General features: G+C 37.7%; 1 long non-coding RNA gene across 1 annotated transcript; it reads left to right on the top strand.

Moving 5' to 3' along the window:
* The first annotated feature begins 12,507 nt into the window (after window positions 1-12,507).
* On the top strand, window positions 12,508-70,526 carry LOC143685951 (uncharacterized). Its single transcript, XR_013176819.1, has 3 exons — window positions 12,508-12,791; window positions 13,630-13,752; window positions 70,406-70,526. It is a non-coding gene; the product is annotated as an uncharacterized LOC143685951 (long non-coding RNA).
* Window positions 70,527-72,089: the final 1,563 nt, after the last annotated feature.

Genomic DNA, 72,089 nt, shown 5'->3' with positions numbered 1-72,089 from the left:
ATTCAATAGAGAAGGAGGAAAGGTGGTCAGGAATAGAGGAGAAGTAGGAAAGCATTTAAAATGTTATCAAGTTATGAGTGCCAATACTTCATTTTTATACCAAAAAGTACCGCTAATGCATGTGTGAATGTGACTGCATCTATTGTCTTTTATTCACTTACTAGTTGAATTAGGCAAACACAAGATTATTTTTTAATTTGTATGTTACAGCCAAAGACATGGTTGATTATTCAAATGTATGAGCTCCTACATCTGCTTCTTTCTTCCAGCTTCCGTGTCTTTCAATGCCCATTTTTACTGGCATTTTGACAATTTCTCTCAACTCATTTTTGTGGCATATTTTCTCCAGTTCGTTGATATTCCAGTTTTGGTTATAAAATTTTTATAATATGTTTTAAATATTCATGTGCTTTTATTAATTGATTTTTACTGCTTTATTATCTCTAGATTTATAAAAATCCTCTCTCAGATAATGATTTTATACACATAAGTATGTATGCATACTTCAGCTTAATCTTAAAAACTCACAAAAGAACTACAGAAATTTTGATGAGGATTGAATTTAGGCAAATACATTCATGGGTATGTTATGCCTTCATCATATTCAAACTTTCCATTGATTAATTTAGGTTAACTTTCCATAGTTTAGTCATTTTATATGTCTCTCAGAAGTTTATAGATTATCTTGCTATACATGTCAAATATTTTGGGTTAAGATTATTTCTGGATTCATATCTTCTTTGTTGCAATTCTGAATTAAGGATATATATTTTTTCATTTACAACATTCTGTGAATGGTTGAATTGTTGATAACACTATTGACCTTTGTATATCTCCCTTGTATTCAGGTGAATTTTCATGTTTATTCTGGTATTCTGTAGAAGTGCATTTATGGAATTGTAATGGTTGAGGGTTGTCATTGGGAGGGTTGGATCCTGGACACTTTTGCTTTCCCGTGAAGGGTGGGAGAGCTTGCAGGCGTAAAGGCAGAACAACGCAGACGAGTGAGGTGGGAAGCTGTCAATATGAAAAGGAACTGTCTCTTGTGACTGCACATGGACTCAGAGAGGGTAGAAAAAATATGGGGAAAGGAAGAGAGTATCTGTGAAAAAAAAATGGATAGGCTAAAGATTAGAAAAAAGTAGGAAAAAAACCTGAAAACTGGATTTCTTCGGTTCTAGGACTATTGCCAAATTTTATTATAGTATTAATAATAATAATATGAAAGTAATAGTCATAATTATTGTTACTTTTGTTTTGTGTAGAGCACAAGTTGGCAAACTATGATCCAATATCTGATTTTGCAAATACAGTTGTATTGAGAACAAAGTACACATGTTTTTTATGGCTGACTCTAAGCTACAGTTGTAGAGTTGAATGGTTGCGACAGAGATCAAATGGCTTACAAAATCTAAAATATTTATTGTTTTTTCCTTTACCAAAGGTTTGCCAGCCCCTACCTTAGGATAGTATACTGAGCTAATAAGATAATCTGAGCACAATTTGACAGAGGACATACTAAAGGTATTTAATGGGAAAAAAAACTTCTAGGCCAGCAAGGCACTGTATTTATATAATGCACATTATGGCTTAAATTACAGAAGCACATAGGTAGAGATATAAACTACTCATCATGTCTTCTCAGGTAATTAAACAAATTTTACTTTACACCCTATATTTTTGTCTGCTAGTCTTTGCAGCACAGACAGGGAAAGTGTGAGAACATAAATCACACCTCCTGAAGCAATTCAATTAGTGTTTGAGTTTCAAATCAATACCATTTTGAGGTTATGTATAGACAATGAAGTGGCCCACTAGCAAATTGCTTTCTGAAAATTGGGTTTAAAGAGCTTGAGTTAAAATGGTTTCATAAAGAAAAGTGGACCTCTAAATATCTAATAAAAGGAACCAGGGCTCATTTGAAAAATGGGTATTTCCAGGACTGGGACAGAGAAAATATAAGGTGAGCCTGAGAATATTTTGGTGCTTGAAAGTAAAGAAGTATTGAAAACTAATGGGAACATGTCAAATGGACATGGAAGCTGAATAAAGAGTCTTTCATTGGCAAAATTTGGGAAATATAAGTGTGAAAAATAATGATGGTAATTGATTATAGTATAATGATTTGACAAAAGAATTCATGAATCCATAATGAAACAAAAAATGGGTTTGTGTTTGTGTGTGATATGCTCTTCTTTACAGGAGAATGCCAGCTAATATATGTAGAAGAAGTGATAGTGTTAGCATATAACCATTTTTCTGCCACCAATATAATAATTCATTCAGGCAAGATTATCAGTGGATGCTAAAACAGTTTGGTGAAAGATTGTGAGTATGTTAGTCTGAAGCTGTTGTACCCCAGAAAAGCCATGTCCTTTTTCCTGTTGCAGTCTCGTTGGGGCAGCCGTGTTTCTCTTAATTCTGATCCAGTCTTGTGGGGTAGAAACTTTGGGTTGTTTCCATGGAGATGTGACACACCCAGTTGTGGGTGGGACTTTCTGTTTAGATAGAGATGTGACTCCACCCATTCGAGGTGGGTCTTGATTAATTTACTGGAGTCCTTTAAAACAGGAAACATTTTGGAGTTGCTTCAGAGCTGAGAGAGATGTAGACATTTTTAAAAAATTTGATAACATATTTGTATTTAACAAGTATATCCCAAATTTATCATTTCAACATATTGTCAATAAGAAAAAAGACTATTGAGCTAGTTTGCATTCCTTATTTATACGTCTTTGAAATCCAGTGTGTGTTTTAAACTTACAGCGTAACTTAGTTCAGTCCAGGCACATATCAAAGTGCTCAGTAGCCATATGTGGCTAATGGCTACCATATTAGATGGTGTAGTTCTAGAGAGAATTCTTCAGTTTTCCAGCTCACTAATTTTTTCCTTAGCTACACTCATTATGATGCTTGGCCTATCTGTTGAGTTTTTTATTTTGGTTACCAAATCTATAATCTCTTTGTTAATGATACAATATATCCTCTTCTATCTGTCTTAGGATATTTGTTATACCTATTCTAAAATCTTATTTTGCCTGCCATATTAGCTCTGTTTCTCCACATATAAATTCATTTTATAGTTGAGTTTCATGACTCCTTCTTGGTGTTTGCTTGCCTTACATATATATATTTTTTATGTTCTAAAGTGTTTTTTTAATTTAATTTTATTATTATTATTTTTAATTGACAAACCAAACAATATACAAACATGAACATTCCTAATATACAAACATTCCATACATGGTGTACAATCAATGGCTCACAATATCAAGAGATGCAGACATTTGAAGATACTTGGAGTGCCAACAGAGAGAACAGATGCCTAGACACGGACATTTGGAGATGCAAAGCCTAAGATACGTCACTATGTGCCTTCTCATGAGTTGCTTAGTAAGCCAGAACATGGAATTGTGTCCCAGAGGAACTAAGTGAAGGCCCACAGACACTTAGAAAGGAAACCACTGGCATCAGAAGCTGGAAGCAATGGTACTGGGACCAAGGTCCAGTAGATGCCAGCCATGTGGCTTCCCATGTTACAGACATTGGCCTTCTTTGAATCAAGGTATCTTTCTCTGGATGTCTTAGTTTGGACATTTTTATGGCTGTAAAACTGTAAAATTGTAACATAATAAATTTCCTTTTAAAAAGCCATTCCATTTCTGGTATTTTGCATTCTAGCAGCACTTAGCAAACCAAAACACTGAGGAACAGGATATTTATACAGGCTCAAAATATCACCCTACAGTATGCCTATTCAATGACAAGGGAAAATCCAAACGTAATTTGTGCACTTTGATTGGATTCTGGATTACATCAAAATATATACAAAGGAAATTTGGGGGGATATTTGAATATGAATTGTGTGTATAAGGTAACATCAGTGATTCCATGTTAAATGTCTTGGCTGTGAGAATGGAATTTCGGTTATATAGGAGAATGTCCTTGTTCATAGGATATATATGCTGAGGCATATAGTGGTGGAGTGTCATGGTGTTTACATAGTGTCATGTATTACACATAGTTCAGGAAAGAGAGATGGGAGGGGAGAGAGAGCAGGAACAAGTGTGGCAAACAAGTGTGGATTATTTTTATCACTTTTCTATAGCTTTGAAAGTTTTCACAATAAAATGTTGGAGAATAAAATGACAAAAGGAGCCATTTTGAGAGACAATTTTATCTTGAAGCTGCTTCTTGAATGCCTTATTTTCCAAAAGTAACGTTAGAGGATCAGACTTAATGATATTGACAGAATCTTAATTATGTATAACAAGAACTAACCTATGCCTTGAAATAGGAGGCTATAGCAATATAAAATATGTTCTCTGTCCTTAAGGAGTTTATAATAGCATTTGTAAATCAAGAAAGCATGCCCGCCATTGAATTCCTTCTTTCTTTCTTTCCTTCCAAAATGCTTTGACTACTTACTATGTAGAAATAAATGTTTTAGGTAAAATGAGGAATGGGGATGAGTGAGCACGGACCTTGCTATCAAGACATTTATATTCTACTAGAGCATATAAATTACAGTTATCTTCCAGCCTACATTGCTGCAACCCCAACTGCCCTGTTTGTATATTACTTCCCATACTCCTGCCCCCACTAATTGATCAACTAACTGGGGAGAACCTTCACATAGTTGTCTGTAGCTCTTCTTCACTGAGAATCTGAATACAAAGGTGGGAAGTTAGATCATTTGTAGCTGACTCATAGCAACAGTGAAAAACTAGAAGGCAATTCCATGAACTCATACTGCTGAAGTTCTCAGAAATACACTTCCTGAAGTCTAGTTATTCAACTTTTCCTTTGATTCCATAAGAGCTGCATCCAGAAGTTAAATAGAGTTTTTGCTTATTGAACAAGTATGTACTTAATAAGATAATCATGATACAAGGAAGAATGTGAAAAATATCAGAATCTAGGTATTAAAGCGTTTATGGGATAAAGAAATAATGCTTGACTAGAGTCATCAAGGACAGAGATATTTGATTGAGACATAAATACTGTGAATGACTTAGCTCTCTGGTAAGTGAATTGAAGAATTTTGAGTAAAGGTAAGAACAAGAACATTATCTGCCATTGAACTTGGACAAATTACTTAACTTTTTAAATTAAGGAAAAGACTCTGAAGTCTGGCTCCCAAACCCACTTCTCTTAATCCCTATACTCATTAGTCTCCACTGGTATCACTACTATTAACAAAATCAAATGCTGAACGACATGTTACACACTGAGAATATGGTAGGAGATCAGAGGAGTAAGGAAAGCAATGAGAACTGGAGTAATCAAAGAGAGTTTCAGAGTAAGCTGGAACTTGAGCTGGGTCTTAAATGATAAGTGATATTTAGGCAAAAAGGAGACAGTTAGCAAACAACATATATACAATGTCAAAGTCAACTAATTTAAGAGTTGAATTCCTGGGAGGCAAAAAGTTTTGTTATTTATTTTTTTAAGTATAAAATTTTTTAAATAAAAATTTTAAAATCATATTTATTCAAAATTATTTTTATACAAAACATTTTTATTATTTACGTTTTATTTGTTACACTCTGTAATATCATTATCTCCGAACGTTTATCACATAACTAACACAGCTATCATATTTAAGGACTTTTGCTAGGTCTAGGTCCCGAAGAAGTATAAAACATGGAATGCAGGCCTCAGGAAGTCATCTGTTTACATAACAAATATTTCTCAAATAGCATATGATAAGTGCTTTAAGAGAAGTCTCCAGCAATAGGTATGGAAAGAGTTCAGAGGAGAAAGAAGTCTCTTGGTTAAACTAATTAAATAGGCTACATCAAGCAGGTGAGTATTGGAGGAAGGGACCAATATTTACTAGATTGGAAAACTCCAACCAAAAAGCTTATATTCACCTCTCATGGTGACATTTCTAAAACCCAAATTCTGATGAGCTCACCTCACAAAATTCCAAACGTATTGTCTTATTCTCTAATTTTCTCTTAGGCTTCCTCAGATCAGATATAGAAAAATTAGAAGTAAAGAGTGAGTCTTTTAATCATTTGGTGTCTGGACACTCCTCACAAATAGATTTTTTCCTACCAGGTCTATATGATATATAGCAAGTCATGCTGGTACTTGGCTGGATCTCAGAAACACTCCCTGTTTTCTGTGAATCTCCTTAATTTCAAGAAGCTAGAAGCCTACAAACTACTCCCAGATTTCCTTGCTAACTGGCTTCTGGTAAGGTTCTTCCAGTCAGAGACACTGAAGGGAAAATGGAAATCAGGGGAAAGGAAAAAGCTAGATCCCCACGCTTTGGGTGCTGTCTCAGACAGCAGAAGTCCAGTCTCTTGGGTTCCTGCTCAGGTAAAGGGGCTCCATGAAGAGGAATGGCAGCAGGTGGTCCAGCAATCTCAACAGCACAGGGTCTGTTTACTCTGGCTCTGGTCAGAGCAGCACAGGTAGCCATAGATACTTTTAGCAGTCCCGGAAGTGTAGCACTTTGGGGCTCTGACTCTTACAGTGTTGGTGATGACAAATACGGAGTATCTTTGGGCTCACAGCAGCATCAGCAGGAAGACAGGGTTTTAGCTTCCTATCAAATAGTAGCAATGAACTCCCAAGACCCAGCAACCTAGGAAACACAACAAGTAGGGGCTTTTCATAACACAAATTTCCCTTTTGCTCCTCCAGTCCTAAGGGAAAATGGAGGCCTCATGTCATAACTAATCTCTGAGCAACTCAGACTGTTTTTTTGCCTCCTCCCATATTTCTGACATTTTAGAAATGCTGTATTAAATTTTCCATACTGAAAATAACCAAAGTGGGCATTGATGGACACAGGTGAGCTTAAGCATTTGCATCTAACTGGGCTTCAGGACTTGGGGTACTGAGAGCAGCAGGCTGTAGGTACAGTCCTATATATTTTTCTTTATGAACTGTCTCTGAGATGAGTTAAGAACCTGAACATTTGATTCACCCACCTAGATGGTTTCCTGGTGCATTTTCTGCCCATGGCAGCAATGGCATGAGCTATCAGGAAAGCTTTAAACTGTGGGAGCAGAGGTGGTGGTGGTGGTGGTGGTGGTGGTAGATTTTGTTGTATGATATCTTGGGAGTGACTCCTGACAACATTTAGCACTTCCGATGTTCCAGGCACTGAGCTATATGATTCCACAAGTGTTATTTACCTCCCCCCACCTGATACCCAGTCACCTGGTCCAGTGGGTATTATCATTTCCTCTTTAGAGATAAGGAATTCTTGATGCCTAGAGCACTGTTTCTTTACGTGAGAGTCCTGGACCATCTGCATTAGAATATCTTGGAATGCCTATTAAAAATCAAATCTAGGTACTTATCCCATATCTACTGAACAAAAATCTCCGGGGTTGAGGCCAGGGAATCCATATTTTAACAAGCATCCCCAGTGAATCTAATGCTCCTTAAGATTTGAGAACAAACATCAGAGAGTACAAATAATTTGCTTAATGACAGAGTAGAAGAGATAGCATTTGAACTTGTCCATCTGATTTGCAATCCCATGCTATTTCCACTCACACCACTTATATGGTCCCATCACCTAAAGAAAGTAGTTGAGCAAAGATAGGTTAAATGGTGTGAACTATTCTACTACTGTTTTACACTGATGAATGCATTAAAACTTCAAAATATTTTCACCTGAATTTCCCATTTCACAAGGAATAAAATGGTTTGATAGAACAAAGGCTTTTTGTTCAAGATTGTTCCACATACTGCTTGATTCTTTTTTTTTTTTTTTTTGGCAAGTGATGAAATTCAATTATCTTTCATTGAATTTTTTCACAGAGTATACCTCATATCTATACTTGCTACGGATTGAGGACACTTTGCCTTCTATCTTCTTTATTTCCTCAATAACTTTTTCCCATTTGTTGTCTTGATTTTTCTGATATTATCTCATATAATTTAGCAATCTTGATTCAGTTCAATTCAGCAAACATTTATTGAGAGCCTATGGTTTTCACACTGTGCTAGGCCCTGTAAGAGATACAATTCTCAGACCCCACGGAGCATGTTCTCAAAGGCTCATGTTGGCATAACTTCATATCCATATTGCACAGCTTTTGGGAGGAGGTCAATGAAGATTATCCTCTCATCTTTAAGATTATTCTACTTGACAGTTGGTGGCTCAGCTTTTTCTCAATTAGGAGGTTAATGAAAATGTCACAAAATATGCTAGGCAAGGAAGTTGAAGTTTCCAATGTAAACTGTAATTGATGCTGAAGATGGTTCAATATAAATCCCATCTCAGGACAAACACATTCCCCAAGAGTGGGATCATAAGAAGATTCATTTGTCTTTCTAATGTTTTAAGGCCAGTACAGTCTTTCCAGAATGTGAAATTTTCTACAGAGGAAAGTACATTTTTAAGGTAGAGATCACTACAGTTTCTCCCTTATAAACTGTTGGAATGATTAAATGAGGTTTTGCATTTAAAATGCTCGGGACAGTTTCTAGCTCAAAACAAGAGCCCAATAAGTGTGAGCTGCTTTAAAACTGAGGGTTGTGTTGATAGGAAATGTGAGAACAAACTTATGAAACATTTAATAAACATTTTAATACACATTTATGGGAATGTGCATGTGGAAGAGAATACAAATAAAAAGATCTGGTTTTAGCTTACTATCAAGTTGTTTACTATCTAGATTCATATAAATATGCATATAAAATTACTATGTACATAAGTCATTGTTTTTAATGGTTATGAAGGATCCACCTCTGGGACATGTCCAAAATGACAATGTTGATAGCAATAACAATAGTAATAAACACAGCAAAGACAATATATCTTTATATTGCTTTATCGTTTAACTGCTTTCAAAGAAATTTTCTAATTTAATTCTCACAGTAATTCAGTGAGACAAACATTCTCATCCCAGTCTTAGAGAAGAGTTGAGAAAACTAACATTAGTTTAGAATCGGTGATTTGTCCACGGTGCTAAGCTCTTAGGTAAGAGAACTAGGATATAAACCTAGGTTTCATAATTTTGCCTCACACAATTTGTTCTATATTCCAAGGTCAAAGTTGGATAACTGATATGAGAGAGGTATGAATGGTCACTCGGCTTTTTGGGGGACAGTTCTAAGAAGAAATGGAGTAATTGCATTTGTCCAATTTTCAGAATTATGTTTTTAATCTGTTTAAAGATGTATATACATAGAAGCTTCTTAGTTCTCTGTGCTTTTTACAACATTCTATGCTACCTGTTAACAAACCACCACAAAATTCCTAACTGTTCAAGGGTGATTGATGATTATGTGATATCATTATGAAAACAATAAGTTAATATCATTAATTAGTCAATAGTATTTCAACTCAGCCCTACTAATTGGAAAATGAACTTGGAAATGTTTGTCAAAAATAAATTATACCATTACAGTCATACTGTTTGGGACCTAGTTAAAAGAATTATACATTTAAATCATTATGTTTTCTAATTAAGCATCATCCTGGGATGCCCTTAGGGTAAACACTGAGAGGATAGAAACCCCTTTGCTTATTTTTAAGGCAGTACTCCATAGTATTTGAATAATGCTGTCAGAGTGAGAGAAAGAGAGAGAGAGAAAGAGAGAGTGCCTGCAGGCACACATAATCCATGCCCGTATGATATGAATACTTAAGACTGAGTTTCTGGGAAAAACATAAAACTAAACTAAGAGTGGTAGTGGTTTTATTAAACTACGCAAGGACTTTTGTTAAAATATTGCAAAGAATGGATGGCATTATTTCTTGTCCCCTCTCTTCAGCCTAACTGAAATAATAAAAGGATTAAAATAGAACAATAACGTCCCTTCACAAATAAAATTAAGAAATGGCCACAAATCAACTGACTATGAAGGGCATTGCTGGTAAAAAAATATATATATATTTGATTCAAATGTAAGGCAAAACTCATGTGACCCAGCCTTGGAGTGATCTCTGTCTAGCAGCCAGAAAAAAAAATAAAAAATTAAATCAATCCTAAACTTTCGTCATTCAGAAAAGTACAACTCTTTCATTTGTGTTCTCAATTTCTCTAATTCCCTCTAGCCTCTTAGAAGACTTCAGTCTTTTAGTCAATCCCTCTCTTTCCTGCAACATTTCTTACACCCTCTCTAAGGGACCAATCCCACCAGCATACAAATAAGTTAATAATGTATCTTGACCCCACACACCCTCTCTAGCCATGCCACATTATCTGACCCTCTTCCCAGCAAATATTCTTAAAAGAGTTGTCTACACTTCTATGTTCTTTTTCTGTTGTTTGCTTTTGCTGCTACTCACTTTTCTGCCAACCCAATATAAACAACTAAATTGGCATTGATCTTATCAGGGTCAGCAGTGAGCCACGTCTTGGAAAACCCAATTTCCAATGTCAACTCCTCTTCTATCACCTTATTGACCTTTCAGCAATTGGATATAGTTTTCCATTCTTTTCTTAACACATTTTTGTATTTTGACTATCATGACATTTCCTGGTTTTCTTCCAACTACACTGGCGCATGTCACTCTTCTTGGCTGCTACTCTTCAGATACGGGGTCTGTTTTAGTTTGTTAGAGCTGCCAGAATGCAATGTACCAGAAATGGCATGACTTTTAAAAGGGAATTTATTAATTTGCAAGTTTACAGTTCTAAGGCCATGAAAATGTCCAAATTAAGGCACCAATAAGAGGTTGCCTTACTCAAGAAAGGCTGATGCTGTCTGGAATACCTCTGTCATCTGGGAAGGCACTTAGCTGGCTTCTGCTAGCTTTCTCTCTTGTTTCATATGACTTCCCTGGGGGCAAGTCATCTTCACCTCCAAAGGTCTCTGGAACTTTTTCCAAAATGATTCCCTCTGAAAGGACTCAAGTAAGCAACCCTACCTTGAATGGGTGGAGACATGTCTCCAAGGAAACTACCTAATCAAAAGGTCCCACCCACAATTGGGTGTGTCACATCTCCATGGGAACAACTTTAGTCAAAAGATCCCACCCAGCAGTATTGAATGAACATTAAAGAACATGGCTTTTCTGGGGTACACAACAGTTTCAAACAAGCTCAGGGTCTTTAATTGTTGAAGTTTCTCAGGGATCAGTGCTGTGTCTGCTACTCTTTTATGCCCTCTCCCTAGCTGATCCCATTCAGACCCATGAATGAAATGCTATGAATCGCTGGTGACTTTCCAAATATATATATCTATACATGATCTGCCATATCCCCCAAGCTCCAGATATCTATATCCAACTGACTATTTGACATTTTACTTCGCATACTATATATTGTAAAGTTAAAATGCCTATGCCAGAATTACTGATTTCTGCCTCTCAATACTACTCTCCTCCCAATCTTCTACTTTCAGAAATTTGTCTAATCATTTTCACTGTTGCTCAAGATTAAAAACCTAAGAATAGTTTTTTGTTTGTCCTTTTTTTCCTATTCTGCAACCAATGCAACAGCAACATGTGGGCTCTACCTCCAAAACATATCTTAAATCTATTCCATTCTCTCCAACTCCATAACCCCAAACTCAGCCCAAGTCACGACCAACTCTCGCCTGCCTTCCTGTGGTATCATTAGTGGTATCCATACACTCTTGTTTACCCTACACTCCATTCCTCATTCTCAAGCCAAGTATCTGTGATGATGAGAAGAAAATATAAACCTCTTACCATAGCCAGTCAGGCTCTACACCATATAACCTTGTCTTTCTCTCCCTCTACAACCTGTACCAATCTGTTTCTCACACATTATCTCCCCAACCAGCCACATGGGTATCCTCATAACAGTTCACTCTTCAGATGAGACAAAAAGAGCATGAGTAGACCTAGGAAGAAGGTGGAAACACAGCCTTAGTGATCCAGTTTCATACCAGAGATACATGTCACCTTTCCTTTTCCTGAGACAGCCTCAGATCCAAAAGTCATGGCCTGGCATAAAGTAGATACAAGAGAGAGGGAAATAAACCATCTATTTATTTATTTTGGGGGACAATTGACTGTTTAATTCTCTTCTGATTCAGCCTAGCAGAGATAAAGCAACGCTAATTATAAACAGGGTTTGTGAGCATATAAATAATCTTCTAAATTTCTGAGGGGGGAACTCTGAAAACTGAGGAAAGCTATTCTCCCAGCATAAAAGACACTATTCTAAGCAGCATACCCCGCCACAGCACAACCCTGACCCCAACTATGTTTTAGCATGTAGTAGAACCAGAGAGAAATACCTATATTCAAAGATAAATAATAATCTTTACATACATATAAGAGTATATATCATTAATATATCATATACATAGAATATATATAGAGAGAGTACAAAATTATTTTAAAAAGGAAGAGGGGAAGAACTGGGCAAAGCCAAAGGATGAAAGAATTGAGGCATAAAAATTGGAAAGGAGGAGGCAATTTATCATAATATTAAGATAATATAGTAGGTTGATAGTGACCTCTCAAAGTTGTCCACATCATAATACCCAGAATCTGTGAATATATTACCTTATATGGCAAAAGGACCTTTGCAGATGCAAATTAAAGACCTTGACATGTGGAGATGATCCTGGTTTACCTGGGTGGGCCCAGTGTAATCACAAGGGTCCTTAGAAGAGGGAGGTGGTGGGGTTGGAGTCAGAGGGTAGAAGCAGAGGTCAGAGAGGAGAAAAGATGCTATGATGCTGGGTATGAGGACAGAGGAAGGTGATGAGCCAAGGAATGTGGTCAGTCATTAGAAGTTGGCACAGGCAAGGAAATGAATTCTTCCTTCCAGTCTCCAGAAAGAATGCAACTGTGTGGACTCTTCCTTTAGACTTCTGACCTCAAGAATTGTAAGGTAATAACCTTGGGTTGCTTTAAGCCTCTAAGTTTGTGGGAATTTGTTACCATAGCAATAGGAAACTAATACAGATAAGTTCACATACCTGGTAAGCCTGACTATCAGTTAAAAAATCTCAAAGAGATGAAAATATTGACTGAGATGTCTGTATACAAATCAATGTGCATAAACCAATAGCTTTTCTATGTATTAACAAAAGCTCATTAGAAAACATGATAGAAAATAGATCTGATTTACTACATGCACAGAAAGATAAAATTTCTAGGAATAAATAGAGCCTAAGAATGATTCTCAATCTCTGCTGCTTATTATAATCACCTGAAAGAATTAAAAATCCTAATGTCCACACTGTACTCAGTCCAATTAAATCTAGGAGAGGGTTCTAGCATTAGTGTGTTCTTAAAACTTTCCAGCGATTTGAATGTGCACACAGGGTTGAGAATCACTGCTATAATATAAATTGCAGTAGGGTAAAGTTGGAGTTATAGAAGCCAATTAGGTTAAGATCATCAAAACCACAAGCACCCTCGCTGTGATGTTGATCAGAACAATGAAAAGAGGTGTATTCCATAGGTACTTTTTTGGGGAACACAGAAACACAATGTTTACTTTGAGGGAACACACATTGAATGTGAAAAATGAAGAAGGCTAATTCAATAATTATTCAAAGTTTCAAAACTGGCAGAATGTTGATCTACTGACTGATTCAAAGAAGTATGTCGATAACAGATATCCAGACTGACAGAAGAAAAGATGTTGGCATGTTGAAATTGAAGTGAGGCTAAGGAAAACACATGATGTTTATAAAGCAATTGATAGTAGGCATTCATTTCAGGAAAACTGGTCCAAACAGAGATGAAAATTTGGACATCACCAGTACAGAGATAAAAGAGAGGAAAAGAGAACTCATCATAGGAAGGCCTGAAGAAAAGAAGGGAATGATAATCAGAAGAGAAAAGTAAGTTGGAATGGTGGAAGGCATTTTCACAATTGTAGAACTGCCGTAGCCAAGGACAAAGATAATTTTGGAAAGAAGTGTTCTGCAGGTGCTAAACAAAGCAGTAAAAGAGGTTAGAGAAAAGGCCATTGGATCTGTTACTAGCAAAGTTACAAGGTTATTACTGGTAAAACCAAGTTATGTAATAATAAGTATAGAAAAGGATGGAAATCAATCTGTTGAAGACAAAGCATATTTGAAATCTTGATGGTTTCAGCAAATCTAACTGTAGTTAAAAAAAATACACACTTTGCCCATTTGACCAATTAAATTCAACAAATATGTGTTGTGTGCCCATTAATCGTGAAGCACAGGGCTTAGTACTATGTAGAGTCCTGAATTTTGAAAGCATCATTCGTGTTGCCATAAAGTGTTTATAGTTTGGAACATGATGTTTCAGTTACTTTGATGGATATTTTGGTGGCTTTATAGGTCACTAGTCACTTTGAATAAATGTCAGTGTGAAAAGTGCTGGCATGTGCCAAAAGCTCAAATGTAATAAAAATTCTATGCGTAATCTGTTGCATCCTAAAAGTACTTCAAAGTATGCAATATTTATTTTCTTTGACATAATAACTTTTGGGCCATATTTTAAAAATGTACTTTAAATGCTTCTGAAGAAGTTTTGTATAGGCATGCGTTCTAGTTTGCTAGCTGCCGGAATGCAACACACCAGAGACGGATTGGCTTTTAATAAAAGGGGATTTATTTTGTTGGTTCTTCAGAGGAAAGGCAGCTAACTTTCCACTGAGGTTCTTTCTTACGTGGGAGGCACAAGATGGTCTCTGCTGGTCTCCTCTCCAGGTCCCTGGGTTCCAACAACTTTCCCCTGGGTGACTTCTTTCTGCATCTCCAAAGGCCTGGGCTGAGCTGCTAGTGCTGAGATGAGGAATGCTGAGCTACTTAGCTGTGCTACCTTGCGTTCTCTCATTTAAGCACCAGCCAATTAAGTCAAATGTCACTCATTGCAGCAGACACGCCTCCTAGCTGACTACAGTGTAATTAGCAACAGATGAGGTTCACATACCGTTGGCTTATGTCCGCAGCAACAAGACTAGGTATGCTCACCTGGCCAAGTTGACAACTGAATCTAACTAACACAGCATGTCTAACATATTTATACTCTTGGCAGATAAAATTAGGGCTAGAAAGATTAGATGACTTGGCTAGAATAAAGAAAGCAGAGTTTGGGAGTAGAAAGATCAGATTCCCAGGCTTCCTAATTGGCCTCAAAATAGTTCTTCTATTTTGATAATATGTAAAGAAATAATAATGAGAGCCTCACAAATCTATAATTGCTCAAACACAATAAAGTTTATTTTTCTCTTTTGAGAGGACCAAGGAAGGTATGTTGGGTCAGTGGGAAAATCTCCTCCATGCAGTGATTCAGGGACCCACGCTCCTTCCAAATTGTGGCTCCCCCATTTTCTTGGTGCTACATCTAGTTATCTTCTACATTTAGAAGCTGTGAGAAGGGGAAAGAATTTGTGAAGAAGTAACACTCAATTCCTAGAGGTTTTGTCCTGGAAGTGATGTAAATCACTTACTACATTTCTTCATTGAGATTTACTCACATAGCTACACCTTGATGCCAGGTGGGCTTTATCTATCCGTGTGTGTTAATCCCTTTGCCTATCCATGAATTTGGTTACAATCCTATGACTATGGAAGAAAAGAGTGAACTTTATGAACAAGAACAGTCTGTCTCATACTTCATATATGAAGTTTTTAAAGTCAATAATTTAATTCAATATTTTGATAGCAATTCTGAGCCAACACATCAAGCAGCTAGTTGCTAAGGGAGATCACTGCATGATCACTAAGCTGCTTTGATTATTGGGTTTCATTTTGCGAGTATACTGCAACCAGATGTTCTTAGTAGTACTTTTATCCTACTGGATGATTTATTATTAAGCAAAATTCCTTACTGTCTATTTGAATACAGTGTATGGACTTACCTAAATACTGCAAGTGTCACAACACTACTGCAATTATTTGTAGTTTTCTCAACTTTTCCCTGGTTTATCAATGCTTTATCAAGCAAGAGAGAGATTTTTGTTGAAGAAATTTTATTTAAGCAGTTTCATTAACAACAACAGAATACAGCTTTCCCCCAGATTTTTTGGGTAGGGGAGAACCAGCATGAATTTTCTACAGCTGGTAAAATGCAAGTCTGAAGGACAAGTGGCAGAGATCAGATTACATTTTAAGCTGTTGAGCAAGTGGCTATAATTGTACTGTTATTGGCCCAGGGTGCTTGGCTCTGCAGTCCTATGTTGTGATATGTTAGATGCCAATTTCAATAAGGAAAGATGGAGACGAGGAGTGGTGATATGTAAATATCTGAAGCATTCTCGTGGAGCTGAGTTAATTAACTTGCTTATTATGCTGAAAACTCACACAGAAGCAAGAAAGGAGCAAAGATTTATTCCCCAAAGCAGATCTGATCATAGACTTATACCCTCCAGGTAGAATATAAATCCCAAGTACTTTCCCTAAGCAAGAGTAGAAACTGCTGGGGGTATTTTGCTGCATGTCAGCTGCTGCAGAGTGGGGGTGGATGGCCTCAGGGTTGCTCCCCACTGGTCAAAAATTCATTATTATTCCCTTTTTTATTGCATACATGTGATGTATTTAATTTAGCAGAATGAAATGAGATGAAAGGAAAATAGAAATTGTGATAAAATAATTTGGTATTTTTACAAGAGTCTTTATTTTTTTTAGAGAACTGCGGTCTCTCAGGATCCCTGAAGTTCATTGTCTCTCAGCTACAGCATGTGACTGAGAAGGCTGGAAAAGGAAACACTTTGTGCTTATCCTTTGAACTACTAAATTCCTTAGTCCATAAGAGGAAAATATTAGTGTTGAGAAGGTTATGGAGCATGATTATAATAGAGAATTAGGATGAGCTACCTTGAACTCCCAGTTTTAATGTAGAATCTGAGGCTATACTATGATTTCTTTTGTTCCTGCAGAAGTTATTTTCTTGCTATTTAACATGCTGAATTCCACTGTGCTTTAGAGCTTGTTCCAGTCGTCAGTTTATTACTTCTCAGCTCCAAATCCACCTTTCTTTTTTCCTGTTTAGTTAAATGGGATTGAGCCCTATAAACATATTTTCTTTGCCAAGCAGAAAAATGTTAGCCCCTGACAGTTGAAGGAACACTGCAAAAAGGGGCTTCTCCTCCTGTTTCTGGTGCTTTTCTCCAGTGGACAGTTTCCATGAATGCCACTACCACCCCAGAGAGTGGCTTGCTAGGAAGTCTTGCTAGTACCCTGTGGCAATTTCCTACATGTCAGTCCAGACCTGTGGCACCTCTTCCCCATTCAATAAGTCACAGCCACACCTTCTCAATGAGATCTGAATTCAGGTCTTGGGGGAATGGGGATATTTCCAAGCGTGTTCCTTACATAAGTGTTCTACCTATGCTCCAGAGGTAGTGGCTGCTCCCCACATTTGCTCTTCATATGTTCTATGAGTTCTCTTTACCCCTCTTAATAATGAATCCCCTTTCACTAGATAATAGTTATTTATATTAATTTTTTCTCTGTGCAAACTACTGGTATAGTTTCTGTTTCCTGACTGGATCCTGACTGATACAGAGGTCTTCTAGAGTTTTCGGTTGTGAACAGGGTCGTCTGAGCAGGGACTTTTAAGACATGTGTAATTTTGGTGCTTATGGATATTTGGAGAGCAAGTATGTATGGTTCTAAGTTATAGCCTTCAAACCAAGATACCAGGAGTACCTGGATCTAGTGACAGAACCTTTTGATGCTAATGAATGGGTACTATGCATTATAGAATATCAAGAACGTATTGCAAGGAGGTAAAAAAAAGTCATTGGATAAGATGCCAGGGACAGCTTTTATTTCTAGACTTGTACTTCTCAACTCTCTTGGCAAATGCCCCTGATGCTGTATATGGAATGGTTGTATGGTAGCAGGAAGAAAGCGAGCTAGGGATTAAGAAAGAAGTTGTTATGGACATTCTTTGTTCAGTCTTTTTAAGTTGGGCTTCTTTATCTCATCTTCTTCCACTAAATGGTGCACACTCCTAAGAATCTGAACTAAAGAGTGATCTCTGTCTTCACTGTTTTATCCTGATAACAACTAGGTAACTTGAGTGATCTAACTTGTCCACAAGACTGAGCATTATAACAAATGTATAGGATCTGAAATAATTATTGGAGTGATTTTCGTAAATGGTACAACACAGATATATTCTTTCTCTTCAGGGTGTTGCAAACAAAAGTAAATACCAATTGATTACTAAGATATGTATAAATCCTTTATAAGGAAACCATAAAATTACACTAAAGGACTATATTAGCTATCTGATTGCTGTGTAAAAAAATTATCGCAAACCTTAGTTAATATCTGTTGAAATTATTATACAGCACAGTTTTGAATTTGGTTCAGGAATTTGGGAGAAGCTCAGCTCTGTGGTTTTGGACTGGGGACTCTAATGAAGGTGTAGTCAAGGTTTTTGGCTAGAGTCACAGTCATCTAAAGACTTATGCAGGGGTAAAGAATCCTTTTCCTCGATGACTCACTTATATAGCTGGCAAGTTGGTGCTGGCTGTTGGCAGGAGGCCTCAGTTGCTCATCACAAGGACCTCTGTCCATAGGGCTGCTGGTATATCCTCACAATAGGGTGGCTGGCATCCTCATAGTGAGTAAGCAAAGAGAGAGCAAGGGAAAAGCTCTGGAAGCCACATACTGTCACTTCTGCTATATTCTAACCTAATCAGAACCTATTAGAACAACCTTGATAAAATGTGGGAGAGGAGGGCATGAGAGCATGAATACCAGGAGGTGAGGATCAATGGGCAGCATCTTGGCGGCTGGCTACCATAAGTGCTGAAAAAAGAGTTGAAATAATTAAGAAAAGTGCCATGCTTCTGGATGGGAAAACCAATACTTTTTAAAATGTCACTATTAATTTATAAAGTAAAGGCTACTCCAATCCAATTAGTAAGATATCTGTTGGTCAAGGGCATTGACAAATTGGTCATATTAGCTCAGGTGGAAAAATGATTTTAATTTTGGAAAAGAAATGTAATGAAGTGGTATTTAAACAGTAGTGGTACTGGATCAGGAGTAATTTAATAACCTAATGGAAAGCATAGAGTTATAATAAAGAGTCTGACTCCATTTTTGATGACTTTCAAGCCCCACTACTCCCCCTTATCCTTCTGCCCCACACTGGGAGTACTGATACGAAAGACTGGGTGCTCTCTTCTTTGGTGCTGATGGAAAGCTCAAATCACCATGTTCCTGGCCTGAACATGGGAACCCTTCCCCCAGGCACATTCCCTAACAACAATAAAAACCAAAGCCAGGGTCTTTTCCTTGTTTTCTCAAGACAATCTTGGACCTGATTGGTAGACTGTTCTACTCTCCCTGTAGAAAGCCTCATTACATGAGTAATAAGCCTTTCATATCCTCTTAGTGTGTGTGTGGTGTTATCAGTCTCAACATCTGAACCAAATTTTGGGTGGAGGTCCACCCTGCCTATGAAAAGTGACTAAAACCAGAGTACAAGTAAAGATGTTTGCATAGGCAGCATGATATAGTGGTTAGAGCATGGTCCAGGAGCCACATATGTGGGTTCAATATCCACCTCTACTACTTACTAACTGCATGACTTTGAGAATTCATTATAAAGACTAGGCTGCAGTTTCCGGGTCTTTGTAATGGTAATAATAGTAGTAATGCTTAAGGGGTTGTTTGAGAATTAAATTAGCTTAACTTTGTAAAGTATTAAGAAATATACCTGACATGTAGTAAACATTTTAATACTTTTGCTAAATAAATCTATGGAAATTTAATAAATGACAAATGAAACATTTCAATTTAGTGAATAAAAGAAAGAACTATTCAATAGATCATTAATTTTTCAAATAAATTTAAATAGATGACTATTTCACAGTATATATACTTCCAAAAATAATAAGTTCCAGATGGATTAAATATGTAATATTTTAAAATAAAACCATAAAACAATAGAATAAATCAAGCATTTTTATTAATACTATTACTTTCTTTCATAAATAATATATATGTATGGAATATTTATGAAATTCAAATATATCTAAAGAAGAAAAAAGTAGATTTGCATACAGTCAACAGGTGTGGTAGAGACTGGCTAGATGTTCACCAGGCTTCTTTCCCTTTATTGGGAATGCAGGAAGTCTAAATTTCTCAGTCCCCCTGTTACATCTGGGTGGGACTTTATAATTATCTGGCCATAGGGATCTGGAAAGAAATGATTCAGACTTCTTTGAACCCTGGCTTTATAACGTCTGTTCAGTCTTCCAGACTCTCTCACTCCCCTGTCCATGTGCTTAGAAGCAAAGGGCTCTGTGATGACAAAACTATACGAACATGGTTTCCACTTCAAGCAGAGCCATCCAGTAAAACTGTACTGTTATGTGACAAGAGCAAGAAATTAACTTTCACTGTGTTAACCCACTGATATTTGGGGGTTGTTTGTAATAGCAACTAGCATTGTATGACCTAAATAATACAGGAGATATCCACTTAAAATGTTGACTTTTAGAACCAATCCTTGTAAGGACAGAACCACATATATCACAATTAATTTCACAAACAGCACTGCAAAGTTAAAAACAGATATGCTGTTGAAGATGACCTTGACTATTAAGAAGTACGAACATGCCATGATTAAAAATGACTGTGATGAGCTAATACATGAATGTCTGAATTCATCATTGGCAAGATATTTTAGAGATAGCAGAGTAATTTAGGGAACCCCTGCTTGTGTGAAAATTGAGTATATAAAAATCAAGGGCTATCTGTAATTTTAATTGGGGAAGACCTTTCTTTGTATGTCAACAAAATCAGAAACCATCATCAAAGAATAAGTTTTCAGGTTTTACTATATAAGTTTTTAAAGCCTGCATGGAAAAATTGCCATAGACAATCAATTGACGTACCAGGAAACATATTTGCTGAATATAAAACTGAATTTAATATCCTTAGTATATGAAAATATTTATAAATTAATAAGAGACATTAAATACCTTAATGGAAAGGTTGATAACAGCAAAAACAAACATTTCACACAGACACACAGACAGAAGCTATTAGCTAAATTGGGATAAAATGTTTACTTTCACTTATTATCAAAGAAATATAAGTTGAAACAAAAGTTAAATGTAATTGCTTTAAAACCATTAGTTTAGAAAGATTGAAAAATGAGTAATGCTCATTTTAGACAAGCATGTTGTAAAGTAAGCATTTGTGTATATTTTTGGGATGGTTGTAATTGTACATTTTTTAAAGGACACTTAAAATCTAAATGTGACTCCTTTTTCTAAGAACTCTGTGTGAACACTAATTAGGTCTGTCCCCATCCATAATTATCAGAATGACAATAATATAAATAAGTATATGTATTTCAAAATTTCTCTTATACTAAGAGTCCTGATTTAAAAGAAGTATCTATCCAGTGTCCAAGAAGTTGATTTTTATTCAATCGGAATAATTGCACATAGAGTTTGCACATAGATTTTGAGGCTACAGTCCATACTAGCTTCCTATACAAAACAGTTCATCTAAAGCTCTCTGATTCTATGGGGCAATACCTGCCTCAGATGTTCATGTAAACAGATAGCTCACATGCTACCCTACCTGTGAGAAAAGCAGTGTGGTGGGACATAGGGGAGCCAGCAGGTGATCAGGGAACAGGTACCTGAAGGGATATTGATTTTTCCAATGCTGGCCTTGGTTGTCTCTGGTGAATTCCAAGCCACTGTACAAAATAAAAGAACAGCTTGAGTGCAGCTGAAACGGACTACAAAGTAGAGTTGGAGGGGAATCATTTATGTGTTTGTTCATAAGGCTCTCTACTTCTGAAGTGAGCCTGTTCAGATTCTTGTGTTACACCCTTTTATTTTATGGTAACTAGTTGCCTGTCCTCCAATCTTGTTCACATATGATATTTCTCTTGGAGACCCAGCACCAAAGCACTGACAGTCCTATAGGACAAACATGAAGGTATGTAAATGCAAAGTCTCATGATATGAGCAATACCATCTGATTGCTTGCAAGGAAACGGCTGTTATGCAGGCCAAGCTATTGTACAAAATGTCCAGAATTAAAATTCAGCATTAATTTTAATGAGTGAATTAATATTTTAAAAAGTGTTTGGAATGAGAATCCTTAAAAGCACTTATTACTGTAAAATGCATAATTTGGTAATAGCGTATGTACTGAAATGTCTTAGTCACATCAGTGCTCCATCAACTTTGCATTTTTACCCCAAACGATCCATTAAAATGAGTAAAGGCCTGTCTTTATTGACTCTGTTATTTAATTAAGAGAAAAACTAAACCAGAACATTGTATTATGTTGAATCTAAATATCACATAAAAAAGCAATCATGATTTGTGGGATATATTTTCCCTGTATCTCAAATAATGCTCTGTCTTAACTAATATGAAATCATTGAACAAGTAACTTTTTTTTTTTTTAATAGTTCACATTTGGGTTTGTTTTTGTTTTGGGTTTGTTTGAATTTGATGAAATTCATTGAACTTTCTGGAGCCTCATATATTTTATCCATAAAATGATGGGGAAGAGGTAAGGGAAACTCACGGTGACCATAACCTTTCCAGACAGAAATTCTCCCTTTTAAAGAAATATGTGCATAAAATACTTTAGACATAAAAAAGCAGTGTGGCTTTTGTTGGAGGGATGTGGTGGTTTGGAAGGTAGTCATAAATCACCGTGGCCTCTAGCCTCACAATCTTGCTTTGGAAACAAAGAAGAAACAATGAATTATCAGAATTTAGGGTGAAGCAAGCATTTCAGAGAGGTACAATGAAGGTGCTTTTTGCAGTATAAGGAGAGAGGCATCACACCCACTTTCACAGATCAGGCTGCACATCAAGGTGATGGTGGCATGTGAAATGGGAATTAAAGGATGTATGTGACTTGGTAAGTAGATAGGCAATGAGGAACAAAGAACCTTCAGCTGGAGATGATAGAATCATGTGGAGATGGAAAAGCAGAGGATATGTTTTGGGAATCCAGAGATTATTCTCTCAATTTGGTTGGGACACAATATCCATACAGAGAACTAAGCTAAAAATATAGTTTTGAGTCCTGTGGAAAGTCACACTAGCCAAACTGGAATTCAAACTTAATTCACTAGGCAACAAGGGCTATTAAATTTGTTTTGACTTTTTTGAGACTGTTCTGGCTAGGAATTGTAGATATGAGAATATTCTGGCTAAAGTCAAGTGGGAGGAACCAATGAGTAATGCTTTTCATTCATTAAAAATATTTACTAAGTATCCACTAACTGTCAGGCCATGAATGGACTAGGCAGAGGGAATGTAGAAGTAAATAAAATACAAATATATATGAGTGTGCCTTACACGAAACAGAAATGATCACTTATTGAACAGAATTGGGAAATAATATATTGATTATTTTTTTTAAATTCATTTAACTTTTAGGAGGTAGAAGATGCTGTGGAATGCACTATTTGAGGACAAACCTTATTTCAATGCTTGAGATAAAGAAATAAAGAGAGTTAGGTTCTGAGTGGTTAATAGTAAAATGTGAGATAAAATCAGGAAGGGATGTTTTACATAGAACTCTTACCATCTGATAGCTCCAAATATACTGATGAGATAAGAACAACATTATTTACATGGTGTGTGTACATGTCTCAAGCTATGGTAAATGTAAAACTATCTCCTAGTTGTAACTCTAAAGCAGATTTCTCAAAATGTGATCCATGATACATCAGGATCACCTTGGTTGATGAATCATTATCTCCGGGAGAAGTGGATTCTGCTTTAAGTTGCAAAGGATCTTCACTCCCATGGTAAGAACAAGAAAAAAGTGATAATATAAACATTACACATTTTTATGGGGCTATGATAAAACAAACACATTTTTATGAACTGAATCCAGAGAGAGAGGAGAACTTCATAGATGAACAGAGAGCTTCATACCTGAGGGCAAGTACCTAGTTTGGGTATGTGCAGGTAGACCAGTGGCCCTGAAAAGACAAAAACATTTTTTCACAGAGGAGGAAGCTGAACTTTTGAACAACAGTGTGGTGGAATGGACTAGAATCTGGAAAAACCTAAAACTTGAAAATAAACTTCTTATCAAATCCTTTGCTACACCCCATGCCCACTAAAAATTTTGTCAAGAATGTGGCAGCAGAAGAGAGGCTAGAAAACATATACTTTTTGTACAAACTTACACATTGTCATAGTATTTAGATTCTGTGACACTTCTGGAGTTGAATTCAAAGAGGAGCCAAACTGTTTGAAAAGGTGGCCCAGCCCTATTATCTCTCATTCTGTTCACATCAAAGGAATTGGTTGGCCCCTAACAGTTATTGCAGGAAATTGCATGTAGCACTATACAGAGGTGAATTCAAACTAATAAAATTGCAGCCCAGCCTACCTAACTCTTGCAGTAATATGAACTCAGCCTCCCACCCAAATTTTCAAACAGAGTAAAAGTCCTTCATTTTTGGAAACACACACACAAACAAACTATTATTTATCAATCTCCATTGTCCTTTTATAGACAATGTCCAAAACACTGTAAAAAATGACAGGACACATAAAGAAGTGGATTGGGCTTGAACCTCAACCTAGGCCAATTAAATCAGCATCTGCAGAACTACTGATTGAGAAGGAATGGTTACATGGAAAGGAGGGAGATGTATATGACAGAAAAGAAGGGGCAAACTAGAGGTGAGAGAATCAGTGCTATCCTTAGTCATGTTTAAAGAAGGAAGTCAGTAGCGTCAAACATTGCAAATAAAACAAAACAAAACCCAGAAACAGGATGAATAAAAAGGGAATCAGACTGATCTGTTTTATTTATTCCTAAAAAATTGTCTCATCTTTTGTCTATCAGGCATAGAGTTTATTCAAATCATGACTTAATTCCTGTGAGTTCTAATTTGCCCTTACAAAATTACAAGAATGAGTTGATAGTTCAAAGATAGCTTTTCTTCAAATGCTCTCCACTTGGCAATATTTACTTTCCTTATACTTGCAGGAAAAGCCATTTCTAATAAAAAAAAGAGAGACAGTGGGAGAGAAAGCGCAAATTATTTCTTGTGGCTAATTGTATTTTATCACACTATTAATTTTAATCAAAAAGTGAATGTAGTAGGCTGCAAGGAATGGAAAATTAAGCAGATTCTCATTGATAACTTGGGAAAGAAAATTCTATTTGAAAATGTAATGAATATTTCCTCTATTACCCTTTTTAAACAGATGTTCTGCATAATCTGCATGCACTTAACTTACTGTCTTATCTTTGACCTTTCCTTTGAAGGTATTCATGGAAGAGAATGTCAGTATTTACCTACCTGCTGTGCTTCCATCTGTCTATGCAGTGCATGGATACACACAAATTATATTTCCTTTATATGACTTTGAATGACAGAAGCATAACTGAGACTTCATTGATACAGAATGATCAGATATTATCTCTTTAGTCCTAGAATAAACTATAACATGATCTTACATCTGGACAGTTTATGCTTGGAACAGGTGCTTTCAAACACTTGAAATGAGAAACACTGATTTTCAGATTCCTAAGAAGCTTCTTAGAATGGTTTTGTGTTGGCCTACACATTTGGCAGTCTGTTATTAATTTTCCATGCCTGGGCAGGTGGATAGCAGTAGAAAGCACAGCAGTGATTATTCATGATAAGGGTTGGTTATTTTCACTGTCCAGTCAAATAAGTCTTCACTATCTGCAGGCTTAAGTGTCTGTTGATTATTTGGGGTTCAAAACTCAATCTGAAAAGAGCTTAGGCTCTTTGGGACTTATCTTATTCAAATTTTCAAAAGGGACAGGGACCTGAAGCAGATGAAAGTATCCCTGATAAGATGTCCTTCTGTAGCTCTTGAATAACAACGTATTACTTTTCACCAACCAATTATAGGTAATATCTAGATGCTCTAGACTGTTAAATATAGTATTATCTGTGATCATATTTCCAAGATTATCAATGATTAAATTTATGGTAAAAATGACAAAAATGACAGAACTGAAAGGAAAAATAGACAATCTACAATTATAATGGGGCTTCAACATCACTCTCTCAGTAATTGGCAGAACTACTAGACACAAAATTAGTAAGAACTTTGAAGATCTTAAGACCATCAACTAATGGGATCTAATTAATATTTATATTATGTTTCACTCAATAACAGAAGACTACACATTCTTTTTAAGCACTCATGGAACATTTCTCAATATAGACCATATCATAGGCCATAAAACAAACCTTAACGATTTTAAGAGTTGAAATCCTACAAAATGTGTTCTTACCATAATGGAATTAAACTAGAAATCTATAACAAAAAGATAACAAGAAAATCTCCAAACACTTGGAAATTAAACAACACTTTTCTAAATAATCCATAAATCAAGAGGAAGCCTCAAGGGAAATAAAGTCATTAGATCTGGGATACATCCAAGAATTTTCATCTTCAAGTTTTCAGTGAAGGTTGATGTTGTTGGTCCGTGGTAAAGGGAGGGATAGGTAGTGGAGGACCCCATTCTGAAGACCATTGCAGTAGAGCATTGCAAAGGCAATATCCCTCTCCTGGAAATATTTCCATTGCATAAACAGTTCCACTATGCCGGCCAAAACACTCCTTCTTGTGGAATAATAGAAGTTAAGGATCATGCCCTCTACTTATAAAATTCTCCCCAATAAACTTTAATTTGCATTTATACCATGTGCTTCTTTATTAAGCTGCCAGAATGTAATATACAAGAAATAGAACAGCTTTTTAAAAGGGAGGTTTTTAAGTTGCAAGTTTACAGTTCTGAAGCCATGAAAATGTCCAAATTAAGGCATCCAGAGAAAGGCACCTTAACTGCAAAGAAAGATCCAATGAAGTTCAGGGTTTCTCTCTCAGCTGGAAGGGCACATGGTGACATCTGCTATCTTTCTCTCCTCTTTTCATAAGACTTTCCCTGCACGCGTTTTCCTTCTACACCTCCAAAGATCTCTGACTGTTTGGCCTCTAAAGCTTTTTCCAAATGGTTCCTTCTTAAATGGCCCTGGTAAGCAACCCCACCTTGAATAAGTGAAGACACATCTCCTTGGAAACTATCTAATCAAAAGTTACTACACACAATTGGGAGGTCACGTCTCCACAGAAACAATAAAAAAGATATTAAAGGACGTGGCTTTTCTGGGGCACGTAATAGCTTCAAACCAGCACACACCCCATGACACTATAGGAAGTATTTGTATGTATGTGTGTGTTTCCTTTTGCATGGAAACCTGGCTGCTTAACACATTATTTGCCCAGTCGCTGAAGGCTTGTTATGATTCCTATTTAGAAATTATAACTGAATGACAGTACATAGAATATAGTGCAATATCTGTCATTACTTGTTATGTTTTTAACTAAGAAGACCATCATGCATGTTGTTTGTTCCCTCTTAGGCCACATATTCATGTTTAAGCTAGCTGCTGCCTTAATTAATGATGGTGCCTGGTTTGGTTGGTTGGTTTAAAAAGCTAGTCTCAAAAGGTGGCTAACTGAGTGTGATGGAATATTGTACATATTCTTTTGCAGTTGTATTTTTTTCTTGGGAGAAAAAATCGTTTTATTAAAAATCCCAAGAGAAGATATATAAATCTTTACAAATGTTCTATATATTTCTAAAATTTGATAAAGAACTATGTCTAAGGCAGGTTGTAATCTACAAATGACATAAATCCATTCGATAAATATTTTTTATACCCATCCTGGGTCCTGGAATTTTAAAAATGGGATTTAAAAAAAATTGATGGTTCACAATATCAAAACATAGTTGTGTATTCATCACTATGATCATCTTAGAACATTTACATCACTCCAAAAAAGAAATAAAAAGAAAAAAGAAAAAACTCATATTCTAATACCCCTTACTCCTCCCTCTCATTGACCACTAGTATTTCAATTATCCTATTTACTTCCTCCCTTATCCCCCATTATTTATTTTTTAACAATTTTTTTTTTTACTCTTTGTCCATACCCTGAATAAAAGGAGCATCATACACAAGTTTTTCACAATCACACAGTCACTTGTAAAATCTATATTGTTACACGGTCATCTTCAAGAATCAAGGCTGTTGGAACACAGCTCAGTTTTGGGCACTTCCCTCCAGCCACTCCAAAATGCTATAAACTGAAAAGGAATATACAATGCATAAGAATAACCTATAGGATGACCTCTTGATCCAGTTTGAAATCTCTTAGCCACAGAAACTTTATTTGGTCTCATTTCTTTCTTCCCTCTTTGGATCAAGAAGCCCTTCTCAATCCCATCATGTGGGGTCCTGGCTCATTCTGGGAGTTCTGTCCTACATTTCCAGAGAGATTTATACCCCTAGGAGTTATGTCCCAAGTAGGGGGGAGGGCAGTGAGTTCACCTGCTGAGTTGGCTAGAGAGAGAGGCCACATCTGAGCAACAAAAGAGGTTCTCTGGGGGTGACTCTTAGGCCTAATTGTAAGTAGGCTTAGTTTATCCTTTGCAGGAATAAGTTCCATAGAGATGAACCCCAAGATTTGGTTGTCCCCAGTGCTAAATGGGGAAGTTGAATATTTCCTCCTTTCTCCCCAGTCCCCCAAGGGGACTTTGCAAATACTTTTTATTCATTGCGTAAATTACTCTGGGATGTATCAGGGCATCACACTAACCTGGACAAACCAAAAAGATCTCACACCCTATTCAAGATTACGCATACTTATGGTGTTCAACCAAATTGACCATACAAGTTAAATTAGGTAATACACTACCTAAAATATAAATTTTGTGCCAAATAAATGTCTCTCCCTTTGGTCTCACACAGAAGTTGAAGTTTTAAAATACGAATAATATTATCCTTTACCCTGTATTCTAATTCACTTTAGTCCTATCCAGATCAGCTTTGTTCATATCTCTAGATGAAGTCTGATCACTTTGTAAACTTTTTAAACAGTTCCTGTATGGGATAGTGCTGACTTTCATAGCTTTAAAGCTCTAATTCTGAGTCTCAGGTGTCACAAAAATACCCATAGTTTCTGGGAACGACCAGGTTATATACAAACAGCTCAGTTGTTTAGAAATAACAGCAACAACTTCTGAATATATGTGACTGCTGTAAGAGCTTACAATCTAGGACCCCTTACAATAGGCCCCAGTCTGATAACCCATGCTGTCAACTTCAATTCACCAATTTTTATATTATAGTTAGTCCATATGAGTGAGGCATGATAACATTTGCCTTTTTGTTTGTGGCATTTCGTTCAACATCTAGTCCTCAAGTTTCATTCACCTAGTTGCATGCCTCACAATTTCACTCCTTCTTGTGGCCACTCAGTAGTCCATTTTATATATTTACACAGTTCCCCCTTCCTCCCCTCAGTCATTGTACCCTTAGGCCACCTTCACCCATTGTAAATTGTAAACACTGCCTCCATAAACACCAGTGTGCAAATGTCCATTTGTGTCCCCACAATCTGTTCCTCCAGGTATATCTGAGCAATGAGGTTGTAGGATCATATGAGAACCCCACCCCTACCCTCCTGTGGAACCACCACACCGCCTTCAAGGGGCTGCACCTCTCAGTTTCCCTACCAAGAGTGAATAGGTACAACGCTTTCTCATCTTCTCTAGCACTTGTTCTTCTCGCTTCATCTTTTTTTTTTTTTTTTCACATGGGGAGGCACGGGGAATCAAACTCAGGTCTCGGGCATGGCAGGCGAGAACTCTGCCTGCTGAGCTACCATGGACTGCCCCTTTTTTTTTTCTCTCTGTTCATTTTTAAAAAGCTTTATTTGAACATCATACAATCCAACTGAAGTAAGCAGACATGCCTTTGCCATCATAATCTAAATGAAGACATTTCCTTTACTTCCACAAAGACTCCAAACCTCCCCCCATGTCCCCCTGCCTGTGGACATTCAGTGTTGGCATAATGCCTTTGTTACATTCAGTGAAACCATATTTAAATTTACTGTTGACTATAGACACTAGCTTACATTGACTGTACTTTCTTCTGTATACCATCCATTTTCAACACTGTGCAATGTTGACATTCATTTGTTTTCCTTCGTGCAAAAATGTTTTTATATTTGTACATTTAATCACCATCATTGTCTGTTCTGGGCATTCCTAAGTCATACTGTCTCAGTCTTTATCCTCCATCTTTCCTTCTGGTTTCATATGTGCTCTCAGCCCTTCTCCCTTAATCATACTCACATTCATCTTCATACCGTGTACTTATATTATTGTGCTGCAGTCAGGTTGTATTGTGATATCCATTTCTGAATTTTTACAATCAGTCCTGTAAAAATTCAGCACCAAATGCCTAATCTCTACCCTCTTTCTGTTTCTTGATAACCTGTGTCTTTAACTTCAACTCTCAAAGTTCGCTAATTAATGTTAGTCCATATTACTGAGACCATACCGTATTTGTCCTTTTGTTTCTGGCTAATTTCACTCAGTGTAATGTCTTCAGGGTTCATCCACATTGTTTCATGCTTCATGACTTTATTCTGCTTTACAGCTGCATAATATTCCATTGTATGTATATACCACAGTTTGTTTAACCAATCTTCCGTTGATAGACATTTAGGCTGTTTCCATCTCTTGGAAATCATAAATAATGCTGTTATAAACATCGGGGTGCAAATGTCTGCTTGTGTCCTTGCTTTCAGTTCCTCTGAATGTATACCTAGTAATGGGATTTCTGGATCATATGTCAATTCCATTCTTAGCTTCCTGAGGAACCACCAAACTGGGTTGCCTTCCAGAGTGGCTGTACCCTTTTACATTCCCACTAACAGAGGATAGGTGTGCCTCTTTCTCCACATCTTCTTTAGCACTGTTGTTTTCTGTATTTTTAAAATATTGGCCATTCTACTGGGTGTCAGGTGATATCTCATTGTGATTTTGATTTGCTTTTCCCTAATAGCCAGTTAAGTTCAGCATCTTGTCATGTGCCTTCTAGATAATTGTATTTCTTCTTCTGAGAAGTGTCAGTTCATATCTTTTGCCCACTTTTTAATTGAGTTTTTTGTCTTTTTGTTGCCAAGTTGAAGACTCTCTTTATATATTCTGGATATTAAACCCTTATCTGATATGTGGCTTCCAAATATTATTTCCATTGCATAGGCTGCCTTTTTTACTTTCCTGACAAATTTCTTTGATGCACAAAATTATTTAATTGTGAGGATATCCCATTTATCTATTTGTTTCTTCAGTGCTTGTATTTTGGGTGTAAGGTCTAGGAAACCACCTCCATTTACAAGATTTATAAGATTTTTCCCTACATTTTCTTCTAAAAGTTTTATGGTCTTAGCTCTAATATTAGGTCATTGATCCATGTTGAGTTAATTTTTGTACAGTGTGTGAGATATGGATCCTCTTTCATTCTTTTGCAAATGGCTTCCAAACACCATTTACTGAAGTTGCTGCTCAGTCCCAGGTGGGTTGGCTCACTTGCCTTATCAAAGATCAACTGTCCATAGATGAAGTGGTCTATTTCTGAACACTCAATTTGATTCCATTGATCAGTATATCTACCTTTATGCCAGTAACATGCTGTTTTGACCACTGTAGCTTCATAATATGCTTTAAAGTTAGGTAGTGAGACCTCCTACTTCATTTTTCTTACTCAAGACATTTTTAGCTATTTGGGCAACCTGCCCTTCCAAATAAATTTGGTTATTGGTTTTTCTATTTCTTCAAAATAAGATGTTGGGATTTTAATTGGTATTGCATCAAATCTATAAATCAATTTGCATAGAATTGACATCTTAAATATTTTTAGTCTTCCAGTCCATGAACACTGTATACCTTACCATTTACTTAGGTCTTCCATGATATATTTTAGCAATTTCTTATAGTTTTCTGTATATAGATCTTTTGTATCTTTAAACTTTCCCTAAATATTTTATTTTTTTGGTTGCTACTTTAACTGGAATGTTTTCTTGATTTCCTCCAGATTGCTCAACATTAGTGTATAAAAATACTACTGATTTTGGGGCATTGATCTTGTACCCTGCCACTTTGCTATACCCATTTAATAGCTCTAGTAGCTTTGCTGCAGATTATTCAGGACTTTTAACAAATGGTATGTCCAGAGATTGGATTTTAAAGTGCATAGTACGGTTTATGATAGCCACACTATATTCACAAACTTCATGTTTTCATTTCACATTCTTTTGACCCAAAAAAATAACTACTTTGTATGACAAAAAATAATATTCTATGGCTGGATGGATTAAGTCAATTATCAGTTGTATTAGCAAGCAGAGAAACCCAATTTCATTTTTAAAATGTTTTAAGATTTTTGTAACTTACAGTATCAAAGTATAAGATATTTCACAAAGATTTTAATACCTTTTTAATAACAAATCAGTAATTATAACCAATATGAAAATAATTGTAGAACAAGATTTAAAGAAATAAATACCAAATGAAATTGAAAAATGGGAATTGAAATTTTTTATCTGAACCTTGCTTTCCCTTATCACATTTAAATACAAACTGTTAATGCTTTCTTTCTATTAAGGGTTAGGTTTTTTCCCAGTCCCTTTGGTCAATGAGTGCAGAAAAATAGAGGCTTCAGCCTGTAAGAACATTTAAATTCCTGCTCGTACCTATGGTTGGTTAGGAACACAGGCTGCTACAGCTATGTCAGGAAGCCAGAACCATATGGATGGCTGCCAAAACAGGGTGCTAAGAACATCCATTTAAAAGCCTTGCCAACTAATTTTTAATGACAATAGTATAGTACCTAACTGACTTCATTAAGTGATTCCCCTGGCTAAACTAATACCTTAACAATATTGGGCATGCATTAGATTTTCTCTTTAAGAAACACACACACATACACATGCAAACACACGTTTAAATGTAGCCCAATTAATTACATACTGTGACTAATTTCCAGCTTCATGAAAAGAGATGCTGTTTTCTGATTCTTAGGAATGAGTTTTAATCTCACTTTCTATGGGATTATTGGAATGATAGAATGTATGAATGTATTTGGTTTTCTCGTAATTGTAAGAATTTGAGAATTCGAGAGTTTTGCCACGCAAAGGAGGACTCTAAGAGACGTTCTCTCATGCAACACGCAAGGGGTTTATTTACCACACATGCGTGGGGCTCACTGAACATGCAGGAACAGAGAGCCCCGAGCCTGAGTTTGCAAAAGCTTTTTAAGGGGTAAGATGAGGGGGGTGGGGGTTGAGCATGGGTCACAGGTGCTGTTTTGCAAAAAAAGCAGATAACGAACAGTTTTACAACAAGCATTTCTTAACAGTTTTACAACAAGTAATCTTGGCACCAGGATTGTTTATCTTCAGCCTGATGGGGCCCATAACTCTTTTCTTTTCAACTCACACCAAATGTATAGCAGTGAATATAAGATGACACAAATGTTTTTGCTGGATATTTCTGTTATTCAGAAGCTAAAATATATGTAAATAGCTAAATTAAGCAGGAAAAATTAGCTACTGCTAAGCTTTATAAAAATTTCTTTTTACATTCCCCACTCCTTTTCCTATATATCTCTAATCTTAGAGATTTTCTGGGTTATTTAATACTGAGTACTGTTGTCTGATGAGCATTAATTTGACACTTCCAATCTGTTTTTGTAAAAACTGTATAATTCTATTTAGAATACATGGTCCTATAGTTATTATTAAAAGTAACACAATTAAAGGCCCAGCGAGAGCAGATAATAGCGTCGTCAACCAGGGGGATTTAGTAAACCAAGACTTAAACCATCCTTGTTGCGCCTCTCATTCTTTTTGTCTTTCCCGAAGGTGCTCTCTGAGTTTTGTCATGGACTCTTTAACAACACCAGAGTGACCCGCATAGAAACAGCACTGTTCTTTTAAGGCTGCTTATAGTCCCCCCTCTTTAAGGAAAAGTAAGTCAAGTCCCCGCCTATTCTGCAGAACTACTTCTGAAAGGGAGGTTAGAGAATTCTGGGGGTCTGAGACAGATCTTTCTATTTCTTTTAACTCTTGATCTATCACGGCCTGTAATTGACTGGTTTGTTGATTGCTATGTACAATGGCAGCAGTCCCTGTGCCTATACTGGCAGTTACCCCCATAAGGACTGCTAGAGTTATTGAGATTGGTTCTCTTTTGTATCTGGTTTGGCTTAATAGTGCAGTTTTTAAGTCTGTCCCTGAATGATAGAGAATTCGGGGGTATATAGAAACTAACACACAATAGTTGACAGAGCCGTTAAAAACCTTTGTAGATACACAAGGGGTAATTCCAGTGTTACATGCCCACTTTAGACCTGGGTTGGATGCGGGACATAGGTAAATGGGGGTTAGGTCGCAACAGGGCACGGGGTCATCCCTCAGAATAGTAAGATTACGAGGGGCTACTAGAAAAGAAGGTTCCCCCGCTCCCTCTCAAGTCTTTATAGCCTTCCCATCTTCCCATCTGGTTATTGTCCATTTCCAAGGCTTATGCGGGTTGGGATTGGGTTCCCCTGGGGGTAGAAGGAGAAGGAGTAGTAGCCCTACGAACCCGCAATTTGAAAGGATTGTCAGTCTTTTCCAGTTTCCATTGGGACTCAGAGGGCGAAGGCGCAGGTTTGAGATGAGACGCATGGATCTAAGATGCGATGCCATCGACCTTGACTGCGGTGGGGGTGGTCAAGAGAACCTGATACGGTCCTTTCCAGCGAGGTTCAAGAGTCTGTACCTGGTGGCGGCGGACGTAGACGAAGTCTCCCACCTGATATTGATGTGGAGTTCTGTTGTCTCCTGGCTGGTAGAAGGTGGAGAGCTGCCACCACAGGAACCGCTGGGCTTTTTCTAAGGCTTGCAGCCTGTCAAGCAAGGGGGTATGAAGGGAATTATTAACTTCTAGAATGGAGGACATGTTCTTGACTGGAGGTGGTGCTCCATACAAGATTTCATAAGGGGTTAGATTACACATGAGAGCAGAGGGGATATTCCTGGCCCTGAACAGGGCATAAGGCAGGAGCATGGTCCAATCCTTCAAGCCAGTCTCTATAGCTAATTTGGTTAGGGTCTCTTTAATCGTCCTGTTCATTTTTTCTACCTGTCCTGAGCTTTGGGGTCTGTATGTGCAGTGCAATTTCCAATCAATCCCCAATATCCTGGCCACACCCTGACTTACCTGGGCTACAAATGCGGGTCCGTTATCTGACCCTATTACCTTTGGTAGTCTGAACCGGGGAAAAATTTTTTCCATAATCTTCTTGACTACGACCTGGGCTGTTTCTCTGTTAGTTGGGTAGGCTTCAACCCATCCTGAAAAGGTGTCTATAAAAACTAGTAAGTATTTAAGTCCATATTTTGCAGGTTTAATTTCAGTAAAGTCGACTTCCCAGAACTGCCCAGGTCGAGTTCCCCTTAGTCTTTTTCCGTTAGGAGCTTTGGTGGGGTAGGCGTTCACAATTTGACACGCCTGACATTCTCTAGCTATGCGATCTGCCAGTTCTCTTCTTTTTGAGGCTGCCAGAGGGTACAATTCCCTCTGGTCTTGCAGGAGCTGCTGTAGTTTCCCTGTCCCCAGGTGAGTGAGCTGGTGGACCTGCTGTATGTAAGCTAGGGCTTCTGATTCTCCTTGGGGTGTAACCTCAGATAGTGTTTCAGGGGGTTGCTGGTTTTCTTTGGTTATTAGGACCAAGTTTACAGGGTCCCTTAATGCTGCTGCTTTTGCTTCTTCATCTGCTCACTTATTACCCATGGTTATTGGGTCTGAGCCTCTTTGGTGGCTAGCACAGTGGACAATGGCTAGTTCTTTGGGAAGCATGACTGCTGCCAGGAGTTGAAGAATTTCCTCTTTGTGTTTGATTTCTTTACCAGCTGAGGTTAATAGCCCTCTTTGTTGGTAAATTGCCCCATGTACGTGGGCAGTAGCAAAGGCATAATGGCTATCTGTATAGATAGTCGCTCGTTTTTCTTTTGCTAATTCTAGAGCTTTTGTGAGGGCAATTAGTTCAGCTTTTTGGGCAGATGTTCCCTCCGGGAGGCTAGAAGACCAAATAACTTTTGTCCCACTGAGTACCGCCGCTCCCGCTCGCCTCTTACCGTGTTGGAGAAAGCTGCTTCCGTCCGAAAACCAGGTTACCTCTGAGTTAGGTAATGGTTGGTCTTTTAAGTCTCTGCGGATTCCGGTCTCTTCAGCTAATATCTCTTGGCAGGTGTGCAGCACAGGTCCCACGGTCTCGTCCGGAAGCAGGGTAGCCGGGTTTAAAGCTGACGGGGCCCTGAAAGTCACCCTGTCTTTGTCTAGGAGGATGCTCTGATAGTGGGTAATTCTAGCATTTGACATCCATCTATCTGGAGGCTGGCGGATTGTGCTCTCCAGGGCGTGAGGGGCTATTATGGTCAACTTCTGTCCTAGAGTGAGTTTGTCTGCGTCTTTTGCCAGGAGGGCAGCTGCCGCAATGGCCTTGAGACAGCATGGCCATCCGCTGGCAACTGAATCTAATCGCTTGGACAGATAGGCCACCAGTCTCCTCCAGGGGCCTAAAGCCTGTGTTAGGACCCCTCTAGCCACACCTCTCCTTTCTTCTATGTAGAGAGTGAAAGGTTTATTCACATCTGGGAGGGTTAAAGCTGGAGCTGACAGGAGCACTTTCTTAATGCTGTCGAAGGCTTCCTGCTGTTTTATTCCCCACTGGAAATCAGCGCTTCCTTTGAGCAAGGGGTATAATGGGGCAGCAAGGGCTGCAAACCCTGGGATCCACAACCAGCAGAATCCCGCTGTCCCTAAGAACTCTCGTAGCTGCTTTCGGTTCATGGGCAGGGGTATTTGTGTTACAGTTTTCTTTCTAGCCTCAGTGAGCCATCGCTTTCCATTCTTAAGAGTATATCCAAGGAAGATTACTTCCCTTTTACAGATTTGGGCCTTTTTGGCCGAGGCTCGGTACCCCAGTGCGGCTAGCTCACTTAACAGTTTTCGGGTTCCATACTCACAGTCCTCCTTAGTGTCTGCTGCCAACAGTAAGTCGTCCACATATTGTAGCAAGGTGACTCTGGGATGCTGAATTCTGAAGGAGCTTAAGTCTTTATGAAGAGCTTCGTCAAAAATGGTGGGGGAGTTTTTGAACCCCTGGGGCAAGCGTGTCCAAGTCAGTTGGTCTGAGGATCCCGTCTCTGGATTGATCCACTTGAAAGCGAACAAGGGTTGACAGTCCTTATGCAAGGGCAGGCAGAAGAAAGCATCTTTTAGATCAAGAACAGTATACCAAGTCTTTTCAGGATGGAGAGTGCTGAGCAGGTTATAGGGATTTGGCACCGTAGGATGTATATCCTGCACTCTGCTATTTATTTCCCGTAAGTCTTGCACCGGTCTATAGTCTCTAGTCCCTTGCTTTTTGACCGGCAACAAGGGAGTGTTTCAGGCTGATTGACAGGGCTTAAGTACTCCCAAGCCAAGGAATTTCTCTATATGGGGCTTGATTCCTTCCCGGGCTTCCTTGCTTAAGTAGTATTGTTTTACCCGAATTGGAGAGGCGGTGGGCTTTAGGGTCACTACTACTGGGGGCTGATTGACTGCCAACCCTAACCGGGCAACTTCTGCCCAGGGATTAGGGAATTCTTCAAGCCAGGCCTGAGGAATAGAACTTTGGAGCTGTTCTGGTTTTGGGTACAGCTGATATTCTTCCTCGACTGGCAAGGTGAGGGCAGTTATTACAGGTTGGCTTACTGGCGGGTTTAAAAATTCCACCTTTGGCCCCTTAGGATTGAAGGTGATTCTCGCCCTTAGTTTAGTTAACAAGTCTCTTCCCATAAGCAGGGCAGGGCACTCAGGGATAACTAGGAAGGAGTGTTGAACCTTCCCCTTCCCCAGGTCCATGGTTCTTTTGGTAGTCCAGGCGCGGTAGCGACTGCCATTTGCTCCCCGCACTAAGGACCTTTTTGTAGAGAGCGGGCCTATAGGTTCTTGGAGGGCCGACACTACTGCTCCTGTGTCGATTTTAAAATTAATCGGTACCCCCTCCACATTAAATTTTACCCTGAGCTCGGGGAGGGGTGCCGAGCCCTGACTCCCCTAGTCTTCACTTTCTAAAGCCAACGTGGCCGGTTGTTGCCAATTTGGGGGCCTTGTACCCCTCCGTTTTCTCGGACAGTTTTTGGCCCAGTGCCCAGTTTCTTTGCAGTAGGCGCACTGGTCTGAACTAAGGGGGGTACGATAACGCCGACCCGAGGGATTTTCTCCAGCTTGTCCTCTACCTTCAGTGTTTCTTTCAACTACTGTGGCCAGGATCTTTGTTAATTCTTTCATTCTTCTTTTCTCTCTTACCAACTCCTTTTCCTCTCTCTCTTTCTCTCTCTCTCTCTCTCTCTCTCTCTCTCTCTCTCTCTCTCTCTCTCTCCCCTTTGTTCTTTTTCCTCCTCTGTTTCTCTCTTATAAAACACTTTTTCAGCTTCTTTGACTAAATCTCGCAAGGCTAGTTCCTGCAACCTGTCTAAGCGCTGCAGCTTGCGTCTAATGTCTGGAGCTGATTGGCCGATAAAGGCCATGGCCACTGAGGCTCTTTGATCGTCTGATTGAGGGTCAAAGGGAGTATACCTACGGTATGCTTCCATTAGTTTTTTTAAAAAGACTGAGGGCGATTCGTCTGCTCCCTGAATAACCTCTTTTACCTTGGCCAAATTGGTGGGCTGGCATGCGGCTGCTCGGAGACCCGCTACTAGAGTCTGGCGATAGATGGACAGATGCTCCCTACCTTCAGAAGTGTTCGGGTCCCAATTAGGGTGGCACAGCGGGAACTGATCATCGATGACATGCTGAAGTTGGGTGGGTCTCCCGTCTTGTCCAGGAACTTGCTTCCTGGCTTCCAGTAGGATCCGATCTCGCTCCTCCGTGGTGAAGAGAGTCCCCAGGAGTTGTTGACAATCATCCCAAGTGGGCTGGTGAGAGAACATAAGGGACTCCACCAATCCAGTCAGCCTAGTGGGAGCCTCGGAAAAAGGAGGGTTATTATTTTTCCAGTTATATAAGTCAGAGGAGGAAAAGGGCCAGTATTGTAGAGCGGGCATTTCTCCCCCGTGTCCATCATCCACTGGAGGCCCGTACGATCTGAGGGGGAGAGTGACCGCCACATCAGATGGGCTTAGTGCTCGTCTGCTTCATGTACTATGTGCCGGTCCTGGTTCATCTGGGATCGTCTGTTGGTGAACCTGCGGAGAGGGAATGGAAGAGGGCGGAGAGAGAGAACTAGAGGAGGGAGAAGGTGAGCTAAGAGAAGGGGGGTCCTGTACCGGAGCTGAAGGGTAGGGAGGAGGGGAAGAAGGACCTGCGTCGAAGAGGAGTAGATCCGATTGGGATTCCGGTAGGACTGCAGGAGGCAAAGAAGGATAGCGTTTTGGAGCTTGAGAAGGACCCGGCTCCTTGATTGGGAGTACAGAGGGAGAGTCATGTTGACCAAGAGGAGTAAGAAACGGCTTTACCCATGGAGGTGGGTTTTCACACAGGTCCTGCCAAACCATGATGTAGGGCTGCTGGTTGGGGTGGCCATATGGGTCAGGGCGGAAGATGACTGACTTGACGGCCCGAATCAAGGGGAGATGAAAAGCTCCTTCCCGAGGCCATTCCATGTTAAAGGAGGGCCACTTGGCCGAGCAGAAGGTCTGCCATTTGCCTTTCTTTACAATAAGAGATAGATTCTGACCTCTTTCCCTGACCTCAGACCAGCGTCTTAAGGTCAGAGAAAGTGGAGTCAACATTCCCTGACCCATCTTTGGTAAAACAAAAACAATTCCCAACACACAAATACAGACAGACACACACAGAGCCGGCACACCACGTTTACACAGTTTCAGAGACACAGCTCAGACTGGCCTGATGACTGTGATCGAGTCTCCCCCCGTCAGAAGGGAAACAGAATCAGAGTCGGCCCTGTAGGAAGCCTCCAGGCGTCCCCGGAGGTCCCCCAATCCCGAGGCATCCCTCGGGAGAGTGACCTGCAACCCCTGGACACGTCTGCTGGTTGCAGTCAGGGAGTGCTCACACAACTCTCCGACAGTCACTGCCAGTCTGACAGACTAAGCGATCGCGCCTCAGACAAAAAGGCCTCACTTACCCCGAGAGAAAGAGCTGTTGGAGCCTCCCCTTACAAAGAGCCGATCTCGGTGGGACCTCCAAATGTACAAATTTGAGAATTCGAGAGTTTTGCCACACAAAGGAGGACTCTAAGAGACGTTCTCTCATGCAACACGCAAGGGGTTTATTTACCACACATGTGTGGGGCTCACTGAACATGCAGGAACAGAGAGCCCCGAGCCTGAGTTTGCAAAAGCTTTTTAAGGGGTAAGATGAGGGGGGTGGGGGTTGAGCATGGGTCACAGGTGCTGTTTTGCAAAAAAAGCAGATAACGAACAGTTTTACAACAAGCATTTCTTAACAGTTTTACAACAAGTAATCTTGGCGCCAGGATTGTTTATCTTCAGCCTGATGGGGCCCATAACTCTTTTCTTTTCAACTCACACCAAATGTATAGCAGTGAATATAAGATGACACAAATGTTTTTGCTGGATATTTCTGTTATTCAGAAGCTAAAATATATGTAAATAGCTAAATTAAGCAGGAAAAATTAGCTACTGCTAAGCTTTATAAAAATTCCTTTTTACAGTAATGATGCTAAGTACCCATGCTGTTCCAGATATTGTATGAGGCACTGGTTTCCAATTAAGCAAAGTTCTCTTGTCATATAAGCTGTACAGCCTACATCATTCTACAGTTCGAGGTAAGGTTACATTATCCTGCTCATCACCTTAGCACCTATTCCATGGACTTTCCAAAGGTCCATTGGAATCTGTAACCTGGGTTCCAGGCTGAGATTAAGGGATAAGGTTTTAAGAATGATGCCTGGAAGAGATGGGAGTTGTGACTATCATTTTAAAGTTTGAGGAAGATTTTTCTTTATCACTGTAGAGAGAGGCTTAATTTTTAAATAATAAAATTTAAATTTTAGAATAGTTTTAGATTTAAAGAAAAATTACAAAGATAGTAAAAAAAGGTCTGTATATCCCCAAACCAGTTTCCCCTATTATCAACATCTTACATTAATATTACCAGAGTTCCAGTGTCACTGGAGCCCCATTCCAGGCTCGATGGCTCATCACAAGAAGGAATTCAAAGATGAGAGAAGCAGGTATACACAGTGAGAAAAGTTTATTAAAGAGAAATAAAATACATGCTCAAGGGGTGAGCACAGGCATGCTCAAGAGAGAGAAATGCACCACAATGTTTGTGATATGGGTTTTTATTAGATTAAACAAAGGGAGGTGGGGTTAGAGATGTTGGCACATTGTAATTGGTTAGTAAACATTTAAATTAAGGATTGTAAATGGTTCTACTGCAATTAGTCATATACACATTCAAATTAAGGATTGTATGTGGGCTCTTGCAAATGGTTGAGTAATGATCACGTTTTGAGTTTCAGGAACTTGATTGTAATCTCCAGATGCTCTCCCCCTACATTGGGTCCCAAAGGTGCCTCAGGGTCTGCTAGATGTTTTTCCTATATGTAACCTGCCTCATTAGCATGGCACTTCTGTTACAATTATTGAACCAATATTGACACATTATTTTAAAAAGTTCATACTTCACATTTCCTCAGTTTTTCCATAATGTCCCCATCCAGGTACTATGTTAAATGTAGTTATGGTTCCTTAGGCTCTCCCAGCTATGAAAGTTTCTTTGTTTTTATGATCTCGAAATTCTTGAGGAATACTAGCCAGATATTTTGTAGGATGTCTATCAATGGGGATTTGTTTGATGTTTCACTTATGATTAGACTGGAGCATTGGGTTTTTAGCTGGAAGATCACAGAGATGAGATGCCATTATCACATCCTGTCAAGGCAACATACTATCAGCATGACTTGTCACTGCTGATGTTAACCTTGATTACCTGGCTGAAGTAGTGTTTATTAGTTTTCTCCACTGTAAAGTTACTCTTTTCCTCAGCTTTCCATACTGTATTCAAGATAGTCACTAGGCACACACTGCATTTAAGGAGTGGGAAATTATGCTCCGTCTCCTTAAACGCCTAGTGTCTATACAAGTTACTTGGAATTCATCTGCATGGGAGATTTGTCTCTTCCCCACTTATTTATTTATTTATTCAATCATTTATTTATATCAGTATGTGGACTGACTGGTGGATATTTGCTTTATACTTTGGGTTATAAATCAATACTTTTTTATTTACATTGATTTTCACATTTTTATAGCTTCGGCCTTTGGACCTTCTTTCAGTTGACTCATATGTCCCTTTGACATAACCCCAACATTGTGATTTTTTTTTTTTTGCTTTGTTTTCTTTCAGCATTTCCTTATATTCTGGAATTACAAGATGCTCCAGATTCACCTTGTGTATTTACTGCCCCAGTTGTAGCATCAGCCACTTCTTCAAAGAGCTCTGATTTATTTTATTGGAGAATAGCATTAGAACTCGAGACCCGGGTGTTGCTAGATGTGCTTGTTATCACTATAAAAATCATTGCTTCTAGGCTCTCTCAGCTGACAGAGTAAGGAAATCTACACATGTATACTATCCAGTGTATATACATATATCTATAAATTTATCTCTACATAATCATCTGTGTCTATATTAAGCTAAATATAAGTTCATACTTTCTCCCACTTAAATCCATTATTACATGGCTTATTCTAGCCTTCTACCCTTGCTTATTTGTAATCTCTCACTTGGGCAGTGAGAAACCTGGCTCCAATGACCCACCATCCATTTAATTAATTCTTTGAAACCAGTATACATGTAATTCCTTTCAGATTGTTGACCCATATCTCCTGGGAACCTACTTTAACAACTTGAATACAATGTTCACGTATAGTTATTTTTGCCTTTAGTCTTACAGACTCCACTCATTTTCAAAGTTACTTAAGTCAGCACCTTTTCCTCCCATCCCTTCAGTAAGGTGGTTTCATACATTGGTAATGCAGTTAGATTCTTTTGTCACATTTTGCATTCCATCTTGGGATTCCCCGACCTCTTAAACTATTATTTTAAAATTTGCATACATTCATGTTTACTTTTTGTCCTATAAAGTTACATGGATTTGAGGAATGCATAGTGTCCCCATTCTAAACCTTCCCCACCCTGTGTTTCATCAATTTAACCCTCCCTCACTTGGATCCCTGAAAGTCATTGCTCTCTTTATCATCTGTATAGTTTTGAATTTTCCAGAATGTCATATAAATGGAATTATACAGTATGTTGCCTTTTCAGATTTATTGCTTTCACTTAGCATTATGCATTTCAGATTCATCCATGACTTTGAGTGGCTTAATAGCTCATTTCTTTTTATCACAGAATAGTATTCCACTTTATAGACTTTCCACTGTCCATCCATCTATTGAAGGAATCTTGGTTGCTTCCAGTTTTGAGTTATTATGAATAAAGCTGCTATAAGTATGCCTGTGCAGGTTTTTATGTGAACATCTGTTTTCAAATCAGTGGGGTAAATACAAATACAGGATATTTGGATCATATGGTAAAACTAGATTCATCTTTGTAAGAAACCAGCAGCCATCTTCCAAATTAGGTGTAGAATTCTGCATTTCTACCAGTAATGAATGAGAGTTCCTGTTTTTCTGCATCCTTACCATCAATTGGTATTGTTAGGCTTTTGGATTGTAACCATCTTTATAATTTTCTTAATGACATATGATGTTGAGCAGCTTTTCACATGCCAATTTGCCTTCTGTACACATTCTTTGGTGAGGTGTCTCTTCAGATTTTTGCCCACTTTTAATTGGATGATTGCTTTTTTATTGTGGAGTTTTAAGAGATTTTCATATTTTTAGATACATGCCCTTTATCAGATAGGTGTTTTTCAAATATTTTCTCTCCCTGTCTGTGGCTTGTCTTTTCATTCTCCTAACCATGCCTGTCACAAAGTAGAATTTTAAATTTTAATAGCATTCAACTTATCAATTTATTCTTTCACCAATTGTGATTTTGGTGTTGTATCTAGAAACTCATTACCATACTCAGATAGATTCTTCTCCTAATTATATCCTCTTGATTTTATAGTTTGGCATTTTACAGCTAAGTCTATGATCCATGTTGAAATAATCTTTCTTTAAGGTTTAAGGCCTGTGTCTAATTTTATTTTTCTTGTATCTAGACATTCAACTTTTCTATCACCATTTGTTCAAAAGACTATCTTCTCTCCATTGAATTGCTTTTGCTCTGTTGTCAAAATCAGTTGATTATATTTGTACAGGTCTATTTCTGTGTTCACTAATCTGTGTCAGTGAAAAGATTAGTGTCTATTCTTTTGCCAGTACTGTACTGATTTGATACTCTAGCTTTATAGTAAGTCTTAACATCAAGTAATATCAGTCCTCCCACTTTGTTTTTCTACAGTATTGCATTGACTTTTGCAGTTCCATAAAAACTTTAGGAATGGCTTGCATTTTGATTGCCAGTACTGTACTGATTTGATACTCTAGCTTTATAGTAAGTCTTAACATCAAGTAATATCAGTCCTCCCACTTTGTTTTTCTACAGTATTGCATTGACTTTTGCAGTTCCATAAAAACTTTAGGAATGGCTTGCATTTTGATTGCCAGTACTGTACTGATTTGATACTCTAGCTTTATAGTAAGTCTTAACATCAAGTAATATCAGTCCTCCCACTTTGTTTTCCTACACTATTACATTGACTTTTGCAGTTCCATAAAAACTTTAGGAAAGGCTTGCATTTTTATTGAGATTGCATTGAATGATAGATATAGTTAGGAAGAATTGACATCTTAGAAATACTGAGTTTTAAGTCCATAAACACAGATGATCTCTTCATTTATCTAGATCTTTAATTTTATCAGTGTTCGTAGTTTTCTGCATATAGGTTCTGTACATGTTCTGTTACTATTATGCTTTATTGCTTTTTTGGGGAACAATTTTAAATGGTGTTGTTTTGTTAAAAACATTTCAAATTCCAGTTTTTCATTGACTGTGTAAAAAAAAAGGATTAAACTAAATATGCTGGCTTTGTATTATGAGACTTTGCATACTTACTCATTAGTACCAGGAGTTTTTTTTATAGAATCATCTGCAGATATTTTTGTAGACAGTCATGTCTTCTGCAAATAGAGTTTTGCTTGTCTTTTTTCATTCCGTATATCTTTTCTTTCTTTTTCTTAATTTATTGTGCTAGCTAGCACTTGCGGTATGATGTTGAATAGGAGTGGTGAGAAAGAACATTTTTGCCTTATTTGCAATCTTAGAAAAAAGCATCCAGCCCCTTATGATTAAGTATGAACTAGCTGCAGGTTTTTGGTAGACGTTCTTTATCAATTTGGAAAAGGTATCAACTCCTAGTTTGCTAAGAGTTTTTGTCGTGAATGGATGTTTGTTTTGTAAGATAGTTTTTCTTCATGAATTGATATGATCATATCACTTTGCTTATTTAGCCCACTGATACAGTGGATTACACTGATTGATTTTCTAAAGTCGAACCAGCCTACCATAGGTGGTGTACATTCCATTTGGCCTGGTACATGATTCTTTTCATACATTGTTGGACATTTTTTTGCTAATATTTTGTTGAGAATTTTGCATCTATGTTCATGAGAGATATTGGGCTGTAATTTTCTTTTCTTGTAATATCTTTATATAGTTTTGGTATTAGAGTAATTCTTGTCCCATAGGATGGGTTAGGAAGTATACCTTCTCCTTCTACTTTTTTGAAATTGTGGAGAACTAGTACTGTGTTTTTGGTAAAGGTTTGGTAGATTTCACTAGTGAAACCATCTTGTTTTGGAAGGTTATTATTAATTTAATTTATTTAATAGATACAGGATTATTCAGATTATCAATTTATCCTTGGGTGAGCTGTGTCTTTAAAGAAATTGGCCCATTTCATCAAAGTTATCTTCTTTTCTGATATATGCATTTATTTTATAAATTTCAGAGTGCTGCTTTTCCTGTATCCCACATATTTTGATCAGTTATTTTTTAATTCTCATTTTATTCAAAATATTTTAAATTTTACTTAACACATCTTTAACTCATGTGTTATTTAGAAGTGTGCTATTTAATTTCCAGAATTTGGTTATGTTTAACTATCTTTCTGTTATTCATTTCTAGTTCCATTTTTGTTTGAGAGCACACTTTGTATGCTTACTATTCTTTTAAATTTGTTAACTTTTATTTTATGGCCCAGAATTTTGTCTTCTTGGTCAAAGTTCTATATGAGTTTGAGAAGAATGTGCATTCTCTTGTGTTTGGATGGAGTATTCTATAAACATCGATTAGATCAAGTTGATTGATAGTATTGGTCAACTCATTGATACCCTTACTGATTTTCTGCCTGCTTGATCTATCAATTACTGACATAAGGGTGTTGAAGTCTTCAAGTATAATGGTAGATCTATTTCTTCTTCAGTTCTCCTTGTTTGTGCTTCATGTATATTGACCCTGCTTTGCAAGGTGTGTACATGTTTAAGGTTGATATCTCTTCAAGAATTGACCCCTTTATCATCATACAGTGTTCCTCTTTGTCCCTGATAATTTTGCTGGTTCTAAAGTCTGCTTTGTCTGAAACTAATATGGCTACTCTAATTTGCTATTATTAGTATTGGAATATCTTTCACTATCCCTTTATTTTAATGTACACAAGTCTTTATATTTAACGACTACAATTATGTTTCTTGTGGGCAACGTAATTGTACTTTTAAATAATTTACTCTGACAATCTCTGTCTTCAAATTAGTGCATGATCTAAAATTGCACTTAAAAATATTATTGAGGGTGATGCAACAGTGGCTCAGTGGCAGAATTCTTGCCTGCCATGCCGGAGACCCAGGTTCAATTCCTGGAGCCTGCCCATGCCAAAAAAAAAAAGGGGTCAATTGAAAAAAAAAAGATTATTGATATAGTTAGATTAATATCTATCATGTTTGTAATAATTTTCTATCTTTTACATTTATTGTTTCATTTTCCCCTTCTTTTTATTCCCTTTCTGGTTTTAATTGAGCATTTTATGTGACTTCATTTTATCTCCTCTCTTAGTATATCAGTTATACTTTCTTAGAAATTTTTTAGTGGTTGCCTTGAAGTTTACATTAGACCCTTTTAACCAACAAATAACAATAAACTGCTTCCCATGTAGTATAGGCCCTTATAACAGACTTCCAAATTCCCCCTTCTATTGCTCACTGCATTGCTGTTATTTATTCAAGTTATCTTTATCATTTAATACATTATTACTATTAATTTAAAAAGTTATCTGTCAGATCAATTAAGAATAAGAAAAATGAAAGGTTTAATTTTACCTTCACATATTCCTTCTCCAACTCTCTTCCTTTCTTTATGTAGGCATAGGTTTCTGACCTATATTAATTTTGTTTTGCCCAAATAATTTATTTTAATGTTTTTTGGAAGGCAGATCTGCTGGTAATGAATTCACTTGTTTTCTTTTCCTTTTTTTTTTAATTTAAGAAGGTATTTATGTCTCCTTCATTTTTCAGGAATAATCTTGCTAGATTAGAACTTTAGGTTGGTGTTTTATTTTTTTTCAACACTTAAAACATTTCACTCCTCTTTCTTGCTTGCTTTCAGATGAGAAGTCCATTGTACTTCTTATCTTTCTTACTCTATATGTATGTATTTTAAAATTGTTTCCTCTATCTTCTTTAAATATTTACTCTTTGCTTTTGTTTTTCTGCAGTTTTGTGTAGTGTTCCCCTATTGCAGCTTTGGTATTCTCTGAGATTCCTTAATCTGTGGTTTGGTGTCTGTTCATCTTGGAAAGTTTTTGCCCTTTATAAATTCACATATTTCTTCTTCTCTGTTCTTTCTTTTCCTTCTGGTATTCTTATGACATGTATGTTATAACTTCTGAAAATTTCCCATGGTCCTTGAGTTCTATTTTGGTTTTTAATTTTTTTAAAATTCTACATTCTCTTTTCATTTTAGTTTGGGATGTTTTTATTGACCTATCTGCAAGCTCACTGATTCCTTCCTTGGTGTTGTCCAATCTACTAATGAGCCTATCAAAGGCATTCTTTATTTCAATTACCATAATTTTCAATTATAGCATTTCCTTTTGATTTTTTTCTTAGGGTAACCACCTCTCTGCTTATATTGCCCATCTGTTCTTGCATTTTATCTTCCTTTTCCATTAGAGTCTTTACTATACTGATCATAATTATTATTAATTCTTGATCTGATATGTCCAACATCTGTGTCATATCTTAGTCTGGTTCTGATGATTCTGTTATCTTTTCAGATTGTGTATTTGGATTTGAAAATATAAAGGAAAAACACCATTTTAAATTTGGACTAAACTGAAATGTCTAATATAAAAAAAGAATCCTGCTTTAGCTTTACTGAAAGATGATGTGGATTTGTTTTCTAAATGAAACATTTCTCTGAGGTTCTCAATTTCCCATGATTTCTTGATTCCTACTTATTTGAAGGAGAAATTGGTCTTTGTTATACTCTGAATCTTGCTGAAGGATAATTCTCCTTTTCTGACCCTTCCCTGCTCTCGTTCTCTGCACATCATGATAGAAGGAGGAAATATGACTGGACGGCATTTTTCCATAGAGATTATCTTTCTTCCACCTCATTCCACTCTTCCCTCCAGTTCCTTGGCCTTGGAAGCCTTGAGTTAGCATAGCAGTTGATTTAGAATTGGCCTTCAATTAGTTTCTTTATTGATTTCTGCAGTCTTTGAGCATTTTCAAATTTATTTTTGATTCTTAAAGGTAACAGGTAACTTTCCCAAAATACACTTATAAACTATACCTCAAATGATTGGGATGAAGCATGAGCAAAGTGCCCATTTACTGGTCATGTTCTATTATTGATCTGGGTAAGGGTATGGTGGGTGTGTTCACATTGCAATAACTCAATGAGCTGTTTGTTCACTAAAGATGGGCATATGTTTCTGTATGTATGTTACTTTACAGTTTTTTAAGAATTTATAAATAAGAAATATGACTGAACAGAACATGCTTTCTTAAACAAAGATTTATACTGTTTGTTCACATAGAATGTGAAGTCCCCTATCTGCCTTAATAAAATATTTCCCAGTTTAAAACAGGCTGCAAGTCTTTAAAAACTTCTTGTCTAGGAGCTAATAATGAAACCTCTCCAATATATTGCAAATGAAGTTGAAACCTAGCCTGTTTCCCAGCCTCTGCAAGCTTGTTCTCCTCACAGCTGGGTTTCTTGACCATGCTTCCTGAAGGCAGCCTGTCAAAGTCCCTTGAACTAATTCCTCAGCAGGGGGTTCTTTAAAAAGTTTAATCTGACATTTTGGAATTCAGGGTCTAGCTACTCTTGCTGTTACTCTAGCTCTGATCATGTGCCCCAGTTCCAAAAACTTTCATTTTGTGTTGTTTACTGTGCAGAAGTCCTGACCTTATAACCTCCCACTTGCCCTATTCTTTGTAGTTCAAGAATCTTGCCTTTCTCTGGCTCATTTTCCCCTGCTTCTCAGGCAGCTGGCATCAGTGACCTAAATCCTGGCCCAGTGCTTGGGCTGTTGCTGCCTCCTAACGAGCTTCCTTATCCAACAGTCAGACTTAGGAGGTTTCAAGGTGTTATCTATTCGTATTTTGCCAGCTGCCTTTCCTGTCAATTTGTCTACAGGTATTCTTTGTTATCTCTCATTGTCCCTAACACCAACTGCTTTCCTCCTTTTTCACCCATCTGTTTGCTTATCAGCCTATTCTTGACATATCCATTTGTTGAACTGGATTTCCTCCCAGATCATACTTGGACATGGAATTTATAAACAGACCAACAGAATATTACAGATGAAAGGGATGTCAGAGTAGATGTGTACAAATCTTTCATTTTACAGACTTAGATAAGATAAGTATATGGCTGGATAATCTATTCAGATGTTACTGAGGACTAATATTTAAAAAATCCTTCCAGAAATGCTTTCCTTTCTGGCAAGCTGGATTTTAGCTCAGGAAGGCACACTGGTGTGGAGCTGAGGGCAGCTTCATAGAACTCCCCAGCAAGGTGTGAAGAAAGCAGCAGAGTATCCTAATCCTCAAGGAGTTTCAGACATGCCAAGAGGACCAGGGGGCTGGTGGAGGCCTGGAGTTGTCATACGGAGGACACCATGGTGAAGCAGGATAGTAGAGGACAACTGCAGACCCCTGGTTTCCTATCCAGCTTCAAAGGAATTAATATAAAGTGAAAACTCCCTAAAGCCAGAATTTTCCCTAAAGCCCAGAAACCCTTAAAACCATAAAACTTACAAAATCATGGACCAAGATAAACTCTTAATCAATAACAGACAGCCTGTGGTTGTAAAGATTGTGAAACTTCCCCAAACAAACTTTGAGTACGGGGTGGCAGGCCACAAGCATAGTTATCTCCTCCTGAAACAAAGAAGACACCTGGTCACCATGGAAACCTGGGACCAGCAAAACTTCCCTATAAAACAAGCTAATCCCCACCATTAGGTGCACGTCTCTCCCTTGAGCATGTCAGTGTTGTCCCTTTAACATGTACTTTTTTTTTTTAATCTTGAATAAACTTTACTACTTATTCCTACTGCCCCTCTTTTCTCTGAATTCTTTCTGTGATGAGAGTGTTGAACCCAGAATGGGCTCATCTGACTCTATGTCAGCAGGGCTCTGGTTATGATGGGACCTCTCCTCTGGAGGCTTGGGGAAGGGGCCATGGACTTTTAGCAGCTGGTGCCACCAGATGCCCCAAATAGCCAGATGTGACCAATCATAACTAAGTGGGTGCTGGCACTGGACTCCCCAATAACCAGGTAGCTTGTAAAATGTCTCAGAAAATGTCAGCAAGGGCTCCGAGGAGAGCACACAGGAGAGAGTCCCCTTCTCATTCACGACTGGGTACAGGCAGGCCTGTCACTGCCACCTTGAGAAGAAAAAGGGAGAGGAATGAGTTGTTGAGATAAGAGAAATGGCCCTAGTGGGAAATTTGAACTTTTAATGAATTAAAGTTGTAGTCAGTAGGTTTAGACTGGGTATAATGGCATTATTGTCAATTAGTTTAACATTTATTTCCATCAAAATGGAAACTGATGAGCCAAATATGAGCAATTCCAAGAAAATAAAGTTTTTTCCTATCAGTTTTGAAGGAGATTTTCACAGGTTTTGGTGAAAGATTGTAGAGAGGTATGTGTGAAACAGTTGAGGCAGGAAATACTCATGGTAACTCTCTTAACTCCGGGGAGTTAGCAGAGGTACTGGGATCACAAGCAACTTCACACATACAAAATCCTTTGTCTTCAAGAGTGGCCCAGAAAGAACAGGAGAATTCCAGCACTCATGGGACAGGAGGGCAGGGACAATGGATCTCCTAGAATAAAGCTAGCCTGTTGTGGACAACTGAACAATAACACATTCCTTGAAGCTGCTGTTCCGGATCCAATAACTGTGGAATAATTTAGAGTACCCTGAGATTGTCTGAGATTGCTTCCCACCAGAACAGTGAAAGAGGGTGTTAAGGTCAAAATCAAGTTGACTTAGAGAAAATAAAGAAATAGGATTTATTGTGTCTCTGGTTGTAGGTGGAAGTTTATAGCTGAGACATGGTTATCGGGCCATGACAAAATGCTCTAGCAGAGCCGGGACCCATCTCTTGCCCTACGTCCTCTAGCCTTTAAAACCACATGGGAACCCTAGAGCCTAATGTCCAAGCTGTCTTTTCCTCATTCCTCTACCCCATGTCTGCTTTGGTTCCTGATTACTCCAACAGTCTATCTGTTGTAATTGAGGTTCTTTGTGAACGTGGGTAAAAAATAAAAATAGGAAGATAAAAGCAGACGTGTCTCAGAACCATTCTAATAGAAGCTTATGCAGTCTAAACCAATAGCGGCCTTTCTACATGGGCATGATTTTCAGCAGTGTCAGTGTCAGGATACATAAAATAAGTCTGTAGTCTGGCCCCAGCTAAGATTTCTCCACTGAGTTCTAGTTATAATAGCTCCGAAATGGAGTTGCTGCCCAGCTTGGGGCCCTGCCATGATCCTCACCTTCCCAAGAGATCTGCAGAGTTTGATGAAGGTTTATTAAAACAAAGGACTTGAAATTATTATGGAGCTGTTCCATATGTTATCCCACATTAATAAATTTATCTGCTGGTGTGTTGTAGTGGAAAGAGGACAGACTGTCGAGCTAGAAAGCGCTAAAAAAATATTGTGACCTCAGGCAAATTGCCTCATGATTTTGAGCTTTTCTACTCTGTAAAATGGGGATAAAAGAAATTTCCTTGCATGGAATTGTGGATGTTCCATAGGTTAGGCTGTGGGCACCAGGAACCCAGGACACCCCTTTTCTTTGTATATCCTGTCCTGCAACATCTTTCTTAGATCTTTCCTTAGTTTTCTATGCTTCTCGCTGATCACACCTCCTTCAGGTGTGTGATTTTTTTGTTTGCTTGTTTAGCTATTGTAATTGATATCAGCAGTCTTCTCTAGTCTGGGAACAACTTTATCTCATTAAGTTGACTATATGTTGTTGTTGTTGTTTTTCTGTCTTTGGGATAGACAGAAGGAAGGTGACCACATCTTAATCCCTGAACCTGGGAGTATGTTACTGTACACGACAGATGGAGTTAAGGTAGCTCATCAGTTGACCTTAGATTAGGGAGAGCATTTCAGATCATCCACGTGCACTCAGTGTGACCACAGGGACTTTTAAATGCGGAAGAGGGAGGCAGAAGAGCCAGAGTCAGAGAGAGATTTGAAGATGTTCTGCTGCTGGTTTTGAGAATGGATAAAGGGGGTGAGGGAATGCAGGCAGCCTCCAGGAGCTGGAAGAGGCGAGGGAAGTTTCCCCTAGGGGTGCCAGAGGTGGCAGGGCCCTGATGACATTTCGATTTTCATCCAATGAGACCCACTTCAGACTTCTGACCTCCAGAACTGTAAGGTAATACTTTTTTGCTACTTAAAGTGTGTGGTAATATGTTATAGCAGCAATAGGAAACACACACCCCCTTTCTATATTTTTTTGGAAATGCTTAAAATGTACAATGTACCCCCTATGCTTTGTAGGTAAGGATTATTTCCTATCCTCCTCCTATGAGTCTAAAGACTTCCCTCCATCTATTAAACTGTAAAACCATAAAGTGAAGGAGAAATAAGAATTATTTTGTTCCTAGAAATATTTACTTCAGTGCTATGGTAGATACACAGATATTAGTCAGAAATGTGACCTGGAAAAGAAGGCACATTCAAACTGTGTAATTTGAGGAAAGTTCAATAAAGGGACTTCCCAACAGTGGGCAAGGTGAGGGAAATCTCAAGAGATAGTGAGGAAGCTTGGGAGATCCCCTTGAAGAATCTTATTGCTTCCTGTATTAGTTAGGGTTCTCCAGAGAAACAGAATCAACAGGGTACACTCACAAATAGAAAATTTATGAAAGTGTCTCATGTGACCATGGGAATGCAGATCCAAAATCCGCAGAGAAGGCTGTGAAGCCAGACGACTTTGATGGAGGGTTTGGACGAACGCCACAGGAGAGGCTCAACAGCCAAAGCAAGGAATAGAACCTGTCTCTTCTGAATTCTCCTTAAAAGGCTTCCGGTGATTAGATTAAGCATCACTCATTGCAGAAGACACTCCCCTTTGGCTGATTACAAATGGAATCAGCTTTGGATACAGCTGACATGATCATCATCTAATTCTATGAAATGTCCTCATTGCAACAGACATGCCAGCACTTGCCCAACCAGACAAACAGGTACCAGAACTTGACCAAGCTGACACATGAACCTGACCATGACATTTCCTTAGCTCTAAAGTATGAGGGGAGGGAGAGGTTACTGAAAGAAAGAAAGAGAGAGAATGAAAGCAAGAGAGAGAGAGACGAAGGGGTATGCACAGGGTGGCCCGGCAGAAGCTGTGCTTTGGTTGAGGAATGAAATAAGACTGCAGCAACCCTGTAGGAAGAAAACTGGGGGAAGCACCTCAGCCTTATTCTCAATCTCTCTCTCTCTGTCTTCAAACTCTGGTTAGTGTTCCCCACTGGGTGAATTCAACCAGGTTAGAGGACAGGGAGACCTTGTCCTCATACTGGTCAGGCTTCTGGGACACATTGCAGGGTAGAGAAGGGTAAAGAGCCAGCCTGTAACGGTAAATAAGACATCCAACACAGAGTAGGTACTCAATAAAGCTGTGTCTAATTGAATTGGTGGGTTTGGGCAGGAATGAAATTCACCTAATTATGTATGGATATGGGATGACTTGAGAATAAGCAGCAGAGATTACCTTCCTAGAAAATTCATTGCCTAGTTCTATGTCAGATGCTCACATAAACAGGTGAATTTATGTTGATGCATATTTAATAGCTGCCTTTTTAAAGTAGAGAGCCAGACATTGCATGTATAATTCCCCAAACTCTGTAATTTGGTTATTCTCACCTTTTACAGATAGAATGAATTACTGGACTCAATAAATATTAATTGAATTCTTTCTATAGGCCAAGCACAATGTTCTGCACCAGGGTTACAAAACTAAATCTCTTTCTTAGAGATTGGCCCAGTTGTTTTCAGATGTTGTTCTAGTCTGCCAAAGCTGCCAGAATGCAACATACCAGAGATGAATTGGCTTCTAATAATAGGGGATTTATTAAGTTAAAAATGCATAATTCTTCAGAAGAAAGGCAACTAACTTTCATCTGAGGTTCTCTCTTACACGGGAAGGTACAGAGTGATCTCTGCTGGCCTTCTCCCCAGGCTTCTGGGTTCCAACAGCTTTCCCCAGGGTGATTCCTTTCTGTATCTCCAAAGGTCTGGGCTGAGCTCTGAGGGCTGAGATGAGGTATGCTGAACTGCTTGGACTGCATTGCACTGAGCTCTCTCTTTTAAGCTTCCCATGAATTAAATTAAACATCGCTCATTGAGGAAGGCACTCTCCTTAGAGACTGCAGAGGTAATCAGCCATAGATGAGTTTCACAAGCTAATAATTCAAATCCACAGCAAAAGAACTAGGTATCATCACCTGGCCAAGTTGACACCTGAACCTAACTACCACAGATGATTTCACTGAAACAGAGATCCTACAGATTTCAATGTACCTCTTATTCTGACCCTTTAAAGTAAAAAAATAAAATGCCTGTGTATCTCTATATGTTTTGTTGTTGCTATTGCTGAAGTTTGCATTGCCAAGTTGCCACCTAAAAATGGATGCTTTGTACTCAGGCCCCAAACTGTGGGAGCCTAAGCAGACAAACATGAAAAATTAAAAAGTAGTCCCTGCTTAAAAACAAAAAAGCAAAACTAGTCCAATGAAATCAAATCAAGTAGAAGTCCATCTGGCTCTCCAGCACAACATGTCCATAATTCCTCTCAGGTGTACAAACGCTCCCGAGTGGAAATGTGAACAATAATTTCTTATATCCTGCCAGTCTTCTTGATCCCTCTGGGTCTTTGAAGAAAATAAGAATTAAAAATGCCTCTCAGGAATAGAATCCATCTGGTGTGAGGAAAATGACATTCTCTCTCAGCAGACTTGGAAGATTTTAAACGACATCTGCTTCAATACTTGGGTAGAATAGCTCTAACCAGATCCCAGAGGAAAAGGGGCATGCTATGCAAGCAAACCTTTTTGTCATCTTTTCTTGTTGAACCCTGAGCCGACATCATACAGGCTTGTGCTGGCCACATGTGCTGGATTTCCAAGGATCTTTCTCCCAGGTCTGGCATCAGGTAGTAGATCATTCACTGGGTGATCTCTAGGCCACATTATTAATCATGTGAAGAAATACCCAATGATTGAGATGGTAAAGATTTACACCATCTTCAAAGATGTAAATCATGGTTTATCAGAGTCAACTGGGCAGTTTTTTCTAAAAGCTGCACCAGATCCGCTGAATCAGAAGCTCTAGTGGTAGAGACCAGTAGCCAGTGTGATGACCCTACTTGGGTAAAAAACAACAAACACACAAAGCATTATAACCATCTCATTCTCATTCTCTATTGCATTTGCCTGATGTTTTATAGTTTCCTCTGGCATCCATGGTCTCAATTTCTTCTTTCCACAGTCATATGAAGCAAGGAGAATAGGTGCTAATGAATTTTATTAGTCTCTTTTCTGGGCTACTAATCCTCTTATTTCACCCCTCTATTCCATTCTCCACACTTAAGTGAGAGCAATCTTTGTAACATGTAGGTTTTATCAACTCTATTCTTGCTCAATTATTTAAAAAAAAGTTCCCCATGAACTTTAACATAAATCTCACCTTCTTCAGAGAATATAAAATGTTAGTAATCTGGCCTCTGTGAAACTGCCTGGCCTACTCTCCCATCCTCCCACCCCCACCTTGCATGAACTTCAACAATATTGATTTATATTGCCCTGCACATGCCACCATCTCTCTCACAAACCCTCCCATTATACCTCTGGTAAATCCTTACTCATTCAGTTAAGTTTCTGTTTGATGTATAGCTTCTTATTCAATCCAGATATAGGAGTTCCCTTCACCTGTGTATATGTCCCATTTTAGTACTCTACACATTTTAACATCAGGTTTCTATGTCTGTTTCCCTATTCTAATGTAATTTCTTTAAGGGCAGGAAATATGCCTTTTCATTTTTGTATCCCCAGGCAGAGAAGGGAGCCTGGAATCTGAATAGATAGACGAGTAAAGGAATTCTATTCTTCCTATAGTACAACCTCTGTGACCAATTCCCTGTGGACTTTGCCCAGCTCCTGCTGATGAGACTACCATGAAGCAAAACTTTACAAAACCTCAGCTCTCACGCGTGCTGATCCCCTGTTGCTGCTGAATCATGAGCTGCAGTAAGACCTGCCCCCAAACATGCATGTATGACCGGGCGGTGTGAGGAGGCTACTAAGCATGGGAAAACATTTGACCAGCAAAGTATGGGAGCAGGTAGATAAACTTCCCCTTCCATCCACTGGAAAGAGTTTGAGATGCAAGATTTCTTATAGCCATTCCAAAGTTGGCCCTGCCAGACCAAAGAATCTGTTGTGTCTGATGCCAATCAGTGGAAAATTCAGTAATACACCCTCATATTTATTCTCTCTCTTTCCCTCCTCAACCTATTTTCTCTCACTGTTGCTTCCCCATAAAATAGTGCATAACCCAATAAAAGACTGCAACATAAGCAGTTGATGCAGGCTTTTTTTCCTGGGGAACCCAGGCTTAGACCACTACATACCCTGTATTAGTCAGGGTTCTCTAGAGAAACAGAACCAACAGGAGATATCTGTAAATATGAGATTTATAAAGATGTCTCACACAACCACAGGAATGGAAGCGTCCCAAATCCATTGGGCAGGCTGTGAGGCTGGAAGCTCCAATGAAGGGGCTAGATGAACTCCACAGGAGAGGCTTGCTGACTGAAGAAGCCGTGAAAAAGTCTCTCTTCTTCCATAAAAAGGTTTTCAACTGATTGAATTATCTCATTGTGGGAGACATGCCTTAGTTGGTCACAGAGGTAATTAGACACAGATGCAATCAACTGACTGATGCTTTAATATATCAGCCTTCTGCTTTATCGATCATTCATGAAATATCCTTGCAGCAAAGGTCAGGCCAGTGCTTGTGTTTGATGCCATGGCCATCATTACTTGGCCAAGTTGACACCGAACCTAATTATCACATTCCCACTTATTGGCTTGGTGTTTACAAAATGCATTTGAACAGAGTGAACAAAACAGAGATATTTTGATACAAACATAATATTTTAATGGGTACCTGAATTTCTTTCTCCTCAATTTTGGGGAAATCTAAGCAACAATATTGGAAATTATTGATCCACAATGCTTCTGAGAATAGAAGGGAAGAGAAAATTTTGCTCTTTAACTCAAGCAGTGCTCAAGCACATCCAACACAGAGTAGCCTCTTTTAGCCTTTTGCGAAGTTATACCTTACATTGGAATGCTTGGATACAATTATTCTTTGCTCTTGGTTTTTATTTGATTTTTGCATGGACAATTAGCACTAGGATGTTCCAAACATCAAGATGTTTTCTTAAATGCAGCAAAACAGTTATACTTTTTACTTCAGTTTTTAGTTTTGGAAAGGTGTTTGGAGTTTGGTAGACACAGTTGTTATTTAAATGGCGCATTGAGTCCATGTGTTGGTGAATCCCTGGCAGGTTGCCATGAAGAAACTGATACACAGTTGGGTTCTTGCAGTGCTGTGCAGAATACCTTGAGGACAGTATGCAGTCAATAAGTATTTGCTGACATGAAGAGGTATAATGTATATCATAACTAGACCAATGCTTCTCTTTCAGGCCCAGTTTATAAGGTAAGATAGAAACCTAGACATTGTTTAGTTAATTTTAACAGCATGAAGAACAAAACAGAATTCAGTTTTCAAACCAGAATGTGTTTGACCACTAAAGGAGAAATGCGTCTTATACACTTGAATGTATGTATTGCCTATGTGCATCGTGTTAAGTTTGACAGTTTACTCATATTAACACCCATTGTTATATTCTCAGCTAATGTGGTATTATTCAGAATGAGTGCACTTTATCCTTTGTGCACAGGTGCACAGGACCAGTATCTCTTATATTATAAGGTGCATAAGAATCATAAGGATCTTATTGAAATGTAGATCCTGATTTAGTAGGTTTGGATTGTAATCTGAGATTCTGCATTTCTAGCAAGCTCCAGGGTGACGCTGATACTGCTTGTCCTCAAACCCACCCTTTGAGTAGCAAGGATTAGAACACTGCAGAGATGTTGAGATATATAAAGGAAAAGAAGAAGAAAAGAAAAGCTATAGGGCATTCCAGGGTCAAAAACCATGTGGATGAGATTTAAAATTAGGTTAATTTCTTTAATGCAGATTTTTTTATGTTGTTTTCATTGTGGTCTTAGACCATCCATATTAAGTTACAGCTGGGTTTATTTGGATCTCTGACATGAGGGAAGGTCAGGCCCTGAAAACTGCAATGTGAATCTTCAACTATAACACTTAGTTCACCCAAAAGCCCAAAAGGGAGTCCTTCACTGTTGTTCCGTTTTAGTACATAAACATTTTTATTTGCTCCAGGTAAAGTGCAGAGGAGGTTATGCTGCTTCTCTATCAAGGCCAGGAAGACTGGAGACCAGAAAATGTAGATCATAGCAAAGGGAAAAAGTTAATAGAGGTTGCCAGTATAATAAAGATAAGATCGAAATGGTTTCATGATTCCCCTCGTGCCAAATGGATAGAAAAACTGAGCTATTATTTTATTTTCTGCTGTGATCTGAAATAAGGTTAAAAGTGACCTTAAATAAATTAGGGTAGTTTTGTTTTGCCCATGGGAATAATGATAAAAAAATGTTGTTGACATTGTTGTATTTCATGTTGTTCGAAATATGCCTGGCAAAGAAAACAAGGCAAACCGCACAATCTGATATGTTTGTAAGCAGGGGGTTAGGCTTGCATTTGCCAACTGCCCACAATGGGTGAAGCGTGAGGTGGTTGTGCCAGTTGCCTACATCTCTGTTTCATGGGATGTCTTTGCTCTTAGTACTTAGAGGAGTCTGAGTGTGAACTCTAAGTCTTTACATGCCCAAGGACCTGTTATTGCCTCATTCTTAGCCAATTGGTTCACAGTTGTACAGTGAGGTAGCTGAGGTATGAACTCTTGGACACTGTGTTAGCTCCTGTTTTATTTCTGTAGGCAATATCCCTCGACGTATTTCATGAATAGCAATTCATGAAGGGCATTCTCACTTTATTCTGGTATGAATTACCAGAATTTTCTACCAAAACTTCCAGTTTTCCGATACATAAAGATACTTTTTCTAGTTTCTGGTGGCAATTTAGAATTTACCCCCTTATCCAGACTTATTAATTGCATCTGGAACTTTGGAAAGAGATGGAATCAAATCCTTGAGCTTTGAACCCTATTTTAATAAGAAAACTTAACTAAAAAAATATTGCATCTATTTTTTTATGCCTATTCTCAAATATTTTTAATTAAGAAAAATTACTTGTCTAAAGATTATTTGGAATATAAAAGGAACCATTACACCATGCTAATTATCAAATTTTCAAAATTCTCTGATTTTCATATTTGCAAACTCTTTTATTACATGGAAGAACTTTTACATATGTTTCTCACTAAGCTAAGTGTAATTTTTCTCTTTCTCTATGTGCTTCAACCCAACTTTATTGTGTACATTAACTAAGTTTCTCCATTGTCTTGATTTTTTCTAGTTCTCATTTATGTATTATTTAATAGAAGTTATATAGGTTATATGGTTACATGTTACTAATGAAGAGCTTAGTGTGATTAAGATGGTGGTTCTATGACTTTTCTTGAATTCCAGATGCAATGGGTACCTGTTATATTTTTCTGTCTACCCAATATTCTTTGAGCACTATTACGGTATTTGGGGAATTTTTCTCTCCTACAAATTCAGCCTTAGCTGTTTACCCAGGCTCCTTTATATTCAGTTCCTGGCACCTGTCCTGAACTTCACCTATTAGATCCCCTCCTGAGCCTTTCATTTGGAAGTGAGTAACCGGAGGACAGCAGCTCCATGTGAAATCTGTTTTGCTGGTGTGGGGAGAGGAGTACAGATTTCAGAGGGGCGGTGGTAGCAAGATCAAAGTCGTGACATAGAAGTAGCAATAATGCTGTTAGTATTTGTATATGCAGTAAACTCTAGTTTCTACCAACAGTGCCAACTACAGCATCTGGGTTTTGGTGGTGGAGGAAGTTCCTGCATAGGGCCAGTTCTACAGGAAGGTTTGCATTCCTGGCAGCTTAACTGTGAATCAGATTCTCCAGCTCCCCTAACAATGCTTTCAACTATCCACTATTCTTTTTGTTTTGTTTTGTTTTGTTTTTTGCATGGGCAGGCACTGGGAATCAAACCCAGGTCTCCAGCATGGCAGGGGAGAATTCTGCCTGCTGAGCCACCATGGCCGGCCCTACCCACTATCCTTTTAATGATCCCTTTTCTGCTTCATCATTCATGGTCAGTTTTATTTCTGTGACCCTTATATATGTACCAGGATAATAAAGATATAGCAAATCTATTCTGCTGATAGTGCAAGACTTTCTCTTTGTGATTCACTTCTCTCTAAGTGATTCCACCAAAACTATGAACATAGATAGGATGCTCAACAGACATGTGTCTGGTGAAATTATTATACAAAGAGTTTCAAAACAAAATATGTAGAAAGTATTTTAGTAATAACAGTGATGATATTGATGATAGTACATTTGTTAATTGCTTTAACATTGTAAAAATATTAAATAATCTAATCCTCATTTAACCCCCCTTTCTTTATGCTGTAAGGTGGGATCACATTTCATTCTTTTTCCATGTGCGTATCTTGTTATTGCAGTACCATTTGTTGAACTTTTTGTTGTTGTTGTTTGTTTTATTTTGTTGTTGGTTTCTTTGGGGAAGTGCATGGGCCAGTAAACCCATTTTTTAAATGAATGAAAGACAATGAAAGGTTAGAGAGATAAGTAATAAATTTGAAAAGTTACAGAATTCTAACTAGTTGGGAAACAGCTCTTCAACCTCCTAAACATTTATTTTCCACAAAGGTAGTTAGATTTCCTCTCTTTACCACTATATGATTTTACTTTTCTGACTTATGAAAATTTCTAGGAATGACCATAAGTTTTTATATTCATAGAGAAACTGCCTCCTAGCTCGCATTTCTCCCATTTTATATTGTTCATTTTTTCTAAAAATTGGCTCAGATCATACTCTTCCAAAGATTTTCCAGTTTGTCCTAACTCTGCCTTTGATTAACTGGATCATCCTTCACTTTACTAATGTGTTTGTATTTAGTGTAATTACATTCTTTGAAAGTGTTATTTATAGCTCAAACAAAATAACTTGGAAAGCCAAATTTATTTCCATGTTTTAATTTTCCGGTTTGGTTTGGCTAATATTCACAAAAGTATTGTCTCAATGACACTTTCACAATGTTTTCTGGGATCCTATTTTTTTTTTACCTTCCAGTCTTTCAATCTATTTCATGAACCCAGCTTTTTGTTTGTCAACTGGCAGCTACTCATAGGGCATGTGGCAATTGGATCTTTTAGTTCTCCAAGTGGCTCCAAAGTTGGCCAAAGAAGAAAAGAGGCTATTTTGCTGGTAAATGCAATGAGTAATTAACTCCACTGTGTTCCTCCAGTAGCATGTTCCTCTATAAACCATTTTTAATAGAACTTTTCTGGGGCACTACTTTCCTTATTAAAATGCTTCTCTGCCTTTACCGAGAGATTGCCAGTATGTCAAGTTTAAGATTATTTTATGTTCTTCAGTCATAGAGGCAGTTTCAGCTAATGCCCAATAACAAAGAAATGATTCTCTCAAGCAGTCTATACCATACTTTTGCATCTGGGAATTTTCTTGTTCAAAACCCCAGCAGCTGCCACTGGGTAATAGCACCAATGGGATTTTCCATAGGGTCCAGTACGTATGACTGCAAGTAGAAGACACTTCCAAAATCATATCTGAGAATGGATCATAAGATTCCAAAGGTATTCATTGGCTAACAGACTTTTGTAATTCAGACCTAGCCTGTTCAAGTCCCATACAAATATGGTCTTCTTTTAAGTAATTTTTGGATAGGAGAGAGCAATATTCCCAGATGTGGAAATATGTTCTTCAAATCCAATCAACATAACCAAGATTGTGTTTATTGTTTAGTTCCTGGGTAGGTAAGAGAAAGGCATATGCAAGATCAATCAATGAGTACCAACCAGCCTCATTTATCTTGTATTTTTTGTACACTCTATTCCATGTTAGGGACTGCTGATGTTACAGGCAACACTACTTTATTGAAGCCTGGATAATCTATCATTAGTCCCCATGAGACATCTGTCTTTTTCATAGGCCACTTAGAGCCACTGTATGGAGAATTTGTTGGTATCAGCACTTTAGCTTCTAGCATGTCACTAGCCAGAGCTATAATCTTTTTTTTTTTCCCATCAGGTATTCTAAATTTTTTCAAATTAACCTGTGTAGGTTCAGATAATTCCTATTTAACATGTCCAGATAACATTGGCTGAAGGGTGAATTTATCTTCTGTTTTGTAATACTAAATAGAGAAAGTGTTCCACAGTCTGACATAATATCCATCCCAATAATACATTCACATAAAGGAGATACAACAGCTAACTTAAAGTCTGTTTAAATATTTCAATTCTCATTGCAGTTTACCTTAATCCATCAAGTATAACACATCTATATCCTCTCAATCTAACTATTGCCCCTTTCAGAGTCTATGAAGAGGTTTGGAATCACAGTGCATTGGGCTCTCATATCAACGAGCTGCAGAAAAGTTTCTTCCCCATCTCCAGGCCACTTTAACTACACCTGTGTATACGAACTTGGGACCTCAGACAAGAGACCTCACTGTTAATCTTGATGTTTTTGCTTTATATGTGATACAAGTCACATAGGCTAGTATATACATTTTTATGACTCTTGTATTGGCATTGTGACAAATTCTCCCTTTATCATTTTAGTATATTCTCATCTCAGTATTTTTCTTGACAGAACTCTTTCCAATATTAATATTGCAATTCTCAAGTACATCTTTATCCATTTATAATTTCATTTTTTTCTGCATTACATTTTAATAGCATTATAACTGAGAAATTAGGATTTAAGGGATGATTTTGATTACTGAATCATTATATAGGTATTCCTTTTTGCTTTCTGGTATATTGGAGTAGACAGAGAGGAATACCTGAAATCCCAAAACTATAATTCAGCTGCCCTGATATCTGAAATGATTTTGTGCCTTTGTGATTATAAGAGCTGTTATTCCCTTTATCTGGTCATTTTCTTAAAGTAATTAATTTGTAGGGCAAACGCCCCAATCCTAATGAAGAATAGAAGTCAGTTATTAACCAGTTTCAGCCCCTTACATTTGCAATGTACCAGATAGACTCTCCTATTGAAAAGATAACTTATCTCCTTTCCTTTGGGCTTACACCTTTAGTATTGAAATGACAACTCTGCCTCCCCTCCTTTCTGCTTACATTTTCCTACTGAAATGATAACTCTGTTTCCTTTTCTTCCAGGAAGAAAAACTTAGAACTTGCTATTTGAAATTGTAATGACCTTATCTCTCCTTGCTAAAATCCATAAAAACTTTCAACCTCCTAAACTCAGGAGACAGATTTTGGGCTGATAGACCCTCTGTTCTCCTGCTACAGTCCTAGCAGTAAATTTTTTCTCTCTTTGAAATAGTGTCTAACGAATTGGTCACTTGAGGACACTGGGCAAAAGAATCCACTGCTTTTATCCAGTAATAGCATGTTTTAAAACAGGATAACATTTTTTGTTGGTGTTTTTAACACCAATTCTTTTAGATTGACAATCTTGTCTCATTTATTTTATTAAAACAATGGATACACTTAGCCTTAATTTTGTCTTCTTCTAATTTCTGTTTTTATATTTACTAGCTTTTTCCTTCTAATTTTTCTAGAAACCTATCTAAAATCTGTTACTTTATTTTCTTCTTTCTTATAATTCAGAAATCTTAGTCTTTTATATTTTGGTTCTTCTAGTGGTATTTATACATCATTAAAATATTTTAACATCTATCATTTGATTTATCATCCTTGAATATTAATCCATATCTGTAAATTTCCCACTCTGAAAAACAAGAAAAACTCCTTTTACCTTGTAAAGTTTAGTTTAATTACTTTTTAAAAATTATGTAACACTCCTTAAATATTCATATTATCAATACCTTTTTCAGTCATGGTTGTTTCCACATTCTGATGTTTAAAGACAATGTTCAAACTCTGATACATCTAATAGTCTGTCTTTTTATCTATAGAGTCTATAATTACGTTCACTTCCTTATAATTTACCTTTTCATTTTCTGAGATTTTCTCAGGACTGCCTTTGTCACTCACTTGATGTTTTCTAAATCTGGCTGCAACATTGTAAAATATGCAATCAATACAGCTTTGGGGAGAACAAGAGACATTAGAAGTGCATATATGTTTAAAATACGCTTCCCCAATTCGGCAACTGTAAAATATCAGGAAATGCGCATCCCAGAAATCTAGATAAGGAATCTGATGGAATTTAGAGAAAGCAGCAAACTGACCTAACCTGTCGAGGCTGATTGGACTTCACCCACCCTGGAGAGCCCCGCCTGCCTATTCCTAACAATCTCCGAAGCATACCTAACCTTTAAACCACAGACATGTAACCACAAAATGCATTGTTCTTTCGTTTTTTATTTTTCTTGATTTCAATAAACCCTGCTTTATAAATACGCCACTCTTCCTCCCTGCAGTACTCCCGGCTTGCCTGTTCCTAGGGCGCCCCTCTCAAGCTCCGTATTAAAGCTTGCCTGATCCTTCCAGGTCTGTCCCTTCCTTCTTTTCGAGCATTCTCCTCCTCTACGCTCCTTCACTTTCCTCTCAGAATTAATGTCAACGGTATTGTTTTCATCCTCACTTCCATTCCTGAGCAGCATATTCTCCTTTAAATTCTTTTTCTTTTATTTTACCATTTCATTGTTGATTTTTCTATTTCTTAAATGGCATATTTTCTTTACTTCTTTTGTGTGCAGAAAGGTGTTGTTATGGACAATTTTAGGGAATATAACCTCTTCAGAATAGAATCTTTGTCTCACAAATGCTGTAATTTTTTTCACTTCCTTTTTCCTTCTGCAGCAAGTTTTTAGGGTTTTCCTTTTAGGCTACTCATTTTTGTTGAGTCTCTATTTGCTCAAATACAGTGTGGGTAGTTTTCTCTTGATTTTTTTCCTCCCAGGAGTCTGCTCCATGTAGTTACTTTCTTTTTCTTCTCCATTAATTTAAGTGCTTCATGAGCTGCATTCTCTTTGATTTTTCTGTTGCTTGAATAAGAGTGTGTGCACGTGTTTGTGTAGACTCTCTCTATATCATTTTCGCTAAAATCATTATGTATTAGAATCAATTCTGTTAGTGCTATGTCTGGTCTATGTAGGATTCCATTGGATTTTGGACTATTTGTTATTTAACGTGAACTCATGTATTTGTTCCACCAAGAACTTGCTTCTGTTAATGACAACCAGCCTTGGACAATGAATCTTCACTTCATTTCTTAACCTCTGTTATCTCTTTCACTACCTTTCTAGTTAACTGATAAGCAAATAAGAGAAAAAAAAAAAAAAGACAACCACAAACATGATAAGAAACTCAGGGGCCTTTTCTGCTGTTGTGTACTCATGGAGAGTAGTACCCCAAGGAGTGAGAAGCGCTGGGGGGAGTTTTCATTGTGCTTTATCTAGATCAACAGCACTCCCAGGGAGCTACTCTTTTATCTCTCTTCCTGTCCTCTCTCTCATTTCTCTCAGATCTCCAGTCTTGGAAATGTACACTGGAGCTACATTTTTAACCTAGCTTTTGCTTTTATCATAATCAAGAAAAAACTAAATGGTATTCTTGATTGTTTTTCTGATTCCTTCAGATTATCTCTGATTTAGTAGTGATGAAAGGAGAGATCTAGTCTAGTCTAGTGGGTCATTCTAATACATTTTTTCTTACCTTCCTTGCAGGGCACTTCCCTTTGAATTTGGAAATTATAAATTTTTGTTCTTAAAAATTGTGTTTGTATATATCATTCCCACTGTACAGTTTCAAGGAAAGAGAAAGTAAACTTAGGTCAAGTCATGGATTTTGTATTTCAATATGCATTGCAAAATTTAAAGCATAGTATTCTATCCCTTTCTTTTTCAGCCTCTATTTGGTATTTCTGTGTATATTTATTCATGTTTGTAGGAGAGAGAGAATACATGACCCTGGCATACCCCAGTATCATTCCTTAAGTATGCATTAACATCCTTCAAATTACAAACATCATTTCAACTTGGTTCTCCCATGTTTTTCATATCAAAAATATTCTACGTTAGTTACTTCTGGAGGACCTTTTTGTTGCTCAGCTGTGGCCTCATTCTCTCCAAGCCCAAGTCTGCAAGTGAAATCATTGCCCTCCCCCTCATGTGGGACATGACATCCAGGGGTGCAAGTCTCCCTGGTGATGTGGGAGAGGACTCCCAGGGGGAGTCCTGCCCTGACACTGTGGGATCAACAATTCCATCCTGAACTGGGAAAAGAAGTGTAATTAATAAAGTATCAGTGGCAGAGAGAGTTCAAATAGAGTCAAGAGGCTACTTTAGAGGTGGCTCTTATGCAAGCTTCAGTTAGACATTGCTACCTGTCATAACATACCAACCCCCAACCAGGACCATTCCAGCCAATCCTAAAGAACACCTAGTACAATATATAAGATTCCACAAGGGTTCCATGCACTAGAGTAACTTGCCAGAAACCAACAACCTCCAGATGGGTCCCTTGACCAAATAAGTCCTGAAACCTAGAGGGCCCAGCCTTTCCAGAACATCAGATAGTTTCATTTGCCCAAACCATATTATTGACAGACCCTTCCGACATGAGAAAGTTAGAATGACCATAGGCCAAACACCCCTAAAGAAAGGAATAGAAAGATCAAGGTTGATGGTGGAGTTATACAGAGAAGATAGGATTTAACAAATGAATGTGAATGTTAAATCATTAAATTGATATCTCTTATAGTCTCCAGTATTTTAGAGCAGCTAGAAGTAAAAACCTAAAATTGTGAAATTGTAACCTTTGCCAAACTCTGAAATATGTTCTCCAACTAATTGTGGTGCTGTGCTTTGAAATGTACTGCTTTTTTGTATGTATGTTATTTTTCACAAAAAAAAGTCGATTGTGATGATAAAAATATATCTATTTCTCCTAGCCTCCCATATTCTGGAGTAGCTAGAAGGAAAAATCTGAGATGATGGTATTGTAGCCCATGATGAACTATGGGATTTGTCTTGTAACTACTTGTTGAAGAGTGGTTTGAAAACTATTGCTTTTTTCTTTCTTTGCTTTGTATATATATTATATTATACAATAAAAAAATTAAATTAAAACAAAATATTCTGTGTTGGTGCAACTGATTAAAATGCCCAATACACAATGTATTAAAATTTAGTGATGGTACCAATTCCTTGAAAATCACAAACTACCATAACTTAATCAAGATTAATAGATTACCTGATTTGTCTCATAACATGAAAAAATTGAATTTGTAATTAAAAAGCTTGTAAAAATGAAATTTCCAGTCCCAGATAGTTTCACTAGAGAAATATTTAAACAAGAATTAACATGTATTTTACACAATATCTTCCAGAATATAAGAGAAAGGAACACTTATCAATTCATCTCATGAGGCCAGTACCCTGATATCAAAACCAGAAAATTACAGACCAATTATCTTTCCTGAATATAGATGCTAAAATCCTCACAAGAATTTTAGCAGATTTATTTCAGTAATGTATAAAAAGAAGTATACAACATGACTAACTGGGATCTGTTTCAGGTGTGCAAGGCAGGTTCAATACTAAAAAATCAATTAATGTTATCTATCATAAAAGGCTAAAGAAGAAAAATCATGTGATTCACATCAATACGAAAAAACATTTGACAAAATCAAGCACCAATCCATGATAAAAACTTTCAGCAAATTAGAAGTAGAGGGAAATTTCCTCAATATGATCAAAAGACAACCTATAATACATTTTCAGCTAATATTATATATACTTGATGTGTGAAAAATTGAATGCCTTTCTCTTAAGATCAGGAACAAGTCAAGGATTTTTGCTCTTATCATTCCTACCCAGCATATCCTAGAAGTCCTAGCTGGTGCAAAAAAGGGCAAGAAAAAGAAATAAATGGCATACAGATTGGAAAGGAAGAAATAAAACCATTCCTATGTGCAGATTACAGGAATGTTAATTTGGAAAATCTCAAGATACATGCAAAAATCTCTAAGAACTAATAATTAAGTTCAGCAAGATCATTGAATACATGATCAGTACACAAAGGTTAATTGCATTTATACACTCAATAAACACTTAAAAACAGAAAATAAAAATACAATACCATGTATAATCATGCTAAAAAAGTGCAATACTTAGGGTTAAACTTAATAAAACACAAATAGGATCTGTTTGCAGAAAATTATAAAATCCCAGTGAAAGGAATCAAAGAAGACCTAATTAAATGGAGAGAGAGATTGTTTTCATGGATATAAGATTAATACATACACAAAAAAGCCAATCACATTTTTATACATTAACAATGAACATTGAATAATTGGACTCCATCGAAATTAAAAATACTTACTCTGTGAAAGACACTGTGAAGAGGTTTTAAAGACAAGCTACAGATTTGGAGAAAATATTTGCAAACCATATATCTGACAAAGGACTTGATTCTAGAAAATGTAATGAACTCTCAATAGTGATAACACCAAATGCTGGCAAGGATGAAGTGAAACTAGATCCCTTATATTGCTAGTAGATGGTAAAGATAAAATGGTAAGAACACTCTGGAAAATAGTTCAGCAGTTTCTTATGAAGCTGAACATGCATTTATCATACTACCCAGAAACTGCACTCTCAGACATTTATCCTAGGAACTTAAGTTTGTATAAAAACCTGTACATAAATGTTCATAGCAGCTGTTTTTGGCAAAAGCCCCCAAACTGGAAATAACCCCCAAAATATCCTTCAACAAGCAAAGGGTTAAACAAATTCTGGTACCTCTATCCAGGAAATACTACTCAGCAAAAGGAACTAACAGTTGATACATGCAACAACTTTACATTATGCTAAATGAAAAATCCAATTTCAAAATATTACATACTCTATTTTTCCATTATATAACATTCATCAAATAACACAATTATAGAGATGGAGAACAGATTTGTGGCTGCTACAGGCTAAGGATAAGGATAAGGGGAGGTAGATGTGGCTATAATGGGGTAGCATGAAGGAATCTTGTAGTTATGGTACAGTTACCTACATTGACCATGATATTGATTACATGAGTCTATGCATGTGATACAATTGCAAATATATATATATATACATACACACTCACACTCACATACAAATGAGCATGTGTTTAACTAGTAAAATCTGAATAAGCTCTGTGGATTGTACCAATGTAAATTTCCTGGTTTTGATAATGTTCCGTATCACATATCACATATTACAAAGCAGATTCTGATTGATAGGTCTGGGGTAAGGCCTGAGATTCTGAATTTCTAACAAGATTTCAGGTAATGCTGAGACTGTTGTCTGAGGCTCACAGTTTGAATAGCAAGGGTCTGAAGATGGAGAATTCATCAAGGGCTGAAATGATCATAGAATGGTCCCTTGAGAATACAAGTTTGGAAATGTACCTTGTAATTAAGCCAGCAGACAGAGTATTCTGCTCAGAAACAACAGACATGCACAACAGCACATGTGTTAATGCATGTAGCAAATTCCCCATACAATGAGAGGCTAATTTGTCTGGATTAGAGGGCCCTGTCGGATGAGAGATGGAGAATCAGAGACATGACAAAGAGCCAGGTGTGTAATAGAGTGGCTAAAGAATTTGGGTTTTATCCCTACAGATCAGTATTTTACTTTTTAAAAAATGATTTGACAATCAAACCACTTGCCAAACAAATCTCATACAGAACCCTGCAACATACAATCCTGGCTCAAAATAGAGGTGAGCACACTGAGTAATGGCAAGAGGTTTGAAGCTCCATTTGTTTTCTCCTTTCCCCCTAGTTAACCTGCACTGAGCGATGAGGCACGGCTGTAGAATTCCAGGACTTCGAAGAATCACCACTTGAAAAACATTGCTGTCATCAGTGAGGGATTTTAGACTAAGTAAGGGTGACAATTTAGTATCCAGGAACTCCAAATCTACAAATATTAAAATGAGAGTACTTTAAAAAATGAACTTAGTTTTCATTATTTAGTAACTTTGAATACTTTATTTCTACCTGAGAGGACTAAAGTTTGGCTGTATTATTATTTTGTTTGTTTGCTCATTTCGGCTATATTATTTTACATGGACATTCTCAATTCATTTTCCTAGAATTCTGGAAGACTTAGAAAGTCTTCAAAGAGTATTAAACCTTTAATTTAAGTATACAAACATGTCCAGTAATGACAATGTTATATAGCATCTATTTTTTAAAAAGAAATATCTATTTCTATTACCCTCTCTTTATATCCAAAATAAGAATGCTTCAGGGGAAAGTGGCAACCCAGAAAGTAATTGCGAAGTTTCAGCATGTGTTGAAAGTTGTTTTTTGGTATTTTTATAAATAAGCTAACTTCGTATTTCTGTGTACTTCCTTCACTTAATAAAAAAGTCCATCAGAAGAGTTTGAATTTCACTTAACTTTTATTTTACTTTTATATAAAAACTGGATGGAAATATTGCCACGAGCTTTCCACACTCATTAAAAAAAGTTTGAAGTGTAGCTCTGCTCTTTGAAAATGTTATTTGTCACTAAGGTGTCTGTTTGAAAATATGTTTTATTAATTTTATACAGCCAATGATCAAATGCCAATGGCACCGATCTCCTAAAATATGATCCAAAACCTGTCAGCAAGAACATGCATAAGTATGAAATTGTTAGAAATCATTAGACAACATTGTCATTAGACAACATGATAGAATTACCGGGCAACATTCCAGGAGTCTATCAGATTGTTTCATAGAAAAGAAGGGGCCAAAGAAGAAGGAACTTATGTATCACTGGTGCATCTGATATCTGCAGTAATTTTCTAATTTAGAGGGGAATCTTTTCAGGTTGTGAACAAATAGGTTCTCTGTGTGTTGGGGTAAATAATACTTTCATAAATTTAAAAAGAAAAAGAAAAAGAAAATAAAAAAAAAAAGAAATGTGTGCACCATCTCTCAAATCATCTCAGTTCCCTTCAATGTTTTCTCCTGCAATTAACATCATTTATTAACCACCCTGTGCTTCTCAGCAAATTAGATGAGTGCTGGGAACATAGTGAACTTCAGGACAAGATTTCCCCTTGCCCTTGCAGAGCTTAGAGGGAAAGGAAGACAGAAAATAAACAGTTAACAAGGAGTGGGGCTGGGAGGTGTAAACACACAAATCTCATTTGGTCTGCTGCAGAAGGCTTCCTGGAAAATTAAGTTTCACTGAAGCATGAAGGAAAGGAGGGAGGCAGAGAACATTCTTAGCACATTCCCTGAGGCACAAGAGAGCTTGTCATATTCCAGATACACAGAAGCCCTGTGTACTGCATAGAATAAAGGGGGTAAGAGTCTATGAGACAAAGAGTACACCTTCTTGGCTTCTCAAAATACTTGAGAGGATCCCCTTTATTGTGCAAATTAAGGCAAGCACCACTTGACTGTGGGAGGCTGTAGCAGGACAGTGTGTGGTTTGACAAAAGACTCTCTACATACTCCATACTGTTGACC

The sequence above is a fragment of the Tamandua tetradactyla genome, chromosome 6 (assembly GCF_023851605.1).
Source record: "Tamandua tetradactyla isolate mTamTet1 chromosome 6, mTamTet1.pri, whole genome shotgun sequence".
Lineage (NCBI taxonomy): Eukaryota > Metazoa > Chordata > Mammalia > Pilosa > Myrmecophagidae > Tamandua > Tamandua tetradactyla.
The sequence above is the reverse complement of the archived record's forward strand: the minus strand, read 5'-3'. Positions and strand labels throughout refer to the sequence as shown.